Raw genomic sequence first — 72,089 nt, 5'->3', positions numbered from 1 at the left:
TTTAATTGGTTGTATGTTTTATTGTTTCTCTGTGGTTATACAAGATCTTCACTGATCCTGGATATAATCCCTTAACAATGAAGACTGATGATTTTTTTCTCCTTTTCTTTTGCTGATTCATCATTTCCTTGATGATACACATTGATGCACAATAAGCTGACATTTCTGTTAGGAATAAAATGTATCTTGATGACATTGAGTGGCAGATGACAAAATTCAGCATCAACCTGGAGAGCATTGTGACTTGCTCAGAAAATAGAGTCCAAAGTTTGTGTTTTGACTGGTATATTGGGGGAATCAACAGGCACAAGAAAAGGAAAGGTGACAGTTTTTATTATTATTACAATAAATTTTTATTGAAATATATTTGATTAATAATGTTTTGCCAATCTCTGCTGTACAGCAAAGTGACTCAGTTATACATGTATACATATTATTTATTTGTATTATTTTCCATCGTAGTTTATCACAAGACATTGCTATATTGAAGAGTTCCCTGTGCTATATCTTAGGAACTTATTGTTTATCCATTCTAAAGGTAATAGTGACAGCTTTTAAATGTGGTCAAAATGAACAAATTCTGAGTATAAATGTTTCTGCTTTGTTCCTAGATACAGAGCAGTGTGTCCAGTGCCTAGCACATGAGTATCCAAACATCTAGAGAAATCACTGTCTCCCCAAATTGTAATCTTCCTGGCCTTTGAAGATATATTGGGGATGTCACTGGCCTGCATGGCTTTGTGCTTCTGTGTCATCACATCTGTGGTTTTTTGGGTCTTTGTGAAGTACCAAGATACCGCCATCAGTTCAGTTCAGTTGCTCAGTCGTCAGACTCTTCGCGAGCCTGTGGACCACAGCACGCCAGGCCTCCCTGTCCATCACCAACTCCCAGAATTTACTCAAACTCATCTCCACTGAGTCGGTGATGCCATCCAACTATCTCATCCTCTGTCATCCCCTTCTCCTCCTCCCACCTTCAATCTTTCCCAGCATCAGGGTCTTTTCAAATGAGTCAGCTCTTTGCATCAGGTGGCCTAAGTATTGGAGTTTCAGCTTCAGCTTCAGTTTCAGTTTCAGCTTCAGCTTCCAATGAACACCCAGGACTGATCTCCTTTAGAATGGACTGGTTGGATGTCCTTGCAGTCCAAGGGATTCGCAAGAGTCTTCTCCAACACCACAGTTCAAAAGCACCAATTCTTCAGTGCTCAGCTTTCTTTATAGTCCAACTCTCACATCCATACATGACCACTGGAAAAACCATAGCCTTGACTAGACAGACCTTTGTTGGCAAAATAGTGTCTCTGCTTTTTAATATGCTGTCTAGGTTGGTCATAACTTTCCTTCCAAGGAGTAAGCGTCTTTTAATTTCATGGCTGCAGTCACCATCTGCAGTGATTTTGGAGCCCAGAAAAGCAAAGTCAGCCACTGTTTCCACCGTTTCCCCATCTATTTCCCATGAAGTGATGGGACTGGATGCCATGATCTTAGTTTTCTGAATGTTGAGCTTTAAGCCAACTTTTTCACTCTTTTCTTTCACTTTCATCAAGAGTCTCTTTAGTTCTTCACTTTCTGCCATAAGGGTGGTGTCATCTGCATATCTGAGATTATTGATATTTCTCCCGGCAATCTTGATTCCAGCTTGTGCTTCTTCCAGCCCAGCATTTCTCATGATGTACTCTGCATATAAGTTAAATAAGCAGGGTGACAATATACAGCCTCGACATACTCTTTTTCCTATTTGGAAACAGTCTGTTGTTCATGTCCAGTTCTAACTGTTGCTTCCTGACCTGCATACAGATCTCTCAAGAGGCAGGTCAGGTGGTCTGGTATTCCCATCTCTTTCAGAATTTTCCACAGTTTATTGTGATCCACACAGTCAAAGGCTTTGGCATAGTCAATAAAGCAGAAATAGGTGTTTTTCTGGAATTCTCTTGCTTTTTTGATGATCCAGCGGTTGTTGGCAATTTGATCTCTGGTTCCTCTGCCTTTTCTAAAACCAGCTTGAACATCTGGAATTTCATGGTTCACATATTGCAGAAGCCTGGCTTGGAGAGTTTTGAGCATTACTTTACTAGTGTGTGAGATGAGTGCAATTGTGTGGTAGTTCTTTGGCATTGCCTTTCTTTGGAATCGGAATGAAAACTGATCTTTTCCAGTCAAGGCCAATAACTGGCCTCTCAGCTACGTCCTGCTCATCTCCCTTCTCCTGTGCTTCCTCTGCTCCTTACTCTTCATTGGCTGTCCCAACATAGTCATCTGCATCATCCAACAAATTACATTTGCATCTGTGTTCACTGTGGCTCTTGCCATAGTTTTAGCCAAAACCCTGATTGTGATTCTGGCATTCAAGGCCATGAAACCAGGAAGAACCATGAGATGATTGCTGGTAATAGGAGCTTCTAATTATGTCATTCCCATCTGCTCTCTGATCCAATTGATTATCTGTGGAATCTGGCTGGGAACCACGCCCCCTTTCCTTGAGAAGTAGTCATTCTGAGACCATGGAGCTCATCATCATATGCAACAAATGTTTGGTCACTGCCTTCTACCATGTCTTGGGACACTTGGGCTTTTTAGCCCTGGGCACCTTCTTCTTGGCTATCCTGGCCAGGAACCTGCCTGACATCTTCAATGAAGCCAAGTTCCTGACTTTCAGCATGCTAGTGTTATGCAATGTCCAGGTCACCTTCCTCCCAGTCTACCACAGCACCAAGGGCAAGGTCATGGTGGCCGTGAAGATCTTCTCCATCTTGGCCTCCAGTGCTGGGCTTCTAGGCTGTATCTTTGCCCCAAAGTGCCACACATTATCCTTATAAGACATGAGAAGAACTCTTTGAAAAGTTTCAGGAATAAAATAGATTCTAAGAGAAATAGGCATTGAGGTTTTATCTCTGTGACAGTTTTGGCTTTTGAACAACAATGAATCAGAAACATTATAGCATAGGTTTATTCTTTCAGATATTAGAAACCATAAAAACTGCCTTACCTCTCTTTAGCAAGGAATTTCTTTGTACAATTCCCCGTAACCATCCAGACTCACACTAAGTGTTCTATATCAGTTTATCAACTATTCTCATGCTTTTTGTACATAATCTAGCCTTTTCCTTCATGATTAAGTATATCCTTATTGCTTCAGCCTTTTCTGTATCCCAGGGAGCTTTCTATAACTAAGAACGTTTCAGATAATTCTTTCCTGTATATTCTCTAGGTTCATCAGCTAACTGTGAGGGTAAAAACTTATACTTGGATTAAAAAAATCCATATTATGCTTGACATTCCCATGTTTATTCAAAATCGTTTAGAGTTTAATTTTTTTTATTTTGCTCTCATCTTTTTTTCTGAATGCAGTAGTTAGCCAAATTTTGAAAATTGTAATGTATCTCCTTAAATCATTTTAAGTCATCTTCTTTCAACTTACTTGAACATCATTAAATACCAACCTCTTATATATACAAAAATTATTTCTGGGATATCATTTTCTTTTTGTCCTCATTGAGTTTTTTTGTCCCCTAACAACAAACGATTGGCAGGATTGGTATATATTTTTTCATATCTTTCTTGATGGCTCTTTTTTTCCCCTAGAAAATTTATTAGTTTTCTTGAAAAGCTTCCATTTCTTTTGAATGTAAGAATCAATACTTTTCCTTTTAAATTAGAATATTGCATTCACTTTATTTCTTTGATTCAAATATTTTGGATGCAAATGAGAGTTTTGCTATACAATTAATAAATAAGGTAGTATTTAATCAGGGGTTTTATATCCTCTCTTTGCTTAATCATGATTTTATCATGCTTTTCACTGAATTTGTTTTATATTGCATTGATTTTTTATATTTATTATTACATTTTTGGTGATATCTGAGTTATATTCCTATATTTTTAATATGTTCAAGTAGGAACTTGGAGTATAGATTTCAGACATTTTTTTCTTTTCTAATGTAAGCATTTAGTACTATGAATTCCCCTTTCAGCTTAAAAGCTTAAAATTCACTTTAAAATGAATTCCACATTTTATTATGCTGCATTTCCGTGTCCTTTACTTTTAATATATTTTTCAAATGTTTTTGAGACTTTCTGCTTGAACTTTAGGTTTTAGAAAAAATGGGCTGTTTATTTTCTAGTGACTTTCAAACTTTTTGCTTACCTTTAGGTTATTGATTTAAGATTATTTCCTCTATGATCTGAAAATACTATGTATAATTTCAATGTTTAAGGATCTATGAAGTTTGTTTTGTGATCCAGAATATGTTCTATTTTTAGGGATGTTACTTTGGTACATGGTAATAATGTATGTTCTGCTGTTTATGAATGGATTGTCCAATAATTGATTATTTGATATTCTATAAATTGATGGATTATTGATGCTTGAAGGCACCGTTTAATTTTTCTTATATTATCTGACTTTTTGACAAGCTGTATTGTCAATTGGTGAGGAGAATATTGAAATACCTAAATATTACTTTTTATTCCTCTCTTGTTCTTTTTCATTATATCAGAATTTGTTTCAGATTTTGATTTGATCATATACATTTTCAACCTACAATGGAATGTATTTTCTAGTGAACACACAGAGAAACCATGTGGGCTGCAAACCACAAAAGTCAACTTCTCCTTTCTGAGATTAATGAAAAATGGCAGTAACACAGGGATGGACCTTTTCTGCACCTACAGGCAGCTCCTCAGCAACAAGATCTGCTGGCCAAGCAGGTGTTCCATGAGCTGAGCAGACAGAGCCACAGCATCACCCAGCTGGACTCCTATTCTCTGGTCAGGGACAGTCTCTAGCTCAAAACGAGCTCTTCTCAGCTATCTTGATAGATTCAGAATTGTCTCCAATGACCTCTAGAGCAAACCTTGGGACAAACTTCAGTGTGAATCTCGACTCCACACTGATGTCACCCAGCCACTCTTCAAGGCTGATGTCATGAGAAACACTGCAGGCTAGGTTCTGGAAAGGAGGCCTTTCCAGTATGGCCAGTAGCTGAAGATAAACCCTAGTTTTTGCCTTCCCAGGTTCAAATTCATATGGTACGGCTATCCAAGAGACTGATAGGCTACAGAGAAGTTCATAAGGCTGTACTTTCACTTCAAAGAGAAAGACAATGCCAGGCCCCAGTGCTTATCCAAGGCCAGGAATAGGAGGTTGTTCTGAAGGACTTCTGGAGAAACGTGCGCTTCCTGAGAGCAGAGGCTGTGTGTAGCAATGTTGACTAAGTCTTGTGAGTGCAACTAAGGCAGAGGAAGGACAACTTACTGCAACTCTGGGCTTTTAATTGCTCAAGTGCCCTGATAGAACATATTTCTTGTAATGATCTCTCTCACTAGTCACATATTCATCTGTGTAATAAATGCACTCTGATTCATTCAAAACAGAATAAGAAAAAATACTCATAACAATTAAATTCATGTTCTCGAAGCTGGTTGCCTTTTCTTGCTGGTATTTATAACTGTCTCCATTACCCATTTCTATTCACTTCACCCTCAGTAAGCACCTCAGCAGTTCCTGGATCCTCACCTGGTTGGATGACTCTCTTCTTTATTTCTGAAGGATCTAATCATTAGTAATCCTGCCTGGCTTGTTTTTCTGTAGTTTTCTGTTGATTTGAATCATGAGATACACTAATACTAAGAATGCCCTAAGAAATCTGATTTCCAAACTTAGGCTTCCTCACCTTCATTGCAGAGTGCAGATCAATTTCCCCTTGGTAATCAGGGTCAGTCATCTCAGCCAGTACAGAATTTTTATTTTGTGAATCTTGGCAAAGAACACAATTTGCTGTTTTTCTATATTTTCTCTCTCCTTTATTTCATTCATATTCTTCAAATATGTATTATTTCATTCCATGCCAAAGATCTGAATTTTGTTTCCCATATTTTCCCAGTACTTTAAGGTGTAACATTAAGCTTTTGATATAATAAGTTTGAAAGAAATAAAACTGTGTTTGAGATTAAGAATGAGGCTTCTTGTCATATATGCCATGATCAAGAATTGATAATTAACATTTCCCTTCTTGCTAAAGAATCAGTTGAAATGACGTTAACATGTCATATGTTGATTCCAATTCTGTGAAGTCCATGAGAGCAGTTGTGGCACAGAAACCATGAGCTCCTTGGAGGGACATCAACCATGGACACAGAATGGCAGAGCTCTCAGTATCAGGATGCACTTGTCTCTCCCACACCTCAATTTTGCCCCCAAGCCTGAAGTTTGAGAGTCACAGACTATGATGAAATAAAAAAGGCAATGGGAAAAAACACATTTTTTTCTCATTGTTTTTCATCAGGATAGAGGGAAACAGGTGCAGGACCCCAGGGCAGGAGCCTCCCCAGACATCCTCCATGGGACTGATATGAAGCGGTAGAAAGAAGGGGAAGCCAGTCTGCTCCTGTCACAGTGACACTGAGGGTGAGGTCTCAGCACTGTGACTCCCTTATACACACCTACTTTCTGATTCTAACTGTGTCCTTGTCTGGGACACCAGCATGCAACATGCCCTGTAGGGTTCACACAGGCTGAGAGACAGAGGAGTAGTGGGCATATGCTGTGCTGTATGTGAGGGGAAATTTTCCTATTTGAGCAGAGCCTTACAGACTCAAACCTGATCCAGCTTCTCCTCAGCTCAGCTTAGACACAGATTTTTGTCTCCCTCTGGCAGACCCTGCCATGTCATTCTCTCTGGTTAGTGTTTTCCTAATGCTGCAGCCTTTACACATCGCATGTGGGATAGTTAAGGATGGCTGTTTACATCGCCACAAGCTAAGTGCCTATAGAGATGGGGATCTAAATGTTAGTGGGTTTGTCCCATTTTTTCCTTTGGGCTGGAAAGCAGAAATATTCCTGCTGTCTTTTGTGCACAGGCCAGAAGAAATTACATCCATTTGGTAAGTTATTGTTTGTATGTACATCTGTGTGTGTTTCATCCCCTTGAAATGATCTCAGTAGTGCACAGAAATGGCAGAAATTTGGCCCATGGAATTTAGAATGGTCTATTGCTTCTGTCACACACACACAGGCAGTTGTATGGAGAAGGAAATGGCAACCCACTCCAGTACTCTTGCCTGGAGAATCCCACGGACAGAGATGCCTGGCGGCCTACAATCCATGGGGTCACAAAGAGTCGGACACAACTGAGCTACTAACACACACACACACACACACACTGCTTCTGTGTCCCTCAACTATCTGAAATGTTTTATCTCGTTGCTCCTTTCAAGACAGAGGAGCGAATGATGTATCATACCCTGTTCACCTCACCAGCAGTGTATTCAAGCTCTGTTCCTGGAGGTCTTAGAATTACTGAGACTGATGAACCCCAGTCCCTCCTACTGCCAGGACCCCTAGACTGAGGCATACAAGGCCTTTGAAACACTGATGCCCTGGCCTGAGGTCATCAGTAAGCCTGGCCCTGGCTTAAGAGAAAGTGGCTCAGTCGTTATGCTCACTGCTGACACAGACATTGTTGAAATAGAGACGCTAAGTGCTTGGATTCTCCAGCATAAAAGATAAGTCTCCTAAAGGTCATTAATTTAATCTCCTCAGTAATGCGGCATTCACTTCTTTCCCAGAAGCCAAAAGAAGAAAACAATATTTCTGAGGAAGTGTAACCCCTTCATTTTGATCTATAATTTTAAATTCTCCAGGAAAAATTAGGAACTGCCTCAAAATCTGGATTTATGTAATCCTGTGGCATGCATGTCTCTGGTTGAGTTTAGTACAAATGCTTAAAAACTGGTTTTTCTCGAGTAACCTGTGTTCTGTTCCTGCTGTGTTGGTTGAAAGAATAAGCAGTGCTTCTGCACCATTTATCAACATGTTGGTGTCCTCAGAAGAGTGTGGAGATATTTAGAATCACATACTTTGTTTTGTTACTAGTTCTTTTTGGAGTTTTTTTAACCCTAGCCATTTGAATAGGGGTCCTTGCACTGGAGGGCTCTGACCTTTCCTCTCATCTGTGTGATGACCTCTTGTGCCCGATCTTTGTCCCTTCCAGCTGTCTCATTTCATGTCTCCTTTCTTCTTGGTTTGCTTCTGTGTATTTTACCAAAACATGAAATGTTTTATGTAAGTTGTTAGATGAGTGTACATTCTCCAGTTTGGTGAAAGCTACTGATTATTGGCCTTCCAACAGGGTTAGGATGACAGGAAGTGAGTATCAGGCCAGAAAGAACCTCTGTGATTCTCGATACTGTGAGGGGAAAGAGAAAACCTATTTTGTCCATGAGCTCTGTGTGGTGGAGGGTTTGAGAGTTTTAGTAATGTCAAGTGGCTGGAGGTGGAACTTTGAGAATTACTTCTGCGCAGTACACAGGGATCTTTCTGTGTATCTCCATTCTGGCACAAGGGCTGCGGGTATCATGTGACTCTCAACTCTGGCATGTTTTTCTACGCTATGTGGTTAACTGCCTGACTATATACTATCAACTTGATCCTGTAAACTGCTTCTTTCACAAAACAGTTTACCATGAACATTATTTATCATGAGTAAATGGACTTTTACATTATTGTTTAATGTGTACAAATGTGATTTCATATAGATATGGAATATTTATTAATTCACTGCCATTAATTTTTTCAGTAATGAATTAGGGATTGTTAAGTCCTTATAATAAACTGGGAACATTTTTGTTGTTTTAATAGTTAAAAATTTTTAGACCAAGACACATTCACTTTTCATACAGCGTTTGATATGTGTTGTGGAGAAATCTGCTGGGAACTAGCACTTCACAATACAGCCAGCAGAGGGCAGGGTCATCCTTTTTCTACCTCCTTGTCAAACTGAATATTCCAATTTTGCTTCACTTCAGAGGCACATAATACTAGGCCATGATATCACAGTGCACGTTTTTGCTGATTAGAATCTCAGTATCATTGCCTATGGTTTTCGGCCATTGCATCTATTTTTCAACACTGTGTTTGTTCATAGTCTTTTGTCTTTTATGTTATCTCTACTGAAGTGCTGGCTCTTGTTTATTTATTCACATATTCCTATGTAATAATTATCTGAGCCTATTATTACAGATTTCACAATTATTTATCACAATGGTTTATTTAGAGCTATTTAAACATCAAAAACCTTAAATATTCAGAAAATGCAATTATTGTAATATCAGAAAGTACAAGTTACTCAGTCATGTCTAAGTTTGAGTGACTCAATTTCTGATGTTACCATAATTGCATTTTCTAAATATTTATGATTTTTAATGTTTAAATAGCTCTAAATAAATCGTTTTGATAAATAATTGTGAAATCTATAACAATGGGTTCAGTCGGACACGACTGAGCGACTGATCTGATCTGATCTGATCTGAAGCAAAGGACTAGTGCCTCAGTAGAAGAAAAGTCACATATAAAGTTAAAAATGATAGAAGAAAAAGATAGAAAGAATTTGTTGAATAAAAACAAGACTATCTGAATGGATGCATATATCTCAAAGACAATATAATTAGGCAAAATTGGCTTCGTAAGAGTTGACTAATCAGAATGGAAAATAAGAGTGATATTTGTTTTTCTCTTTCTGACTTCAGTCTGTATTACACACTGTAGATTTGCCCACTTCATTTTAACTGACTCAAATTTGTTCCTTTTTATCACTAATATTCCATTGTATGTATGTACTGGAACTTCTTTATTCATTCAAATATTGACAGACATCTAGGTTGCCTCCATGTCCTGGTTGTTGTATATAGTGCTGCAATAAGCTTTGGGATACATATGTCTTTTTGAATTAATGAATGTTTTCTCAGGGTATACACTTGCATGTATATACATACATACATACATATATATATATGTACATACATATATATTTATATATATATATAAAGAGAGAGAGAGAATCTAGAAAAATGGTACCAATGAACTAATTTGCAGGGCAGGAATAGAGACCCAGACGTAGAGAACAAACTTGTGGACACAGCAGGGGAAGGAGAAGGTGAGATGAATTGAAAGAGTAGCGTTAAATTATATTCATTACCATGTGTAAAATAGATAGCTGTTGGGAAGTTGCTATAAAACACAAAGAGCTCAGCTTAGTGCTCCGGGACAACTTAGAGGAGTAAGATGGGGGCAGGGGTCGTGAGAGGGGGACACTGTTTGGAAGGGATATATGTATAATTATAGCTGATTCATGTTCTTGTATGGCAGAAAGCAACAAAATATTTTAAGCAATTATCCTCCAATTAAAAATAAAAATTAAAAAAGAAAAAAAACAACAACAAAACAGAAAATAATAGTAAAAGTCCTTTCTAATGCATCAGCTGAATATGATGTCAGAAAGAAATCCCCCAAAATGTGGGAACTTTGAAATCTGGTGTTATTTAATGTATTTGAAGTATGGGAAAGGTGCTTGCATCTTGACTTTCAGCCCTAAGAAAAACAAGATGACATTTGAGAATCAACTATCTTTCCAAAATGGTTTATGAGCTGTTTTTTTTACTCCTTACTTACATATGTAGAGGAGAATATCTTGCTATCTTGATGCACTTGATCTTTAAAGAGGAAAAAAAAATCTATTCCAATGACAGCTGTATATTCCAAATACATAACACCTCACACCACTTCCAGTGCACTATAAACCTCTCTAGGTGGACTGGCCACAATTTGCTTCCTCACAATAAGAGCTTGCCAGTGTCTTCCAGATCCCTGGGAACCTTATTCATACCATCTCCATATGAGAAGACAGGAGAACCTCTGTGGGAAACCTTGGCTTAAAGCCCTTCCCTTTCCTTGGCTTGGCTTATGATATACCCCTGAATTACTTGACCATTCTGCCTAATGATGTCCCCACTGTTTAGGTTCTTCATGAAGAGCTACCAACATGTTCTGGTCTTTGTCTTTGACATTGAGGAGATCAACAAAAGCCCTCATCTCCTTCCCAAACTGACCTTGGGTTATGATCTCTACAATGCCTTTGAAAGTGACCACAGGACTCTGGATAGTTACAGGAACTGCATGAGCATTTTCAGTGAGATTGGACCACTTCTGGAGCTGTACAAAATTCCACAGGTGAGTGGACTGAGTTCTGGGGAGAGACACTGCTCTTCCCCAATGCCTTTCCCTCTCATCACAACAACGGTAAAGATGGAAGCAGAGTGTATGCTTCCCACAGAGTTATAAACACCTTCCAGAGTTCCAGAGACTTCATCAGATTGTGAGGGCTTGCCCTGGGTTTGGAAGGAAGAGGGAAAATGCAGTCAATACTCTGAAGCCCAGATCTGTGCTCGAGGCCAAGGTATCCACCCCACAGCTACTGGGAATATTGAGTTGTCATGGATCAAAAACTTTTACATCATAGCAAATGCCCACAGTATTAGGGGCTACCTCACCCAAAGACAGGTTCTCTCAGAGCACAAGCAGAAGCCAGTGTCTAGTGGATATGACAGTTGAGAGCTTGGTTCCCTTGTCTCAATCTGAGAGAAAACTGAAGGGCCATCCCAGCTTCAGAGATTACTGACGATTGACTGAGACTCAGTTACAACTGTTTTGTGCTTCAGCATTTCCTTCTGCCCATTTCTCTAGTCCTATGGGTTTATCTCTGGAGGACACCCCCGTAAACTTTCCACATGTAACAGTCTATTTCAGAATTTCATTCCAGGGAAAGGCCTGATCAGCAATAGTCAGGTGACATTACTTTTGAGCATAGCTGCATTAGCTTTCTGAGAGGATAGGTTATTGCAATTTCCAGGATAATCTAGGTAAGGCTCAGGCAATAAATTTAATATATCATTGTGTTTAATAAGAAAAATTTTATTAATTCTCAGAGTTTATATGGAACATTGTTTGCTGGTGGAAATGAATCTCTTCTTCAGTAGCCATGTTGTTGTTGTCATTGTTGTTAAGCTGCTAAATCGTGTTCAACTCTTTTCAACCCCAAGGCTGGTAGCATGCCAGGCTCCCCTATCTTTCACTATCTCGTTGGTTTTGCTCAATTTCATTTCCATTGAGTCCATGAGGCTATCTGACCATTTCATACTCTGCTGCACCCTTCTCTTTTGCCTTCACTCTTTCCCGCCATCACGGTCTTTTCCAGTGAGTTGTCTCTTCACCTCAGGTGCCCCAAATATTGGCGTTTCAACTTCAGCAACAGTACTTTTATTGAATATTCAGGGTTAATTTCCTTTAGGATTGACAGGTTTGATCTCCTTGTAGTCCAAAGTACTCAAGGATCTCCTCTAGCACCACAATTTTAAAAAATTAATTATTTTAATTGGAGGGTAATTACTTTACAGCTTTGTGATGGTTTTTGCCATACATTGACATGAATCAGCCGTGGGTGCACATGTGTTCCCCCATCCTGAACCCTCCTCCCCACCTCCCTCGCCACCCCATCCCTCCTTGTTGTCCCAGAGCAGCAGCTTTGAGTGCCCTGCTTCATGCATCGAACTTACATTGGTCATATATTTTACATATGGTAATATACTTGTTTCAGTGCTATTCTCTCAAATCATCCCACCCTCCCCTTCTCCCGCATAGTTCAAAATTCTGTTCTTTACATCTGCGTCTCTTTTGCTGCCTTGTATATAGGATTGTCATTACCATCTTCCTAAATCCATATATATGGGTTAATATACTATATTGGTGTTTCTCTTTCTGACTTACTTCGCTCTGTATAATAGGCTCCAGTTTTATCCACCTCATTAGTACTGACAAAAGCTTTCCTTTTTATAGCTGAGTAATATTCCATTGTGTATATGTACCACAATTTCCTTATCCATTTGCCTGCTGATGGACATTTAGGTTGCTTCCATGTCCTAGCTCTTGTAAACAGTGCTTCAGTGAACATTGGGGTACACGTGCCTCTTTCAGTTCTGGTTTCCTTGGTGTATTTGCCCAGCAGTGGGATTGCTGTGTTGTATGGCAATTCTATTTCCAGTTTTTTATGGAATCTCCACACTGTTCTCCATAGTGGCTGTAACAGTTTGCATTCACACCAACAGTGTAAGAGGGTTTCCTTTTCTCTACACCTTCTCCAGCATTTATTATTCATAGATATTTTGATGGTGGCCATTCTGACCAGCATGAGATGATATCTCATTGTGGTTTTGATTTCCATTTCTTTAATAATGAGTGATGTTGAGCATCTTTTCATGTGTTTTTTAGCCATCTGTATCTCTTCTTTGGAGAAATTTCTGTTTAGTTCTATTGCCCACTTTTTGATTAGGTTGTTTGTTTTTCTGGTATTGAGCTACATGAACTGCTTGTATATTTTGGAGATTAATTCTATGTCAGTTGCTTCATTTACTGTTAGTTTCTCCCATTCTGAGGGCTGCCTTTTCACTGCACTTATAGTTTCCTTTGTTGTGCAAAAGGTTTTAAGTTTAATTAGGTCCTATTTGTTTATTTTTGCTTTTATTTCCATTACTCTGGGAGGTGGGTCGTACAGGATCTTGCTGTGATTTATGTCAGAGAGTGTTCTGCCTATGTTTTCCTCTTGGAGTTTTATAGTTTCTGGTCTTACATTTAGATGTTTAATCCATTTTGGGTTTATTTTTGTGTATGATGTTAGAAAGTGTTCTAGTTTAATTTTGTTACATGTGGTTGACCAGTTTTCCCAGCACCACTTGTTAAAGAGATTGTCTTTTCTCCATTGTATATTTTGCCTCTTTTGTCAAAGATAAGGTGTCCATAGATGCATGGATTTATCTCTGGGCTTTCTATTTTGTTCCATTGACCTATATTTCTGTCTTTGTCCAGTATCATACTGTCTTGATGACTGTAGCTTTGTAGTATAGTATGAAGTCAGGAAGGTTGATTTCTCCAGTTCCATTCTTCTTTTGCAAGGTTGTTTTGGCTATTCGAGGTTTTCATGTTTCCATACAAATTGTGAAATTATTTATTCTAGTTCTGTGAAAAATATCATTGGTAGCTTGATAGGGATTGTGTTGAATCTATAGATTGCTTTGAGTAGTATACTCATTTTCACTATATTGATTCTTCCAGTCCACGAACATGGTATATTTCTCTATCTATTTCTGTCATCTTTGACTTCTTTCATCAGGATTTTATAGTTTTCTACACAGGTCTTTTGTTTCTTTAGGTAAATTTATTCCTAAGTATTTTTTTGTTTTCATTGCAATGGTGAATGGGATTGTTTCCTTAATTTCTCTTTCTAACTTTTTCCTTGTTAGTGTATAGGAACACAAGGGATTTCTGTGTATTAATTTAATATCCTGAAGCTTTTCTATATTCATTGATTAGCTCTAGTAATTTTATGGTGGTATCTTTAGGGTTTTCTATGTAGAGGATCATGTCATCTGCAAACAGTGAGTGTTTTACTTCTTCTCTTCCAATCAGGATTCCTTTTATTTCTTTTTCTTCTCTGACTGCTGTGCCTAGGACTTCCAAAACTATGTTGAATAGTAATGGTGAGAGTGGGCACCTTTGTCTTGTTCCTGATTTTAGAGGTAATGCTTTCAATTTTTCTCCACTGAGGATAATGTTTGCTGTGAGTTTGTCATATGTGGCCTTTATTATGTTGAGGTATGTTCCTTCTATGCCTGCTTTCTGGAGAGTTTTTTTTTTTAATTATCATAAATGGGTGTTGAATTTTGTTAAAGGCTTTTTCTGCATCTATTGAAATAATCATATGGTTTTTATCTTTCAATTTGTTAATATGGTGTATCACATTGATTGATTTGCAAATATTGAGGAACCCTTGTACCCTTGGAATAAAGCCCATTTGGTCATGATGTATTATCTTTTAAATATGTTTTTGAATTCTGCTTGGTAGAATTTTGTCGAGGACGTTTGCATCCATGTTCATCAGTGGTATTGGCCTGTAGTTTTCATTTTTTGTGGTGTCTTTGTCTGGTTTTGGTATTAGGGTGATGGTGGCCTCATACAATAAGTTGGGGAGTTTACATTCCCCTGCAATTTTGTGGAAGGATTTCGGTAGGATAGATATTAGTTCATCTCTAAATTTTTGGTATAATTTACATGTGAAGCCATCTTGTCCTGGGCCTTTGTTGGAAGATTTTAGATTACAGTTTCAATTTCAGTGCTTGTGATTGGTCTGTTCAGATTTTCTATTTCTTCCTGCTTCAGTTTTGGAAGGTTATACTTTTCTAAGAATTTGTCCATTTCTTCCAAGTTATCTATCCATTTTATTGGCATATAGTTGCTCATAGTAGTCTCTTTATGATCTTTTGTAGTTTTGTGTTGTCTGTTGTGTAATTTCTCCATTTTCATTTCTAATTTTATTGATTTGATTCTTCTCTCTTTTTTTCTTTATGAGTTTGGCTAATGATTTGTCTATTTTGTTTATCTTCTCAAAAAACCAACTTTTATTATTTTATTTTATGCCATCCAACCATCGCGTCCTCTGTCATCCACTTCTCCTACCCTCAATCTTTCCCAGCATCAGGGTATTTTCCAATGAGTCAGCTTTGAATAAGATTCTTTTTTTTTAAATATAAATTTATTTATTTTAATTGGAGGGTAATTACTTTACAATATTGTATTGGTTTTGCCATACATCAACATGAATCCACCATGGGTGTACATGTGTTCCACATTCTGAACCCCCCTCCCACTTCCCTCCCCATACCATCCCTCTGGGTCATCCCAGTGCACAAGCCCCGAGCACCCTGTATCATGCATCGACCCTGGTCTGGTGATTCGTTTCACATATGATATTTTACATGTTACAATGCCATTCTCCCAAATCATCCCACCCTCGCCCTCTCCCATAGAGTCCAAAAGACTGTTCTATACATCTGTGTCTCTTTTGCTGTCTTACATACAGGGTTATCGTTACCATCTTTCTAAATTCCACATATATGCATTAGTATACTGTATCGGTGTTTTTCTTTCTGGCTTACTTCACTCTGTATAATAGGCTCCAGTTTTATCCATCTCATTAGAACTGATTCAAATGTATTCTTTTTAATGGCTGAGTAATACTCCATTGTGTATATGTACCACAGCTTTCTTTATCCATTCGTCTGCTGATGGACATCTAGGTTGCTTCCATGTCCTGGCTATTATAAACAGGGCTGTGATGAACACTGGCGTACACATGTCTCTTTCAATTCTGGTTTCCTCAGTGTGTATGCCCAGCAGTGGGATTGCTGAGTCACGTGGCCGTTCTATTTCCAGTTTTTTAAGGAATCTCCACACTGTTCTCCATAGTGGCTGTACTAGTTTGCATTCCCACCAACAGTGTAAGAGGGTTCCCGTTTCTCCACATCCTCTCCAGCATTTATTGCTTGTAGACTTTTGGATAGCAGCCATTCTGACTGGTGTGAAATGGTACCTCATTGTGGTTTTGATTTGCATTTCTCTGATAATGAGTGATGTTGAGAATCTTTTCATGTGTTTGTTAGCCATCTTTATGTCTTCTTTGCAGAAATATCTGTTTAGTTCTTTGGCCCATTTTTTGATTGGGTCGTTTATTTTTCTGGAATTGAGCTGCAGGAGTTGCTTGTATATTTTTGAGATTAGTTGTTTGTCAGTTGCTTCATTTGCTATTATTTTCGCCCATTCTGAAGGCTGTCTTTTCACCCTGCTTATAGTTTCCTTTGTTGTGCAGACACTTTTAATTTTAATTAGGTCCCATTTGTTTATTTTTGCTTTTATTTGCAATATTCTGGGAGGTGTGTCATAGAGGATCCTGCTGTGATTTGTGTTAGAGAGTGTTTTGCCTATGTTCTCCTCTAGGAGTTTTATAGTTTCTGGTCTTATGTTTGGATCTTTAATCCATTTTGAGTTTATTTTTGTGTATGGTGTTAGAAAGTGTTCTAGTTTCATTCTTTTACAAGTGGTTGACCAGTTTTCCCAGCACCACTTGTTAAAGAGATTGTCTTTAATCCATTGTATATTCTTGCCTCCTTTGTCAAAGATAAGGTGTCCATAGGTGTGTGGATTTATCTCTGGGCTTTCTATTTTGTTCCAAGAACAAACTTTTAGTTTTGTTGATCTTTGCTATAGTCTCCTTTGTTTCTTTTTCATTTATTTCTGCTATGAGTTTTATTATTTCTTTCCTTCTATTAACTTTGGCGTTTTTCTGTTCTTCTTTTTCTAGTTGCTTTAGGTGTAAAATTAGGCTGTTTATTTGATGTTTCTCTTGTTTTTTGAGGTAGGCTTGTATTGCTATGAGCCTCCTTCTGGGCACTGCTTTTACGGAATCCCATAGATTTTGGGTTGTTGTGTTTTCATTTTCATTTGTTTCTGTGCATATTTTGATCTCCTTTATGATTTCTTCTGTGATATGTTGGTTATTCAGAAGTTTGTTGTTTAGCCTCCATCAGTCAGTCAGTCAATCAGTTCAGTCGCTCAGTCGTGTCCGACTCTTTGTGACCCCATGAATCGCAGCACGCCAGGCCTCCCTGTCCATCACCAACTCCCGGAGTTCACTCAAACTCACGTCCATCGAGTCGGTGATGCCATCCAGCCATCTCATCCTCTGTCGTCCCCTTCTCCTCCTGCCCCCAATCCCTCCCAGCATCAGAGTCTTTTCCAATGAGTCAACTCTTCGCATGAGGTGGCCAAAGTACTGGAGTTTCAGCTTTAGCATCATTCCTTCCAAAGAACACCCAGGACTGATCTCCTTTAGAATGGACTGGTTGGATCTTGTTGCAGTCCAAGGGACTCTCAAGAGTCTTCTCCAACACCACAGTTCAAAAGCATCAATTATTCGGTGCTCAGCTTTCTTCACAGTCCAACTCTCACATCCATACATGACCACTGGAAAAACCATAGCCTTGACTAGATGGACCTTTGTTGGCAAAGTAATGTCTCTGCTTTTGAATATGCTATCTAGGTTGGTCATAACTTTCCTTCCAAGGAGTAAGCGTCTTTTAATTTCATGGCTGCAGTCACCATCTGCAGTGATTTTGGAGCCCCCAGAAATAAAGTCAGCCACTGTTTCCACTGTTTCCCTATCTATTTCCCATGAAGTGATGGGAACGGATGCCATGATCTTAGTTTTCTGAATGTTGAGCTTTAAGCCAACTTTTTCACTCTCTTCTTTCACTTTCATCAAGAAGCTCTTTAGTTCTTCACTTTCTGCCATAAGGGTGGTGTCATCTGCATATCTGGGGTTATTGATATTTCTCCTGGCAATCTTGATTCCAGCTTGTGCTTCTTCCAGCCCAGCGTTTCTCATGATGTACTCTGCATATAAGTTAAATAAGCAGGGTGACAAAATACAGCCTTGACATACTCCTTTTCCTATTTGGAACCAGTCTGTTGTTCCATGTCCAGTGCTAACTGTTGCTTCCTGACCTGCGTATAGGTTTCTCAAGAGGCAGGTCAGGGGTTAGCCTCCATATGTTTCTGTTTTTTATAGTTTTTTTCTCTGTAGTTGATATCTGGCACTGTGATCAGAAAAGATGCTTGAAATGATTTCAATTTTTAAAAATTTACCAAGCCTAGATTTGTGACCCAGGATGTGATCTATCCTGGATAATGTTTCATGTGCACTTGAGAAAAAAGTGAAATACATTGTTTTTTTGGTGAAATGCCCTGTAGATATAAATTAGGTCTAACTGGTCCATTGTATCCTTTAAAACTTGTGTTTCCCTGCTAATTTTCTGTTTGGTTGACCTATTCATAGGTGTGAGTGGGGTATTAAAGTCCTCCACTATTATTGTGTTACTCTTAATGTCCTCTTTCCTACTTGTTAGCATTTGCCTTATGTATGGATGTGCTCCTAATGTTAGGTGCATGTATATTTATAATTATTTATCTTCTTCTTGGATTGATCCCTTGATCATTATGTAGTGTCCTATGTCTCTTATCATGGTCTTTATTTCAAAGTCTATTTTATCTGATATGAGTATTGCTAGTCCTGCTTTCTTTTGGTCTCCATTTTCATGAGATATCTTTTTCCAGCCCCTGACTTTCAGTCTGTATGTGTCCCTATATTTGAGGTGGGTCTCTTGTAGACAGCATATATAGGGGTCTTATTTTTGTATCCATTTGGTCAGTCTTTGTCTTTTGGTTGGAGCATTTAACCCATTTACATTTAAGATAATATTGATAAGTATGATCCTGTTACTATTTACTTTGTTGTTTTGGGTTCATTTTTATAAACCTTTTCTGTGTTTCCTATCTAGAAAAGATCCTTCAGCATTTGTTGAAGAGCTGATTTGGTGGTTCTGAATTCTCTCAGCTTTTGCTTGTCTGTAAAGGTTTTGATTTCTCCTTCATATATGAATGATATTCTTGCTGGATAGAGTAATACTGGTTGTAGGTTTTCCTCTTTCATCAGTTTAAGTATATTCTGCCATTCCCTTCTGGCCTGAAGAGTTTCTATTGAAAGATCAATTGTCATCCTTATGAGGAATCCCCTTGTGTATTATTTGTTGCTTTTCCCTTGCTGCTTTTGATATTTATTCTTTGTGTTTAATTTTTGTGTTTAATTCTTTGTGTTTAATTTTTGTTAGTTGATTAACATCTGTCTTGTGTTTTGCCTTGGGTTTATCCTGTTTGGGACTCTGGGTTTCTTGGACTTGGGTGGCTATTTCCTTTCCTATTTTAGGGAAGTTTTCAACTATTATCTCCTCAAGTATCTTCTCATGCCCTTTCTTTCTTTCTTTTGGGACACCTTGGAGAAGACTCTTGAGCATCCCTTGGACTGCAAAGAGATGAAACCAGTTAGTCCTAAAGGAAATCAACCTTGAATATTTATTGAAAGGACTGATGTTGAAGCTCCAATACTTTGGCCACATGATGTGAAGAGCTGACTCATTAGAAAAGACCCTGATGCTGGAAAAGATTGAAAGCAGGAGGAGAAGGGGATGACAGAGGATGAGATGTTTGGATGGCCTCTCTGACTCAATGGACATGAGTTTGAGCAAGCTCCAAGAGGTGGTGAAGGATAGGGGAGATTGGGGTGCTGTAGTCCATAGGGTCACAAAGAGTTGGACACGACTGAGTGACTGAACAACAACAACATGGTACACACAAAATCGCATACATTCTGAGAGCCAGGACAGAGGCGGGAATATGAAAGAAGCACACATGTAATTTCCTTATAAATTACAATGAAAAGCCTATGTTAACTAGACTAGAATCAATACTGTTGTGCTGGACAAGACTCTGGAGAATTTCTTGGATAGTAAGGAGATCAAATCAGTCAATCATAAAAGAAATTAACCCTGAATATTTACTGGAAGGACCAGTGCTGAAGCTGAAGCTCTGGTACTTTGGCCACTTGATTTGAATAGCTGACTCATTTGAAAAGACCCTGATGCTGGGAAAGATTGAAGGCAAGAGGAGAAGGGGGTGACAGAGGATGAGATGGCTGGATGGCATCACTAACTCAACTGGACATGAGTTTGAACAAACTCTGGTAGATAGTAAAGGACCAGGAAGCCTGGCGTACTGCAGTTCATGGGGTCTCAAGGAGTCAGACATGACTTAGCAACTGAACGGCAACAACAATAATATTATCAACTATATTTCAATTTAAAACATTTATTAAAAATAGTTACAAATTCAATAATGCTGCAGGGTACAAAAGCAACATGGAAAAATAAGCTGTGTTTTTGTGCACACATAGATAAACTAACAAAACAATCTTGTTTATAATTACATCAATGAGAATAAATATCCAGTAATAAATTTAACCAAGGAATTTAAAGATATGTACTGAAAACTATATGAAATTAATGAAAGAAATGAGAGGCCCAAATAAGTGGAAAGATATTCCATGCACACAGGTAGGATGAATTGATGTTCAAATATAGAAACTACCCAAAACAGCCTATAGATTTCCTGAAATCTTCTTCAGTACTCAATTTAAAGAAATAAACAATTCTATAGTTTGTATGAAACTACAAAAGACCCCAAATAGCTAAAGCACTCCTGAGAAAGAAAAAAGCTGGTGGCATTATGCTCCCTGATTTCAAACTATATGGCAAGGTATACCAATCAACAAATGATATGCTATTGGCATAAAAACAGACACACAAATAAACTGAACAAAATAGAGGTCCAAGAAATAAACCCACACATATGTGGTCAATGAATATACTAAAATGGAGCCAAGAATATTCAATGAGAAAAATTTGTTTTTTCAAAAAAAGGTTGGGAACACTATGTAGCTACATGCAAAAGAATGAATCTGGAGCGATATCCTATCTCATACACAAACGTTATCTTAAAATAGATTAAAGATGGAACATAAGATTTGAAACCAAAAGAATCCTAGAAGGAAACAAAGGCAGTAAGACACTAAAAGCAAAGACAATAGAAACAAAAATAAACAAGTGGGGCTACTTAGAAAATAAAAAAAATAAACTCTGCACAGCAAGGAAAACCATCAACAAAATGTAAAAGCAATCTTCCAAATGGGATAAAATATTTGAAAATCACATATTTGATACAGAATTAGTGTCTCAAATGTTTTGTTAAAAACTCATATGAGTCAATAGTGAAAACACAAACAATAGTACTTAAAAAATAATCAGAGGATCTGAATAGACATTTTCCAAGGAATCCATACAGATAGCCAACATGCTCACCTTCAATAATCATTCAAGAATTTCAAATCAAAGCCATAATGATGTCACATAACACCTGTTAGAATGGCTGACATCAAAAACAAAAAACAACAACTGCAGGTGAGGATAGGGAGCAAGGGGAACACTTGTGGCCTTCGGTGGAATGTAAACTGGCACATCCGCTATGGAAAACAGTAAAACATTTCCTCAAAAACTTAAAAGTAAAACTACCATATGTATGATCCAGTACTTCCACTTCAGGGTATTTATCTGAAAGAAATAAAAAGTACTATCTCAAAAATATATCTGCATCATTATTTACAACAGTCAAGACTTTGAAACAACATATTTGTCTGTTGATGATTAGGAAATACATATATATATATATATATATTATTCAGTCAAAAAATAAAGAAAATTCTAACATTTTATACAACATGAGTGGACTATGAAGACACTGTGGTAAGTAAAATAAATCATACAGACAAAGACAAGTACTATATGATCTCACTTTTATATGAGATCTAAAAGTTAAAAAAAGAAAACAAATGCTGAGAAGAGATTGGTGGTTACCAGAGGCAGGAGTTGGCAGTGGGTGAAATGGGTGAAGGTGATCAAGAGATACAAACTCCCAGTTATCAAATAAGTAAGTCATGGGGATGTAATGTACAGTGATGACAATAGTTAATAATACTATAAGATATACTTAAAAACTGTTAAGAGAGTAAGTCTTAAAAGTTCTCATCATAAGAACAAATTTCTACTTGTAACTTCATTGATGGCTTCCCAGGTAGCACAGGTGGTAAAGAGCCTGCCTGCCAATGCAGGAGATGTGGATTCGATCCCTGGTCCAGGAAGATCCCCTGGAGGAGGGCATGGCAACTCACTCCAATACTCTTGCCTGGAGAATCCAATGGACAGAGGAGCTTGGCGAGCTATAGTCAATAGCGTTGCAAAGAGTCGGATAAGACTGAAACAACTTAGCATCTACAAGCAGCATGCATGATATTCCCTTATCAGTTACAATGAAAAGTCTATGTTAACTAGACATACCGTGGAGAACATTTTATAATATGTATGTATATGAAAATACTATCTTGTATATGTTGAACTAATATAATGTTATATGTTAATTATACCTCAATTTAAACTTTTAAAAAACAAAATTATTGGCATGTTTCTGGGCCCTAGAAGAGATAGGACACAATGACCACGGAACACTCAGTGACATTGCACCTGAAATGGTCCATTAAAATCTGGGTCCTTCAGACCAACCAAGTGAAACAGGACCAGCAGCAGTCCCTATAAGATGGAAATGGTTATCTGGGACCAGGCCAAAGCCGGACCAGAGAGATCATACTGCGTGTACATGTAGACCAGGGAAAGCAGGAGAGTAAAGGTGTTTTCTTTCTGCACTCCATGAATCCCACTGGTTTAATACATAATTACAACCAGGGTGAGGAGAGCTCAGTTGTGTCCGACTCTTTGCAACCCTGTGGACTGTAGTTCACCAGGCTCCTCTGTCCATGGGGATTTTCCAGGCAAGAATACTGGAGTGGGTTGCCATGTTCTCCTCCAGGGGATCTTCCCAACCCAGGGATCGAACACAGGTCTCCCGCATTGCAGGCAGATTCTTTACCATCTGAGCAAAATTAGACTGTAATCACAATTTTTCAACTTGTTTCTTCCTTTAACAAAGAGATGGGAATACCAGACCACCTGACCTGCCTCTTGAGAAACCTGTATGCAGGTCAGGAAGCAACAGAATTGGACATGGAACAACTGATTGGAAATAGGAAAAGGAGTACATTAAGGCTGTATACTGTCACCCTGCTTATTTAACTTATATGCAGAGTAAGTACATCATGAGAAACGCTGGGCTGGAAGAAGCACAAGCTGGAATCAAGATTGCTGGGAGAAATATCAATAACCTCAGATATGTAGATGACACCACCCTTATGGCAGAAAGTGAAGAGGAACTAAAAAGCCTCTTGATGAAAGTGAAAGAGGAGAGTGAAAAAGTTGGCTTAAAGCTCAACATTCAGAAAACTAAGATCATGGCATCCAGTCCCATCACTTCATGGGAAATAGATGGGGAAACAGTGGCTGACTTTATTTTTCTGGGCTCCAAAATCACTGCAGATGGTGATTGCAGCCATGAAATTAAAAGATGCTTGCTCCTTGGAAGGAAAGTTATGATCAACCTAGATAGCCTATTAGAAAGCAGAGACATTACTCTGTCAACAAAGGTCCGTCTAGTCAAGGCTATGGTTTTTCCAGTGGTCATGTATGGATGTGAGATTTGGACTATAAAGAAAGCTGAGTGCTGAAGAATTGATGCTTTTCAACTGTGTTGTTGGAGAAGACTCTTGAGAGTCTCTTGGTCTGCAAGGAGATCCAACCAGTCCATCCTAAAGATCAGTCCTGGGTGTTCATTGGAAGGACTGATGTTGAAGCTGAAACTCCAATACTTTGGCCACCTGATGGGAAGAGCTGACTCATTTGAAAAGACCTTGGTGCTGGGAAAGATTGAGAGCAGGAGGAGAAGGGGATAACAGAGGATGAGATGGCTGGATGGCATCACCAACTCAATGGACATGGGTTTGGGTGAACTCCGGGAGCTGGTGATGGACAGGGAGGCCTGGTGTGCTATGTTTCATGGGGTCGCAAAGAGTCAGACATGATTGAGTGACTGAACTGAATGTTTATTTTCTCCTGTTATTTAAAATTCCTGATTTATCCCTTTAATGGTTGTCTAGTGATTTACCATATGGTATATTGAAACACACATAGACATTTCCTTTTTGTTGAACATACATGTATATATTCACAACACACTTCCCCATCCTTCCCTATCTCTTGTAGTTTGTTCAAACTTACATCCATTGAGTCAGTGATACCATTCAACCATCTTATCCGTTGTCACGCTCTTCTCTCTTGTCCTCAATCTTTCCCAGCATAAGGGTATTTTCCAATGAGTCAGCTCTTTTCATCAGGTGGCCAAAGTATTGGAGCTTCAGCTTCAGCATCAGTTTTTCCAATGAATATTCAGGGTTAATTTTCTTTACGATTGACTGATTTCATTTCTTTGCAGTCCAAGGGACTCTCAAGAGGCTTCTCCAACACCACAGTTCAAATGGATCAATTACTCAGCTCTCAGCCTTCTTTATGGTACAGCTCTCACATCTGTACATGACTACTGGAAAAACCGTAGCTTTGACTAGACAGATAGACCTTTGTCGGCAAAGTGATGTATTTGCTTTTAAATACGCTGTCTAGGTTTGTCGTAGCTTTTCTTCCAAGGAGCAAGTTTCTTTTAATTTCATGGCTGCAGTCACCTTCCACAATGATTTTGGAGCCCAAGAAAATAAAGTCTGCCACTGTTTCCATTTTTCCCCATCTATATGCCATGAAATGATGGGATCAGATGCCACGATCTTAGTTTTTCAAATGTTGAAGTTTTAAGCCAGATTTTTCACTCTCCTCTTTCACCTTCATCAAGAGGCTCTTTAGTTCCTCTTCACTTTCTGCCATTAGGGTGGTGTCATCTGTATATATGAAGTTGTTGATATTTCTCCTTGAAATCTTCTTTCCAGCTTGTGTTTCATCCAGCCTGGTATTTGCATGATATACTCTGCATATAAGTTAAATAAGCAGGGTGACAGTAATCAGCCTTGACCTACTCCTCTCTCAATTTGAACCAGCTCATTGTTCAATGTCTGGTTCTAACTATTGCTTCTTGTCCTGCCTACAGGTTTCTCAGGAGGCAAGTAATGTGGTCTGGTATTCTCATTTCTTTAACAATTTCCCACAGTTTGTTGTGATCCACATAGTCAAAGGCTTTAGTGTAGTCAATGAAGCAAAAGTAGATGTTTTTCTGGAATACCCTTGCTTTTTCTATGATCCAGCGGATTTTGGCAATTTGATATCTAGTTCCTCGGCCTTTTCTAAATCCATCTGGAAGTTCTCAGTTCAGGTATTTTTGAAAACTAACTTTAAAGATTTTGAGCATTACCTTGCTAGCATGTGAAATGAGTGCAGTTGTGCAGCAGTTTGAACATTCTTTGTCATTGCTTTTCTCTGGGAGGGGAATGAAAACTGACCTTTTCCAGTCCTGTGGCAGCTGCTGAGTTTTCCAAATTTGCTGGCATAATGAGTGCAGCACTTTAACAGCATCATCTTTTAGGATTTGAAATAGCTCAGCTGAAATTTCTTCATATCCAATAGCTTTGTTCATAGTAATACTTCCCTATGGCCCATTTGCCTTCACACTCCAGGATGTCTGGCTCTAGGTGAATGATCACACCATCATGGTCATTAAGAGCTTTTTTGTACTGTTCTATGTATTCTGGTCACATCTTCTTAATATCTCCTGCTTCTGTTAAGTCCATATTGTTTCTGTCCACTATTGTGCCCATCATTGTATGAAATGTTCCATTGGTATCTCTGATTTTCTTGAAGATATCTCTAGCCTTTCCCATTCTATTATTTTCCTCTATTTCTTTGTCTTGTTCACTTAAGAAGACTTTCCTATCTTTCCTTGTTATTCTTTGGAACTCTGCATTCAGATGGGTATATCTTTCCCTTTCTCCTTTGCCTTTAGCTTCTTTTCTTTTTTCAGCTGTTTGTAAGTCCTCCTCAGACAACCATTTTGCCTTTTGCATTTCTTTTTCTTAGGGGTGGTCTTGATCACTGCCTCCTCTACAATGTCACAAACCTCCACCCATAGTTCTTCAGGCACCCTGTCTATCAGATCTAATCCCTTGAATGTATTTGTCACTTCCACAGCATAATCATAGGGAATATGATTTAGGTCATATCTGAATGGCCTAGTGGTTTTCCTTACTTCAATTTAAGTTTAAATTTTGCAATACAGAATTCATGATAAGAGCCCCAGTCAGCTCCAGGTCTTGTTTTTCCTGACTGTATAGAGCCTCTCCATCTTCAGTCACAAAGAATACAATCAATCTGATTTTGGTATTGACCATCTGGTGATGTCCATGCGTATAGTTGTCTTTTGTGTTGTTGGAAGAGGATGTTTGCTATGACCAGTGTGTTCTCTTGGAAAATCTTTGTTACTCTTTGCCCTGCTTCATTTTGTACCTAAGGCCAAACTTGCCTGTTACTCCAAGTATCTCTTGACTTTTTGCTTTTGCATTCTAGTCCCCTATGAAGAAAAGGACATTTTTTTGGGTGTTAGTTCTAGAAGGTATTTTCTTGAAATATAGATACATATCTCAAGAAAATTTACTAAAGTTATTAAATTTAGGCTACTCTTGTAGCTTAAAATGAACAAGGAATTCTCACTGTCTGCTGCTGCTGCTACTGCTGCTAAGTCACTTCAGTCGTGTCTGACTCTGTGTGACTCCATAGACGGCAGCCCACCAGGCTCCCCTTCCCTGGGATTCTCCAGGCAAGAACACTGGAGTGGTTGCCATTTCCTTCTCCAATGTGTGAAAGTGAAAAGTGAAAGTGAAGTCACTCAGTCGTGTCCGACTGCTCACTGTCTAAGGGGAAGCAAATCAACTCTGGAGAGTTCCTGAGGTTTCATTCAAGAGAAGGGAAAAATGTTAGGGAGAGAACAGCAGAAGGGCAGCATCTCATAATTCCCCCAATTGTTCAGTATACTACATATAGGTGTTATTCTTCTCTTTTAAATTACAGCATGGAATTTGTATTCATTTAGTTATGGTGATTTTAGTAACTAATTATGAGTCAACTATGCAATAAGGGTCTTCCCTGGTGGCTCAGATGGTAAGGCATCTGTCTGCAATGCGGGAGACCCAGGTTTGATCCTTCCTTCACCAGGAAGATCCCTTGGAGAAGGAAATGGCAACCCACTCCAGTACTGTTGCCTGGAAAATTCCATGGACTGAGGAGCCTGGTAGGCTACAGTCCATGGGGTCACAAAGAGTCGGACACGACTGAGTGACCTCACTTTCACTTTCACAGTAGGGTATGAGCTTATAACACCTAATACATATTTAAATGACTTTATCTCATTATCTCATAGTTTAAAATGCACCTTTCCTAGCATCTTGTATTATAAAAGATACCAATTTATTTTAATATTAAACTTTGGAATTCACCTAAACCTGGTTCATTTAAAATAATTTTTATTTATTGTATTTTAACTTTTCTTGCTAATTTTAATAGTAAGCCAACTCATGGAATTTTAGTTCATCTTGAGGTCCATAGTGAATTTATATTTTATTAGAAAAAATTTCTAATAACTTCATAGATTTCAAATAATATTTAATTTAACATGTAAACTAATTTTCTTAAATTTCTCCTTACATGATAATGCCCCAGTGAAAAATTAAGGACCTCCATTAGAAACCTGGAAATCACACATGGAAAGTTTTATTTACATAGGGTCGCAATCACCCTGGTTTCCTGAACCACGCAACACCTTGGGATTTAAACTCTGAACTGTAGTTTAGTCCATGGTCACAAGCATGTTCTTTCCACAACTGAGAAGTATTCCTTATCGACTAAGATACCCCACGTCTCCCCACCAACTTCATGAGAGCTGCCACCACCTCCTTATTCCTCAGGCTGTAGATAAGGGGGTTCAGCATGGGAGTGAGGATGTTGCTGAAAAGAGAGAGAGCCTGGTCCTGCTCTGGACTATGTGAGGAAGTGAAAGTCATGTAGATGAATATGTTTGGGCCGAAGAAGAGACTTACCACAGTTAGGTGGGAAGAGCAGGTGGCCAGGGCTTTTTTCCTGCCCTTGACAGAGTTCACACGCAGGACAGTGAGGAAGATGAGTGTATAGGAAGCTATGATGAGACTGAAAGGCACAACAAGCAGTACAATGCTTGTGACCACCACCACTAACTGATACACAGAAGTGTCTTCACAGGAAAGCTTAATGAGGACTGGGACCTCACAGAAGAAATGGTGGATCTCCTTTGACCCACAGATGGGAAAATGCATAGGGTAGACTGTATGGATAAATGAACTTATGGAGCCTCCAATCCAACATCCAGCAACCATGTGCAGACAGAACCTGGGGCTCATGATGGTGGGATAACGCAGTGGGATGCAGACAGCTACGTAGCGGTCATAAGCCATGAGAGTCAAGATGAGGCATTCTGACATTCCCAACATCAGGAAGAAGAAACTCTGTGTTCCACAGCCAATCCATGATATGGTCCTTTTCCCTGTGAAAAAGTTAGAGGCTGTCTTCGGAACAATGGTGGAAGTTAATGTCAAGTCAATGAGGGAGAGTTGACTGAGGAGAATGTACATGGGTGTATGGAGCCGAGAGTCCCCCCAAATCAAGACAATGAGAAGTAAGTTTCCCAGGAAAGCAAGGATGTAGATGAAAATGACCACGAAGTTGAGAACAATGGAATGCTGAAACTCAGGAAAGAGTCCCACAAGGATGAAATCAGTTACTGATGACGCATTCCCACCCACCATGCCTCTAAAAGAAATATAACAGGGCTGGGGAACAAATCAAATGGATTAGAACAATGAACACTCAGTACATGTCTTATATCAATATGTGGATCCAAAATTTTATATCTTTCTTCCCAATATTGGACTCTCACAATATGTGCCATCAACTCATCAGAAATATTTAACTACATATTATTGAGCAATTGCCTAAAAGCATGTTAAATAAAGAATATTAAATGATTAACTTTAGTTCCTCTTTGCCTCACTTGGATTCATCTTGTTTTCCTCTTTCTTTTTTCTCTCTTTTTGTTTTCACTTGGAGAATCTTATTGTAACAATGCATCTACTTTCTGCAAATTTGAACCTCAAAATGTATATATTATTTCTGATAGTCATGGATCCTGATTATTAACTCTTGTAGATTTGGGCAAAAGAAATATCAACTTAATTCACTCAATTAGTTTTGAAAATCATAAATCAATTGCTTTTCAAATTTTTAATGAAATATCCCATTGATTTACTCCTTATGGCTAAGTGCCATCATAAACAGGCTTCCCAAGTGGCACAGGTGGTAAAGAATCTGCCTGCCAATGCAGGAGATGCAAAAGACATGGGTTCAATACTTGGATTGGGATGATTCCCGGGAATAGGAAATGGCAACCCATTCCAGTAATCTTGCTTGGGAAATCCCATGTACAGAGGAGCCAGCAGGGTCTATGGGGTCACAAAGAGTTGGACTTGACTGAGCAACAAGTAGGTATATATACCATCATAGATGGAGTAATAGCAATCCCTAAACTTACATAATTATCTGCCAGGAGGCCATCAATATTCTCTTTTTTTTTTACCAAATAAAGCTTATATTTTCAGTCTAGAATTTTAGATTTTCCTTTGCTTGGTCCAAGATACTTTTTAAACCTTAGATTCCATTAATTTTAAAGCAGATAACCCAAATTCCAGTCAAATGTACATTCTCATGGTTTCTCCACACAGCTGAAACTTTGCTTTTATTTCTGCTCAGAATTATCAGTATACTTAAAGCTGAAGAAGAAGAAATTTTCCTATCCACATTTCTACAGTCCCTTATCATATCACACATATAATTATTTATCACCAGAGCTAAGAGACAGTGTAGATTGGTGTCTAAGGGCATATATCAGGGGCTGCATGTGTGCTCAGTTACTCAGTTGTGTCTGACTCTTTGTGACCTCAATGGACTGTAGCCCTCCAGGTTCCTCTGTCCATTGGATTTTTCAGGAACGAAGACTGGAGTGGCTTGCCACGTCCTCCTCCAAGGGATCTTCCCTCCAAGGGACTGAATCCATGTCTCCTGCATCTCTGCCCTGGCAGACAGATACTTTACCACTGGGACACCTCAGGGTATCAGGGGCTAGGATACCCAAATTCAAGCCTAGCTGCATTATTTACTATCTATGTCTCACTTTCCTCATCTTTAAAATAAGGAATTTAATCAAATGACTCCAAGAGGGTAGTCAGGGTTAGATGAGTTATTATTATTATATATGTTTATTATAGTTTTCCACGTATACATATTTCTCCTCACATAAAAGTTAAGGTTTTAAGTGCTAGGATTATGTTTTACCAATCTATATCTCAATAAAATCAGCACAATAGCTATAGAAGAGTATATAGTCAATGAATATTTAACCAGAAGGTTGAACAAACCCCATGGAATTCAGCAGTCCACATTTCCATGTAGAATATATGACAAATCTCTCACTGGATTGGCATTGATGATGAGAGACAAAGCTCTTTCCCTCCATGTCATCTTATGGAAAAGTGGATTTCCTGCTCCTGAATAAGACAGTTGCTGTATATGGGGAAATTTCATATTCTTTGTTGTTTTCTCTCAGAAGTGCAGTAATATAGCATAAACATCAAAATAGCTGGAAATCCTGTTCTCTATGAATGCAGCAGGAATTTCATAATTTAAACAATGCCCTCCTTTGGTTTAATGGTGATGGTTCATTTCTGAATGTGTTTATCCTGATGATTTTTTAACAAAATGTCAGTTAATAAATACTATTATTGTTCCTTTAGTGACAACTCTGCTAAAATATAAATTATGAAGGTAATCTTGTTACAAATGATCAGGAAGCACAAATTTTGCTAAAGTCATATTCATATGATTTCAGAAGAGTTACAGAATAGTTCTTGAAATACTTTTACCAGCCACTTATTTTTCATTCTACATTTACTTAATAATCACTATATTTTACACATTCTGTACTAGGTGTTGAAGAAGGGGCAGCAATGCATTCAGATACAGTCAATACCTTCAATGAACTGTGAGCTTAGATATGAAATCATTTCTATCTACCAATCACAGAAGAGTGAAACAAGTGCTATAACTAAGTCTCCTACAGGGTGACATGCCAACGCAGAAGACAGAGCTAATGTCTGAGTACGATGTAGGTGGATAATTAGGTAAGGTTTAATTTGAGTTCTATCTACCTTGTGCTGTGCTTAGTCGCTCAGTCATGTCTGACTCTTCGTGATCCTATGGACTGTAGTCCATCAGGCTCCTCTGTCCGTGGGGATTCTCCAGGCAAGAATCTGGAGTGGGTTGCCATGCCCTCCTTCAGGGGATCTTCCCAATCCAGGGATCAAACCCAGGTCTCCCACATTGCAGGTGGATTCTTCACCATCTGAGCCACCAGGGAAGCCCCATATCTACCTTAGTACACAGCAACTCATGTACATTTAAAGATTGAGGCAACACAGAGTTTGTTGTGGTTAAAAACACATTGATGGCGAAAATCACATTTCCTAAGTGAGTGGGAAACAAATTAGAATTCTTACACACTTTTTTATTCAACTGTTTTGAACTATATAACTCTGAAAGCCTGAGGTTTTCTCATTCCTGAGTAACCTCATGGAATTCTTAACCATACAGTCATATCATGCCACGTAACTTGTCCTGCCATTTACTTCAATGAGTCGAGACGTCCAACTCTTTTGGTATTTTATGTTGAACTCATATGTCTACTAAAAATACTTGATTTCTCTTGCTAGAATAATAATCAAAGGACTTCCAACTTAAAGTGAGTATGAGGTATGGCAAACATTCTAACATTCAAATATTCTAAATCTCAGAAATCATCAGTATCACTGTAACCACCTTATTTGACATTTGCTTTAGGTCTGTGCTCCTGACTTTAATTACCCAAGGTATGATATTCTTTAAGATTATGAGTGGTTAACTTTATAACAATGAGCATACAACTGGCAAAGAGGTTAATGAAGATGACCAAGTCAGTGTTTAAAAATTTTGGAGCCAAAACTTTAAGAAAAAGCATATATATGTGTTTAATTTTTTACTTGATACTTTTACTTAGCTTTTTATAAATTTGTATTAAATAATAACCAACTACCTGAAAACAAATTGTTGGTTGGTGTTTAGGAAGTAGAAACCTTGGATCATAGCATAACCAAATAACACACAGTATTTTTTAAATAGAACAATAAACTATCCCTTAGTAAATATTTCTGTATTATTTATTAAATTTTTCTCACAAAAGTGAATCAATTTTATTACCTTAATTCAATGGAATGATTACTTACAGAGATCAACTCTGAATATATTTCCATGAGTTCTCTAATATGGAAGATATATCTACTTATAAAGAGGACAGTGTGATATTAACCTGTAGAATTTTATTGACCTTTTAAGACTTTTTACAATGATATGACTACTATATCATTTTAGGAACAGAGTTTGCCCTTATTGTTAGCATACTTTGAGGCCATACCTATTATGGGTTCATATAAGGCAGATGGAAATGAAATCACAACTCAGTCATCAAACAGCTTTTCTAAAGCAGCAGGATTGATTCAAGAAATTATCAAGAGATTAAATTGTTTCCTGAGTTTAGGTGTATCTTTGGATATCAGTTTTGAGTCTAAATGAATAGCAATTCTCATTCTCAAATGTTTTACTTGACATCATAAATGGTACCTGCTTAGTATTATGCTGTGTTTGATTATATGAGTATTTATGACTCATTATTTAATTGATGTAATTCCTACAGATAGTCAAACAGAAATATAATTCTATGTAGCTTTCCCCTAGACCTCAATCCTGGGAAGCCTACAGTCAGATTTTTATTTTCCTTTGACAAATACAATCACCAAAGTCTGACATTTGAGGACTTAATGATAATCATATAGATTTTCTACAGAATTTCCATTACTAGGCAAGGTTCAAAACTCCTTATTTTTCCTGGTTTCATATCTACCTTAAATTCTATTTATCTCCAATCTCCTCTGCCTCTTGGAATTGCTGATAACTTCCGGATTATTTCTGTGATCAGGTACACTTCTCATTATGCGGCATTAGCCCTTTATTTTGCATAGAAAAGTGAATGCAACTGACTTGATGTTGATGGCAAGTCATACATTTGAAAATGAGACCAGTGGCTATGATTCTATGATACTATGTATATTAAATACTGGTTGGTATATCAGCAAAGATCTAGATAGAAGGCTTACTAATTTCCCATCAAGGGTCTGGAGACCTTGGTAGTGAATAACCTAGGGGAACACAGTCCCCAGACTTTAATTAATTTTGATTCCAGATTGTAATAGGAAAACTTAGAAATTAATTGGCAAACATTAAAATGTACAAAAATATTTCTCACTATGGAAAAATATTCAGATGTTTTAAAATATTTTCACATGTTAAACCACAAGGCAAATGATGAATTTCCATCAGGGACATGTAGTCTGCCCTATGATAAATTTCAAAAATAGGATATTCAATATTCAGTATTTCTACATTTACCTCACCCCCCAAAAAACTTCCCCCAACTTTTATATGATTCTTTTAGCCAGTATGACTTATAAAGAAGTTAATTATATAGCAGTTTGATAATATAGCTTCATTTTAACATACTAACATATGGTAAATAAAATCAACTGAGATCAGAAGGACCTAAATTAATGGTCATCCCTCCAATTTTTTAACTGTAAATTTTGTTCAAGTAACTTAAATTTCTGAGTTTTAGTAATGTTGTCTGTGAACATGGGCATAGTAAAGCTGCCTCAGTAGGCTGTGTTTTATATAACCTATTTGAATGAACAAAATTAATGTAGTCCTTGTAAAGTTTCTCAGAAAGTCAATGTGAAGTCTGTCTTGGTTAATTATTACCTGGTTTTGAGGGTATCTTTTGCATATCTAGAAGGAAACATAGTATCTAAAGACTTAATGTTTCCTGTCTCTAAAAGCAATCTGACTGACTATGACTGAATATTTGCCCACAAAGACTCAAAAATAATTTGCAAAATAATTATCATGAAAACCAGATTGTTTTAAAATATGCACTTCAGTTCTTTAAAAACAACTAGAATTGTCAAAGGAAATAAAAAATCAGGCAAATATATTCAGAAAAAGTTGGAAAAGTAAGGTACCTTAGTTAAAAAAAGGGTTGGAAATAATTGCATAATTTTATGTTTCATCAATGAAAAAGCAATTATAAATTAATATGTAGTATTTTGGCAATATCAACTCTTTGCATCAGTTCAGTTCAGTCGCTCAGTCGTGTCCGACTCTTTGCGACCCCATGAATCGCAGCACGCCAGGCCTCCCTGTCCATCACAAACTCCTGGAGTTCACTCAGACTCACGTCCATCAAGTCAGTGATGCCATCCAGCCATCTCATCCTCTGTCGTCCCCTTTTCCTCCTGACCCCAATCCCTCCCAGCGTCAGAGTCTTTTCCAATGAGTCCGCTCTTTGCATGAGGTGGCCAAAGTACTGGAGTTTCAGCATCATTCCCTCCAAAGAAATTCCAGGGCTGATTGCCTTCAGAATGGACTGGTTGGATCTCCTTCATATAAATGTATAAATTAATAAATGTTTAATTTGTACAAGTGGTATGAACAAACATACCATACACTACTCTGGATTTTTTATCAAAATTTCTGCCTTGTTATATTGAATTTCTCCTTTGCATGTGTGCTTACACTTTCATGTTATAATACAGCTGTTTGAGGACAAAGATAACACTAATTCCTCTTTATATCATCTGTATTTAGAGCCAGCGAACTACCACCAAAACTGCCCTGCTGCATATATTTGTATGGCCCAGGGGCTCAGAAAATTGTGTGAAATTCACATTTCAGTGTCCATCAGGAAGGTTTACTAGAATATGTTCATTCTTATTAATTTCCATATTAGCTACAGTTGCTTCTATACTTTCAGAGTTGATTAGTTGTGGCAGAGACACTATAGATCACAAAGCCTAAAATATTAAATATCTGAATACTAAAAGAAAAAGTTTGTTATCTTTATAATGAAAACATGTTAGTGAATATGAAATATGACATTATATTTAATTTTATTCTCCATTTTAAGAATGAAAAGATAATCAGGCTGGTGATATTCCCTAGAATGGTTTCATTCCAAAGATGGGTATATCTTTCCTCTTCTCCTTTGCATTAGCTTCTTGTCTTTTCCCAGCTGTTTGGAAGCCCTCCTCAGACCACCACTTTGCCTTTTGTGTTTCCTTTCCTTGGGGGTGGTCTTGATCACTGCCTCCTCTACAATGTCACAAACCTCCACCCATAGTTCTTCAGGCACCCTGTCTATCAGATCTAATCCCTTGAATGTATTTGTCACTTCCACAGCATAATCATAAGGGATTTGATTTAGGTCATATCTGAATGGCCTAGTGGTTTTCCCTATTTTCTTTAATTTAAGTCTGAATTTTGCAATATGGTGTTCATGATGAGAGCCCCAGTCAGCTCCAGGTCTTGTTTTTCCTGACTGTATAGAGCCTCTCCATCTTCAGTCACAAAGAATACAATCAATCAGATTTTGGTATTGACCATCTGGTGATGTCCATGCGTAGAGTTGTCTTTTGTGTTGTTGGAAGAGGATGTTTGCTATGACCAGTGTGTTCTCTTGGAAAATCTTCGTTAGTCTTTGCCCTGCTTCATTTTGTACACTAAAGCCAAACTTGCCTGTTACTCCAAGTATCTCTTGACTTTTTACTTTTGCATTCCAGTCCCCTATGAAGAAAAGGACATCTTTTTTGGGTGTTAGTTCTAGAAGCTGTTTTCTTGAGATATAGAAACATATCTCAAGGAAATTTACTAAAGTGAGTAGCTTCAAATGAACAAGGAATTCTCACTGTCTAAGGGGAAGCAAATCAACTCTGCAGAGTTCCTGAGGTTTCATTCAAGGGAAGGGAAAAGTGTTGGGGAGAAAACAGCAGAAGGGCAACATCTCATAATATCCCCAATTGTTCAGTATAGTACTTATAGGTATTATTCCTCCCTTTAAATTACAGTATGGAATTTGTATCCATTTATTTAATGTGATTTTAATAACTAATTATGAGTCAACTATGCAATAAGATATTTATACAGTAGGGTATGAGCTCATAACACCTCATACATATTAAAATGACTTTATCTCATCATCTCGTAGTTTAAAATGCCACTTTCCTTAGCATCTTGTATTATGAAAGATATCAGTTTATTTTAATATTAAACTTTGGAATGCACCTAAACCTGGTTCATTTAAAATAATTTTTATTTATTGTATTTCAACTTATCTGTTAATTTTAATAGTAAGCCAGCTCATGGAATTTTAGTTCATCTTGAGGTCCATAGTGAATTTATATTTTATTAGAAAAAATTTCTAATAACTTCAAAGATTTCAAATATTATTTAACTTAACAGGTAAACTAATTTTCTTAAATTTCTCCTTACATGATAATGCCCCAGTGAAAAATTAAGGACCTCCATTAGAAACCTGGAAGTCACACGTGAAAAGTTTTATTTACGTAGGGTCGCAATCACCCTGGTTTCCTGAACCATGCAACACCTTGGGATTTAAACTCTGAATTGTAGTTTAGTCCATGGTCACAAGCATGTTCTTTTCACAGTTGAGAAGTATTCCTTATCTACTAAGATACCCCACATCTCCCCACCAACTTCATGAGAGCTGCCACCACCTCCTTATTCCTCAGGCTGTAGATAAGGGGGTTCAGCATGGGAGTGAGGATGTTGCTGAAAAGAGAGAGAGCCTGGTCCTGCTCTGGACTATGTGAGGAAGTGAAAGTCATGTAGATGAATATGTTTGGGCCGAAGAAGAGACTTACCACAGTTAGGTGGGAAGAGCAGGTGGCCAGGGCTTTTTTCCTGCCCTTGACAGAGTTCATACGCAGGACAGTGAGGAAGATGAGTGTATAGGAAGCTATGATGAGACTGAAAGGCACAACAAGCAGTACAATGCTTGTGACCACCACCACTAACTGATACACTGAAGTGTCTTCACAGGAAAGCTTAATGAGGACTGGGACCTCACAGAAGAAATGGTGGATCTCCCTTGACCCACAGATGGGAAAATGCATAGGGTAGACTGGATAAATGAACCTATGGAGCCTCCAATCCAACATCCAGCAACCATGTGCAGACAGAACCTGGGGCTCATGATGGTGAGATAACGCAGCGGGATGCAGACAGCTACGTAGCGGTCATAAGCCATGAGAGTCAAGATGAGGCATTCTGACATTCCCAACATCAAGTAGAAGAAACTCTGTGTTCCACAGCCAATCCATGATATGGTCCTTTTCCCTGTGAAAAAGTTAGAGGCTGTCTTCGGAACAATGGTGGAAGTTAATGTCAAGTCAATGAGGGAGAGTTGACTGAGGAGAATGTACATGGGTGTATGGAGCCGAGAGTCCCCCCAAATCAAGACAATGAGAAGTAAGTTTCCCAGGAAAGCAAGGATGTAGATGAAAATGACCACGAAGTTGAGAACAATGGAATGCTGAAACTCAGGAAAGAGTCCCACAAGGATGAAATCAGTTACTGATGACGCATTCCCACCCACCATGCCTCTAAAAGAAATATAACAGGGCTGGGGAACAAATCAAATGCATTAGAACAATGAACACTCAGTACATGTCTTATATCAATATGTGGATCTAAAATTTTATATCTTTCCTCCCATTTGGACTTTCACAATATGTGCTATTAACTCATCAGAAGTATTTAACTACATTTTGTTGAGCAATTGCCTAAAAGTGTGTTAAATAAAGAATATTATAAAAAATGATCAAATTTAGTTCCTCTTCACCTCGCTTAAATTCATCTTGTTTTCCTCTTTCTATTCTTTATTTTTTCCTCTCTCTTTGCTTTTTCTTGGAGAAACTTATCATAGCAATGGATCTACTTTCTACAAATTTGAACCTCAAAATGTATATATTATTTCTGATAGTCATGGACCCTGATTATTAACTCTTATAGATTTGGGCAAAAGAAATATCAACTTAATTCACTCAATTTAGTTTTGAAAATCACAAATCAATTGCTTTTCAAATTTTAATGCAATATCCCATTGATTTACTTTTTATGGTAAGTGCCATCATAAACAGGCTTCCCAAGTGGCACAGGTGGTAAAGAATCTGCCTGCCAACGCAGGAGATGCAAGAGACACGGGTCCAATCCCTGGATTGGAATGATTCCCGGGAATAGGAAATAGCAACCCATTCCAGTAATCTTGCTTGAGAAATCCCATGGACAGAGGAGCCAGCAGGGTCTATGGGGTCAGAAAGAGTTGGACTTGACTGAGCAACTGAGTAGGTATGTATACCATCATAGATGGAGTAATAGCAATTCCTAAACTTACATAATTATCTGCCACGAGGCCATCAATATTCCTTATTTCTGACCAAATAAAGCTTATATTTTCAGTCTAGAATTTTAGATTTTCCATGACTTGGGTCCAAGAAAGCTTATAAATCTTAGATTCCATTAATTTAAAACAGATAACCCACATTCCACTCAAACATATGTTCTCATGGTTTCTCCACAGGACTTATGTATTCACACAGCTGAATTCCTTTGCTTTTATTTCTGCTCAGAATTATCAGTATACTGAAAGCTGAAGAAGAAGAAATTTTCCTATCCACATTCCTACGGTCCCTAATAACATCAGACATATAATTATTTATCATCATAACTAAGAGACAGTGTAGCTTGGAGTCTAAGAGCATATGTCAGAGGCTGCATACGTGTTCAGTCACTCAGTCTTCTGACTCTTTGTGACTGCAAAGGACTGTAGCCCTCCAGGCTCCTCTGTCCATGGGATTTTTCAGGAACAAATACTGGATGGCTTGCCATGTCCTCCTCCAAGTGATCTTCCTGACCCAGGGATCGAACCCACGTTTCCTGCGTCTCCTGCCCTGGCAGATGGATACTTACCACTGAGACACCTCAGGGTATCAAGGGCTAGGATACCCAAATTCAAGCCTAGCTGCATCATTTACTATCTGTGCCTCACTTTCCTGATCTTTAAAATAAGGAAGTTAATCAAATAACATCAAGAGTGTAGTCATGAAGCTTAGATGAGTTATTATTGTACATGTTTATTATAGTTTTCCATGTATACATATTTCTCCAACATAAATGTTAAGGTTTTAAGTGCTAGGATTATGTTTTACTTATCTACTCTGTCTCAATAAAATCAGCACAGTAGCTATAGAAGAATATATAGTCAATGAATATTTAACCAGAAAGTTGAACAAACTCCATGGAGTTAGTAGTAACATTTTCATGTAGAATATATGACAAATCCCTCACTGGATTGGCATTGACGATGAGAACTAAAGCTCGTTCCTTCCATGTCATCTTACGGAAAAGTGGATTTCCTGCTCCTGAATAAGACAGTTGCTGTATATGGGGAAATTTCATATTCTTTGCTGTTTTCTCTCAGAAGTGCAGTAATATAGCATAGACATCAAAATAGCTGGAAATCCTGTTCTCTATGAATGCAGCAGGAATTTCATAATTTAAACAATGCCCTCCTTTGGTTTAATGGTGATGGTTCATTTCTGAATGTGTTTATCCTGATGATTTTTGTAACAAAATGTCAGTTAATAAATACTGTTATTGTTCCTTTAGTGACAACTCTGCTACAATATAAATTATGAAGGTAATCTTGTTGAAAATGATCAGGAAGCACACATTTTGCTAAAGTCATATTCATATGATTTCAGAAGAGTTACAGAATAGTTCTTGAAATACTTTTACCAGCCACTTATTTTTCATTCTACATTTACTTAGTAATCACTATATTTTACACATTCTGTACTAGGTGTTGAAGAAGGGGCAGCAATGCATTCAGATACAGTCAATACCTTCAATACCTTCAATGAACTGTGAGCTTAGATATGAAATCATTTCTATCTACTAATCACAGAAGAGTGAAACAAGTGCTATAACTAAGTCTCCTACGGGGTGACATGCCAACGCAGAAGACAGAGCTAATGTCTGAGTACGATGTAGGTGGATAATTAGGTAAGGTTTAATTTGAGTTCTATCTACCTTGTGCTGTGCTTAGTCGCTCAGTCATGTCTGATTCTTCGTGATCCTATGGACTGTAGTCCATCAGGCTCCTCTGTCCGTGGGGATTCTCCAGGCAAGAATCTGGAGTGGGTTGCCATGCCCTCCTTCAGGGGATCTTCCCAATCCAGGGATCGAACCCAGGTCTCCCGCATTGCAGGTGGATTCTTCACCATTTGAGCCACCAGGGAAGTCCCATATCTACCTTAGTACACAGCAACTCATGTACATTTAAAGATTGAGGCAACACAGAGTTTGTTGTGGTTAAAAACACATTGATGGCGAAAATCACATTTCCTAAGTGAGTGGGAAACAAATTAGAATTCTTACACACTTTTTTATTCAACTGTTTTGAACTATATAACTCTGAAAGCCTGAGGTTTTCTCATTCCTGAGTAACCTCATGGAATTCTTAACTGGACAGTCATATCATGCCACGTAACTTGTCCTGCCATTTACTTCAATGAGTCGAGACATCCAACTCTTTTGGTATTTTATGTTGAACTCATATGTCTACTAAAAATACTTGATTTCTCTCGCTAGAATAATAGTCAAAGGACTTTCAACTTAAAGTGAGTATGAGGTATGGCAAACATTCTAACATTCAAACATTCTAAATCTCAGAAATCATGAGTATCACTGCAACCACCCTATTTGACAATTTGCTTTAGGTCTGTGCTCCTGACTTTAATTACCCAAGGTATGATATTCTTTAAGATTATGAGTGGTTAACTTTATAACAATGAGAATACAACTGGCAAAGAGGTTAATGAAGATGACCAAGTCAGTGTTTAAAAATTTTGGAGCCAAAACTTTAAGAAAAAACATCCACATGTGTTTAATTTTTTACCTGATACTTTTATTTTGCTTTTTATAAATTTGTATTAAATAATAACCAACTACCTGAAAACAAATTGTTGGTTGGTGTTTAGGAAGTAGAAACCTTGGATCATAATATAACCAAATAACACACAGTATTTTTTAAATAGAACAATAAACTATCCCTTAGTAAATATTTCTGTATTATTTATTAAATTTTTCTCACAAAAGTGGATCAATTTTATTAGTTTAATTCAATGGAATAAGTACTTACTGAGAGTCAACTCTGGATATATTTCCATTATTTCTCTAATATGGAAGATGAATCTACTTATAAAGAGGACAGTGTGATATTAACCTGTAGAATTTTATCGACCTTTTAAGACTTTGTACAATGATATGACTACTATATCATTTTAGGAACAGAGTTTGCCCTTATTATTAGCATACTTTGAGGCCATACCTATTATGGGTTCATACAAGGCAGATGGAAATGAAATCACAACTCAGTCATCAAACAGCTTTTCTAAAGCAACAGGATTAATTCAAGAAATTATCAAGAGATTAAATCGTTTCCTGAGTTTAGGTGCATCTTTGGATATCAGTTTTGAGTCTAAATGAATAGCAATTCTCATTCTCAAATGTTTTACTTGACATCATAAATGGTACCTGCTTAGTATTATGCTGTTTGATTATATGAGTATTTATGACTCATTATTTAATTGATGTAATTCCTACAGATAGTCAAACAGAAATGTAATTCTATGTAGCTTTCCCCTAGACCTCAATCCTGGGAAGCCTACAGTCAGATTTTTATTTTCCTTTGACAAATACAATCACCAAAGTCTGACATTTGAGGACTTAATGATAATCATATAGATTCTCTACAGAATTTCCATTACTAGGCAAGGTTCAAAACTCCTTATTTTTCCTGGTTTCATATCTACCTTAAATTCTATTTATCTCCAATCTCCTCTGCCTCTTGGAATTGCTGATAACTTCCGGATTATTTCTGTGATCAGGTACACCTTCTCATTATGCGGCATTAGCCCTTTATTTTGCATAGAAAAGTGAATGCAACTGACTTGATGTTGATGGCAAGTCATGCATTTTGAAAATGAGACCAGTGGCTATGATTCTATGATACTATGTATATTAAATACTGGTTGGTATATCAGCAAAGATCTAGATAGAAGGCTTACTAATTTCCCATCAAGGGTCTGGAGACCTTGGTAGTGAATAACCTAGGGGAACACAGTCCCCAGACTTTAATTAATTTTGATTCCAGATTGTAATAGGAAAACTTAGAAATTAATTGGCAAACATTAAAATGTACAAAAATATTTCTCACCATGGAAAAATATTCAGATGTTTTAAAATATTTTCACATGATAAACCACAAGGCAAATGATGAATTTCCATCAGGGACATGTAGTCTGTCCTATGATAAATTTCAAAAATAGAAGGATACTCAATATTCAGTATTTCTACATTTACCTCACCCCCCTCAAGAAACTTCCCCCAACTTTTATATGATTCTTTTAGCCAGTATGACTTATAAAGAAGTTAATTGTATAGCAGTTTGATAATATAGCTTCATTTTAACATACTAACATATAGTAAATAAAATCAACTGAGATCAGAAGGACCTAAATTAATGGTCATCCCTCCAATTTTTTAACTGTAAATTTTGTTCAAGTAACTTAAATTTCTGAGTTTTAGTAATGTTGTCTGTGAACATGGGCATAGTAAAGCTGCCTCAGTAGGCTGTGTTTTATATAACCCATTTGAATGAACAAAATTAATGTAGTCCTTGTAAAGTTTCTCAGAAAGTCAATGTGAAGTCTGTCTTGGTTAATTATTACCTGGTTTTGAGGGTATCTTTTGCATATCTAGAGGGAAACATAGTATCTAAAGACTTAATGTTTCCTGTCTCTAAAAGCAATCTGACTGACTATGACTGAATATTTGCCCACAAAGACTCAAAAATAATTTGCAAAATAATTATCATGAAAACCAGATTGTTTTAAAATATGCACTTCAGTTCTTTAAAAACAACTAGAAATGTCAAGGAAGTAAAAAATCAGGCAAACATATTCAGAAAAAGTTGGAAAAGTAAGGTACCTTAGTTAAAAAAAGGGTTGGAAATAATTGCATAATTTTATGTTTCATCAATGAAAAAGCAATTATAAATTAATATGTAGTATTTTGGCAATATCAACTCTTTGCATACAAATGTATAAATTAATAAATGTTTAATTTGTACAAGTGGTATGAACAAACATACCATACACTACTCTGGGTTTTTTATCAAAATTTCTGCCTTGGTATATTGAATTTCTCCTTTGCATGTGTGCTTACACTTTCATGTTATAATACAGCTGTTTGAGGACAAAGGTAACACTAATTCCTCTTTATATCATCTGTATTTAGGTCAGTGAACTACCACCAAAACTTCCCTGCTGCATATATTTGTATGGCCCAGGGGCTCAGAAAATTGTGTGAAATTCACATTTCAGTGTCCATCAGGAAGGTTTACTAGAATATGTTCATTCTTATTAATTTCCATATTAGCTACAGTTGCTTCTATACTTTCAGAGTTGATTAGTTGTGGCAGAGACACTATAGATCACAAAGCCTAAAATATTAAATATCTGAATACTAAAAGAAAAAGTTTGTTATCTTTATAATGAAAACATGTTAGTGAATATGAAATATGACATTATATTTAATTTTATTCTCCATTTTAAGAATGAAAAGATAATCAGGCTGGTGATATTCCCTAGAATGGTTTCATTCCAAAGATGGGTATATCTTTCCTCTTCTCCTTTGCATTAGCTTCTTGTCTTTTCCCAGCTGTTTGGAAGCCCTCCTCAGACCACCACTTTGCCTTTTGTGTTTCCTTTCCTTGGGCGTGGTCTTGATCATTGCCTCCTCTACAATGTCACAAACCTCCACCCATAGTTCTTCAGGCACCCTGTCTATCAGATCTAATCCCTTGAATGTATTTGTCACTTCCACAGCATAATCATAAGGGATTTGATTTAGGTCATATCTGAATGGCCTAGTGGTTTTCCCTATTTTCTTTAATTTAAGTCTGAATTTTGCAATATGGTGTTCATGATGAGAGCCCCAGTCAGCTCCAGGTCTTGTTTTTCCTGACTGTATAGAGCCTCTCCATCTTCAGTCACAAAGAATACAATCAATCAGATTTTGGTATTGACCATCTGGTGATGTCCATGCGTAGAGTTGTCTTTTGTGTTGTTGGAAGAGGATGTTTGCTATGACCAGTGTGTTCTCTTGGAAAATCTTCGTTAGTCTTTGCCCTGCTTCATTTTGTACACTAAAGCCAAACTTGCCTGTTACTCCAAGTATCTCTTGACTTTTTACTTTTGCATTCCAGTCCCCTATGAAGAAAAGGACATCTTTTTTGGGTGTTAGTTCTAGAAGCTGTTTTCTTGAGATATAGAAACATATCTCAAGGAAATTTACTAAAGTGAGTAGCTTCAAATGAACAAGGAATTCTCACTGTCTAAGGGGAAGCAAATCAACTCTGCAGAGTTCCTGAGGTTTCATTCAAGGGAAGGGAAAAGTGTTGGGGAGAAAACAGCAGAAGGGCAACATCTCATAATATCCCCAATTGTTCAGTATAGTACTTATAGGTATTATTCCTCCCTTTAAATTACAGTATGGAATTTGTATCCATTTATTTAATGTGATTTTAATAACTAATTATGAGTCAACTATGCAATAAGATATTTATACAGTAGGGTATGACCTTATAACACCTAACATATGTAAATGACTTTATCTCATCATCTTGTAGTTTAAAATGCCACTTTCCTTAGCATCTTGTATTATGAAAGATACCAGTTTATTTTAATATTAAACTTTGGAATGCACCTAAACCTGGTTCATTTAAAATAATTTTTATTGATTGTATTTCAACTTATCTGCTAATTTTAATAGTAAGCCAGCTCATGGAATTTTAGTTCATCTTGAGGTCCATAGTGAATTTATATTTTATTAGAAAAATTTTCTAATAACTTCAAAGATTTCAAATATTATTTAACTTAACAGGTAAACTAATTTTCTTAAATTTCTCCTTACATGATAATGCCCCAGTGAAAAATTAAGGACCTCCATTAGAAACCTGGAAATCACACGTGAAAAGTTTTATTTACATAGGGTCGCAATCACCCTGGTTTCCTGAACCACGCAACACCTTGGGATTTAAATTCTGAACTGTAGTTTAGTCCATGGTCACAAGCATGTTGTTTTCACAGCTGAGAAGTATTCCTTATCTACTAAGATACCCCACATCTCCCCACCAACTTCATGAGAGCTGCCACCACCTCCTTGTTCCTCAGGCTGTAGATAAGGGGGTTCAGCATGGGAGTGAGGATGTTGCTGAAAAGAGAGAGAGCCTGGTCCTGCTCTGGACTATGTGAGGAAGTGAAAGTCATGTAGATGAATATGTTTGGGCCGAAGAAGAGACTTACCACAGTTAGGTGGGAAGAGCAGGTGGCCAGGGCTTTTTTCCTGCCCTTGACAGAGTTCATACGCAGGACAGTGAGGAAGATGAGTGTATAGGAAGCTATGATGAGACTGAAAGGCACAACAAGCAGTACAATGCTTGTGACCACCACCACTAACTGATACACTGAAGTGTCTTCACAGGAAAGCTTAATGAGGACTGGGACCTCACAGAAGAAATGGTGGATCTCCCTTGACCCACAGATGGGAAAATGCATAGGGTAGACTGTATGGATAAATGAACCTATGGAGCCTCCAATCCAACATCCAGCAACCATGTGCAGACAGAACCTGGGGCTCATGATGGTGAGATAACGCAGCGGGATGCAGACAGCCACGTAGCGGTCATAAGCCATGAGAGTCAAGATGAGGCATTCTGACATTCCCAACATCAAGTAGAAGAAACTCTGTGTTCCACAGCCAATCCATGATATGGTCCTTTTCCCTGTGAAAAAGTTAGAGGCTGTCTTCGGAACAATGGTGGAAGTTAATGTCAAGTCAATGAGGGAGAGTTGACTGAGGAGAATGTACATGGGTGTATGGAGCCGAGAGTCCCCCCAAATCAAGACAATGAGAAGTAAGTTTCCCAGGAAAGCAAGGATGTAGATGAAAATGACCACGAAGTTGAGAACAATGGAATGCTGAAACTCAGGAAAGAGTCCCACAAGGATGAAATCAGTTACTGATGATGCATTCCCACCCACCATGCCTCTAAAAGAAATATAACAGGGCTGGGGAACAAATCAAATGCATTAGAACAATGAACACTCAGTACATGTCTTATATCAATATGTGGATCTAAAATTTTATATCTTTCCTCCCATTTGGACTTTCACAATATGTGCTATTAACTCATCAGAAGTATTTAACTACATTTTGTTGAGCAATTGCCTAAAAGTGTGTTAAATAAAGATTATAAAAAATGATCAAATTTAGTTCCTCTTCACCTCGCTTAAATTCATCTTGTTTTCCTCTTTCTATTCTTTATTTTTTCCTCTCTCTTTGCTTTTTCTTGGAGAAACTTATCATAGCAATGGATCTACTTTCTACAAATTTGAACCTCAAAATGTATATATTATTTCTGATAGTCATGGACCCTGATTATTAACTCTTATAGATTTGGGCAAAAGAAATATCAACTTAATTCACTCAATTTAGTTTTGAAAATCACAAATCAATTGCTTTTCAAATTTTAATGAAGTATCCCGTTGATTTACTTTCTATGGTAAGTGCCATCATAAACAGGCTTCCCAAGTGGCACAGGTGGTAAAGAATCTGCCTGCGAATGCAGGAGATGCAAGAGACACAGGTTCAATCCCTGGATTGGGACGATTCCCGGGAATAGGAAATGGCAACCCATTCCAGTAATCTTGCTTGGGAAATCCCATGGACAGAGGAGCCTGGCAGGCTATAGTCCATGGGTACACAAAGAGTCAGACTTGACTGAGCAACTTAGCAGGTATGCATAACATCATAGATGGAGTAATAGAAATTCCTAGACTTACATTATTACCTGCTAGGAAGCCATCAATATTCCCTATTTCTGACCAAATAAAGCTTATATTTTCAGTCTAGAATTTTAGATTTTCCATGACTTGGGTCCAAGAAAGCTTATAAATCTTAGATTCCATTAATTTAAAACAAATAACCCACATTCCAGTCAAACATACGTTCTCATGGTTTCTCCACAGGACTTATGTATTCACACAGCTGAACTCCTTCGCTTTTATTTCTGCTCAGAATTATCAGTATACTGAAAGCTGATGAAGAAGAAATTTTCCTATCCACATTCCTACGGTCCCTAATAACATCAGACATATAATTATTTATCATCATAACTAAGAGACAGTGTAGCTTGGAGTCTAAGAGCATATGTCAGAGGCTGCATACGTGCTCAGTCACTCAGTCTTCTGACTCTTTGTGACCGCAAAGGACTGTAGCCCTCCAGGCTCCTCTGTCCATGGGATTTTTCAGGAACAAATACTGGATGGCTTACCATGTCTTCCTCCAAGTGATCTTCCTGACCCAGGGATCGAACCCACGTTTCCTGCGTCTCCTGCCCTGGCAGATGGATACTTACCACTGAGACACCTCAGGGTATCAAGGGCTAGGATACCCAAATTCAAGCCTAGCTGCATCATTTACTATCTGTGCCTCACTTTCCTGATCTTTAAAATAAGGAAGTTAATCAAATAACATCAAGAGTGTAGTCATGAAGCTTAGATGAGTTATTATTGTATATGTTTATTATAGTTTTCCATGTATACATATTTCTCCAACATAAATGTTGAGGTTTTAAGTGCTAGGATTATGTTTTACTTATCTACTCTATCTCAATAAAATCAGCACAGTAGCTATAGAAGAATATATAGTCAATGAATATTTAACCAGAAAGTTGAACAAACCCCATGGAGTTAGTAGTAAACATTTTCATGTAGAATATATGACAAATCCCTCACTGGATTGGCATTGATGATGAGAACTAAAGCTCGTTCCTTCCATGTCATCTTACGGAAAAGTGGATTTCCTGCTCCTGAATAAGACAGTTGCTGTATATGGGGAAATTTCATATTCTTTGCTGTTTTCTCTCAGAAGTGCAGTAATATAGCATAGACATCAAAATAGCTGGAAATCCTGTTCTCTATGAATGCAGCAGGAATTTCATAATTTAAACAATGCCCTCCTTTGGTTTAATGGTGATGGTTCATTTCTGAATGTGTTTATCCTGATGATTTTTGTAACAAAATGTCAGTTAATAAATACTGTTATTGTTCCTTTAGTGACAACTCTGCTACAATATAAATTATGAAGGTAATCTTGTTGAAAATGATCAGGAAGCACACATTTTGCTAAAGTCATATTCATATGATTTCAGAAGAGTTACAGAATAGTTCTTGAAATACTTTTACCAGCCACTTATTTTTCATTCTACATTTACTTAGTAATCACTATATTTTACACATTCTGTACTAGGTGTTGAAGAAGGGGCAGCAATGCATTCAGATACAGTCAATACCTTCAATGAACTGTGAGCTTAGATATGAAATCATTTCTATCTACTAATCACAGAAGAGTGAAACAAGTGCTATAACTAAGTCTCCTACAGGGTGACATGCCAACGCAGAAGACAGAGCTAATGTCTGAGTACGATGTAAGTGGATAATTAGGTAAGGTTTAATTTGAGTTCTATCTACCTTGTGCTGTGCTTAGTCGCTCAGTCATGTCTGATTCTTCGTGATCCTATGGACTGTAGTCCATCAGGCTCCTCTGTCCGTGGGGATTCTCCAGGCAAGAATCTGGAGTGGGTTGCCATGCCTTCCTTCAGGGGATCTTCCCAATCCAGGGATCGAACCCAGGTCTCCCGCATTGCAGGTGGATTCTTCACCATCTGAGCCACCAGGGAAGTCCCATATCTACCTTAGTACACAGCAACTCATGTACATTTAAAGATTGAGGCAACACAGAGTTTGTTGTGGTTAAAAACACATTGATGGCGAAAATCACATTTCCTAAGTGAGTGGGAAACAAATTAGAATTCTTACACACTTTTTTATTCAACTGTTTTGAACTATATAACTCTGAAAGCCTGAGGTTTTCTCATTCCTGAGTAACCTCATGGAATTCTTAACTGGACAGTCATATCATGCCACGTAACTTGTCCTGCCATTTACTTCAATGAGTCGAGACATCCAACTCTTTTGGTATTTTATGTTGAACTCATATGTCTACTAAAAATACTTGATTTCTCTCGCTAGAATAATAATCAAAGGACTTTCAACTTAAAGTGAGTATGAGGTATGGCAAACATTCTAACATTCAAACATTCTAAATCTCAGAAATCATGAGTATCACTGCAACCACCCTATTTGACAATTTGCTTTAGGTCTGTGCTCCTGACTTTAATTACCCAAGGTATGATATTCTTTAAGATTATGAGTGGTTAACTTTATAACAATGAGAATACAACTGGCAAAGAGGTTAATGAAGATGACTAAGTCAGTGTTTAAAAATTTTGGAGCCAAAACTTTAAGAAAAAACCTCCAAATGTGTTTAATTTTTTACCTGATACTTTTATTTTGCTTTTTATAAATTCTTATTAAATAATAACCAGCTACCTGAAAACAAATTGTTGGTTGGTGTTCAGGAAGTAGAAACCTTGGATCATAGCATAACCCAATTATACACAGTATTTTTAAAATAGAACAATAAACTATCCCTTAGTAAATATTTCTGTATTATTTATTAAACTTTTCTCACAAAAGTGGATCAATTTTATTAGTTTAATTCAATGGAATAAGTACTTACTGAGAGTCAACTCTGAATATATTTCCATTATTTCTCTAATATGGAAGATGAATCTGCTTATAAAGAGGACAGTGTGATATTAACCTGTAGAATTTTACTGACCTTTTAAGACTTTTTACAATGATATGACTACTATATCATTTTAGGAACAGAGTTTGCCCTTATTGTTAGCATACTTTGAGGCCATACCTATTATGGGTTCATACAAGGCAGATGGAAATGAAATCACAACTCAGTCATCAAACAGCTTTTCTAAAGCAGCAGGATTGATTCAAGAAATTATCAAGAGATTAAATCGTTTCCTGAGTTTAGGTGAATCTTTGGATATCAGTTTTGAGTATAAATGAATAGTAATTCTCATTCTCAAATGTTTTACTTGACATCATAAATAGTACCTGCTTAGTATTATACTGTGTTTGATTATATGAGTATTTATGACTCATTATTTAAGTGATGTAATTCCTACAGATAGTCAAACAGAAATGTAATTCTATGTAGTTTTCCCCTAGACCTCAATCCTGGGAAGCCTACAGTCAGATTTTTATTTTCCTTTGACAAATACAATCACCAAAGTCTGACATTTGAGGACTTAATCATATAGATTCTCTACAGAATTTCCATTACCAGGCAAGGTTCAAAACCCTTTATTTTCCTGGTTTCATTTCTACCTTAAATTCTATTTGTCTCCAGTCTCCTCTGCCTCTTGGAATTGCTGAAAACTTCCAAATTTTCTGTGATCAGGCACACCTTCTCACTATGCAGCATTAGCCCTTTATTTTGCATAGAAAAGTGAATGCAACTGACATGATGTTGATGGCAAGTCATGCATTTTGAAAGTGAGATCAGTGGCTATGATTCTGTGTATATTATATACTGGTTGGTATATCAGTGAAGATCTAACTTGATAGTAAGATTGTTTAATAATTTTCCTTCAAGGATCTGGAGACCTTGTTAGTGAGTGACTTATGGGAACACAGTCCCCAGACTTTAATTAATTTTGATTCCAGATTGTAATAGGAAAACTTAGAAATTAATTGGCAACAGTTAAAATGTACAAAAATATCCCTCACCATGGAAAAATATTCAGATGTTTTAAAATATTTTCACATGATAAACCACAAGGCAAATGATAAATTTCCATCAGGGACATGCAATCTGCCCTATGATAAACTTCAAAAATAGAAGGATACTCAATATTCACTATCTCTACATTTACCTCGCCCCCCCAAGAAACTTTACCCAATTTTTATATGATTCTTTATAGCCAATATGACTTCTAATGAAGTTCATTTTATAGCAGTTTGATAATATAGCTTCATTTTAACATACTGACATATGGTAAATAAAATTAACTGAGATCAGATGGACCTAAATTAATGGTCATCTCTCCAATTTTTTAACTGTAAATTTTATTCAAGTAAATTAAATTTCTGAGTTTTAGTAATGTTGTCTGTGGATGTGGGCATAGTAAAGCTGTCTCACTAGGCTGTGTTTTATATAACCCATTTGAATTAACAAAATTAATGGAGTCCTTGTAATGTTTTTCAGAAAGTCAATGTGAAGTCTCTCTTGGTTTATTATTATTACCTGGTTTTGAGAGTACCTTTTGCATATCTAGAGCAAAACACAGTATCTAAAGATTTAATGTTTCCTGTCTCTAAAAGCAGTCTAACTGACTATGACTGAATATTTGCCCACAAAGACTCAAAAATAATTTGCAAAATAATTATCATGAAAACCAGATTGTTTTGAAATATACATTTCAATTCCTTAAAAACAACAGACAATTGTCAAAGGAAATAAAAAATCAGGCAAATACATTCAGAAAAAGTTGGAAAAGTAATGTACCTTAGTTAAAAATGTAAGCTTAGTTCTGAACACTTTAACCCCTTCATCACACATGCAAATCTCAAAAGGGTTGGAAATAATTTAATAATTTTATGTTTTATCAATAAAAATGCAATTTTATTTATTTTATTTTTTTAAAATGCAATTTTAAATTAATATGTAGTATTTTGGCAATATCAACTCTTTGCATACAAATGTATAAATTTATGTGCTTAATTTGTACAAGTGGTATGAACAAACATACCATACAGTACTCTGGATTTTTGATCAAAAGTTCTGCCTTGTTATTTGAATTACTCTAGAATATGTGTTTACAGTTTCATGTTATAATGCAGCTGTTTGAGGACAAAGATAACACTAATTTACCTTTATATCATCTTTATTTAGAGTCAGCAACCTACCACCAAATGTGTCCTGCTGCATATATTTGTATGGCCCATGGGCTCAGAAAATTGTGTGAAATTCAAATTTCAGTGTCCATCAGGAAGGTTTATTCATTCTTATTAATTTCCATATTAGCTACAGCTGCTTCTATATTTTCAGAGTTGATTAGTTGTGGCAGAGACCCTATAGACCACAAAGACTAAAATATTAAATATCTGAATCTTCAAAGAAAAAGTTTGCCAACTTCTGGTCTTTGTTATCTTTATAAGTTTATTGAAAACATATTCAGTAATTGTTGCTGTTGCTACTGCTAAGTCACTTCAGTTGTGTCCGACTCTGTGTGACCCCATAGATGGCAGCCCACCAGGCTCCCCCGTCCCTGGGATTCTCCAGGCAAGAACACTGGAGTGGGTTGCCATTTCCTTCTCCAATGCATGAAAGTGAAAAGTGAAAGCGAAGTTGCTCAGTCTTGTCCGACCCTCAGCGACCCCACGGACTGCAGCCTACCAGGCTCCTCTGTCCATGGGATTTTCCAGGCAGGAGTACTGGAGTGGGGTGCATTGCCTTCTCCATCACTAATTGTTAGTGAATATGAAATATGAAATTATATTTAATTTTATTCTCCATTTTAAGGATGAAGGGATTAGCAGGTTGGTGATATTCCCTAGAATGGTTTCATTCCAAATGTGATATCTTTGATGAATAAAATAATCACAATCTCTAGTACTGGTATTTGGTTGTTAATCTTGCAAAAATGTCGTTTTAATTTCCCACCAATAAAGAGAATGGGGCTTCCCTTGTGGCTCAGACAGTAAAGAATCTGCCTGCAATTCAGGAGACCCAGGTTTGATCCCTGGGTAAGGAAGATCCCTTGGAGAAGGGAATGGATACCCACTCCAGTATTCTTGCCTGGAGGATTCCATGGACAAAGGATCCTGGTGGGCTACATTCCTTGGGGTCACAGAGAGTCAGATATGACTGAGCAACTAACACCTTCACTTCACTTTTCAATAAAGAGAATAAAAAGCATTCAGTTATTATGTGGGAAGTACAAGTAGTAAATATTCACAGTCTTGCAGTGTTAAAACTCTCCATATCAAATATTGCTAGAAGTGTGAGGTAAGCGTACAAATGAATAACAAATGGATAACAGCCAGACTCTGTATCAAAACAGAACTTCTACCCACAACTTTCAGCAATCAGCCCAGGAAGCCAGCCTATACTCTCTAGTAACCAATTCAAGAGATCAGATGATAACCCAATAGCAACTGACCTGTACCAGTTAAGACTTGATTAATTATTATCAGACTTAGTTTTTATGCTCATTTCCAACTTCTGACCAATTGAAAGAAGCCAAATATCCTCTCCTAATCAATAACACAGGACACTCTGTTTTTAGTTAGCCTGCTGACAGCTTCCACAAGTCAAAAATCTCCAATAGGGCATACATGACACCTTCCTTTTTCCCACAATGAAGTTTTCCCACTCCTCTACTTGACTTTGATTCTTTACCAAACTGAAGTGATGGTAGCTGATTCCCTTACTGTAAAGCATTAGTCACTCACTTGTGTCCAGCTCTTTGTGACCCCATAGACTGCAGTTCACGAGGCTCCTCTGTCTTTGGAATTCTTCAGGCAAGAATACTAGAAACAACAACAACAACAAAATTATAGGAGAATAAAATAAAAAGTAAAAACAAACAAACAAACAAACAAGAATACTAGAATGGGTAGCCATTCCCTTCTCCAGGGGATCTTCCTAACCCAGGGATTGTACCTGGACCTCCTGCATTGCATGCAGATTCTTTACCTTCTGAGCCACCAGAGAAACCCTCCTTACTGTAAAAGCTCTAATTAAATATCCTTGATATTCTCTCATTTGTAATATCTTCAGTTATTTCCACAGTAGTGTTTAAAATGGTGTGTGGACTCTTAAACAGGAGCTATAGAAGAGTTACAATTCAGAATCCTAGGATTTTAAAGTTGTCCATGTCTTCTACAGCAGAGCATGGCTTATCATTGGACACACAACCTGATGTCAGAAACTGAACGCCTGTATATGACAAGTGACTGTGCAGCAGGAGTAGCCTACCATGAGCCACTATTTTAAATGGATCAAATTCTGAGTTTAACCAGGCGCAGCAATCCAACATATAATGAAAATGATGTATTGAGAAATTGAATTAAGCAGATTCAGAGATCATAAGTAATGATCCACGAATGGTACCATGAATGGTAGCCCAATCAGTCTTCAAAGACATCTACTTTTGTTAAACCAATGCCTCTTCCTAAGATCAAAGAATGGAAAAAGCAAAAATGTGAACCTAATTCACTGATGCATTAGTTTAGTACATTGGTTTAAGCCAAAATAAGGGATTTCTTTTACCTTATGACCCCATTCTTAGGAGACCCTAAAGGACAGTTGTGTGTGAAAATCTTCCCTCAGGGCAGAGGTTTAATTATTTACTCTGTATGTAGAGAGATATAGACTGAGATAAGGACATACATAACTTAAGCCATGGTTAATGGCTTGGCTAGTTGTATGTGGCCTGGGGAAGCATAGTTTGAAAAATCAGAAACAAAGAAGTCTATGGAAGGAGCATGAAGTATGAATGAATCTGTAAGATAGGAATAAACTGAGCAGAACTTTCTACTTCATATCAGTGCCTTCTTAGAGCACACATCATTGAATGGCCACTAAAGAAAGAGGTGGACAGAATGACTTATCCAGTAAAGGTCATATAGTTTTTATCAGTGGCCAACCTGGTGCTTATATATAATAGGACCATGAATGGAATGACAATGAATGCAATGAAGCAGGCTGTGCATGGGTCCAATACCATGGGTACCCTTGAACCAAAATCAATCAATTGGGGATTATCTAGAAACCAATGCTGAATGAACACTATGATTGCCACATTGGACCATAGTACCCCAGACAAGACAAGGAAGCTTCTTCATGGAATTGGCATCTGTGGTGGTGAATTTGATTTTTATTTTCTGCACTACCTCTTCCAGTACTTCTTCAAGAGTTTGCACAGTTCCTTATTGAGAAATACTGAATCTTACATCAATATTGCCTCAGGCAAAGATGCCTATTTTACAGGGATGGGCCTGTGGCAATACATGTATGACCTCATGATTCTCTCATCCTACCATGTGAGAATTAATGTGGAAACTGTTAACCTGATAGAACAACAGAATACCTTTTAGAGTTTCATTGAAGATTCTAGCTAAAGGTCAGTGAGATGGGGTGTTGTCCCTCAGGATGTGGCATATGTACTGAATCAAGGGTTATTGCATGGTGTTGTTGCACAATACCGGGCATGTATCAGTGCAAGGGTAAAGCAATGATTGCTTCTTCCTCCCTTTACTCTGTCACTTGTGACATTTATGCTTCCCATTCCCTTAAGCTTGGGTTCTGTCAAAATATAGGTCCTGAACACGGGATGCAACTGTGGAAGTACCTCCTGAGAATAGACATTGACCAAAGGAGACTGAGACTGGTGAGGGATTTTTCTTTCTTCTGACCTTCAGTTGGGTAATTCTGGAAGGCATTATGTATGCTTCTTAGGAGGGCCAACAAAATAGAACTCCAGCTACACACAGTAACATCCTTGAATACCCTATAAATGAAAATCTTATAATACATACTTCCCTGGCAGTTCAGGGGTTAAGACTCTGCACTCCAAACACAGGGGGCAGAGGTTCCATTCCTGGTAGAGGAACTAAGATCCTGCATGCTGCATAGTGCGGCCAGAAAATGAACCAACCAACCAAACAAAAAAACCCAATAAAAACTTGATATTTTTCCACCTTCTCTATGTCACTCTCCCTACTGTATCACTCTTGCTTCCTGAAATCATCTCCCAAGTCCCTGTATCAGGTTCTGTTTTCAGGAGAACTCAAGACAAGAAATTCTTCAAACTTATTTCCCACCACTCTTTGCTTTCCTGCTAGTTACGATCACGAAGGCTTGGAGACATCAATACCCTAAGTACTTCACAAATTCTAGAATCCCCTGCTTTCTGTTCTTTATCCTGAAATACATTTTCTCTTTTCCTCAACTTGGTTACTCCCTATTTTCATGTTTTAACTTCAGCAAACTTCATCATAAATCAACAATACTTCAATTTAAAAAGTAAACTTCCTCAGAGGAATCTTCCTTGACACTCCCTAAATGTACTAAACTTGGAAGTCTGCTCATCCCAACATTATTTTTTACTCAGGTATAGTTGGTTCACAAGATTTGATTAGTTTCAGGTGTACAGAAAAATGATTCAGATATGTAATTTTTTTTCAGAGTTTTTTCCTTACAAGTTATGACAGGATATTAAATGTAGTTCCCTGTGCTATACAGCAAATCCTTGCTGTTTATCTATTTTATGTATAGTAGTATACATCTGTTAATCCCTTACTTCTGATTTATCCCTGTGCCCGTTTCCCTTTGATGACTCTAGGTTTGTTTTGTATGTCTATGAGTCTGTTTTTGTTTTGTAAGTAAGTTCACTTGTACTATTTTTAGACTACACATATAAATAATATCATATAATGTTTTTCTTTCTCTGTCTGATTTACTTAGTATGATAATGTCTAAGCCCACTCACATTGCTGCAAATGGCAATGTTTCATTCCTTTTGTAGAAGTAATATTCCATTTTCCATTGTGTATGTGTATATTCTTTATCCATTCATTTGTTGATGTACACTTAGGTTGCTTCCATGTCTTGGCCAATTATAAATAGTGCTGATATGATCATTGGGATGCATATGTCTTTTCAAATTACATTTCTCATTTTTTGGATATAGGTGCAGGAATGAGAATCTTGGATCATACAGTAACTCCATTTTTAAAAAGAAACTGCATACTGTTTTATATAGTGGATGCATCAGTTTTCATTTCAACCAACACTGTAAGAGGGTTCCCTTTTCTTCACGTACTCTTCAGCATGTATTGTTTGTAGTCTTTTTGATGTGCCCATCCCAACATTAAAAATAGACAGATTTTAATTCATATGCATTTTATGGGACTTTGGTCACAAACATTAGCATAGTTTATGGCACATAATATTTTCACAATATGTTATATTCAATTTGATAAATATGATTGGTAAATCCTTGAGAGTAACGAGAGCTCAGGAAAGAAATGCATCTTAGTTCTCATTTTCATTACTTAAGCAGGGTACTTAACATGGTCCAGATGTGTTAAAGAGTCACTGTTCTGGAGAACCATATGGTAGATGTTATTTGGGATTTAATTAGAATAATTTTTCAGTTTTCTCAGGTGATAAATACATCATGAATACTACAAAGTACTATAAGGATACTAGGCTTTCCAGGTGGTGCTAGTGGTAAAGAGCCCTCCTACCAACCCAAGAGATATAAGAGATGCTGGCTTGATCCCTGGGTGAGAAAGATCCCCTGGAAAAGGATGTGGCAACCCACTCTGATATTCCTGCCTGGAGAATCCCATGGACAGAGGAGCCTGGAATGCTACAGTCCATGGGATCACAAAGAATTGGACACGACTGAGATGACTTAGCACACATGCACAGGTATGCTATACACACACAACAACTTTTCAAGTTATTTTATGATATGATAGAAAAATTGAGTTGTATAAAACAGTGAGAAAACAGTTTTAAATATAGTTTTTCATAGGAAATGAACTGTCTGAGGCCCAATCTGGTTGCTTGCTGTAATTAAAAAACATTTTTAGCATATTATGCAATTAACCTCTCATTTTACCTTGTTTCTGTGAGCATGTCCTTTAGTAGCTTCTTTCTTTTGATACTGAAGAGCATGTGTATTATTCAACTGCTTTGCTGAAGCCAGTAACTATGTTATTGACTCTATTATGACCTATCAAATCCCTTACGATTACACAGTGGAAGTGACAAATAGATTCAAGGAATTAGATCTGATAAAGTGCCTGTAGAACTATGGATGGAGGTTCATAACAGGCACAGGAGGCAGTGATCCCCAAGAAAAAGAAATGCAAAAAGGCAAAATGATTATCTGAGGAGGCCTTACAAATAGCTGAGAAAAGAAGGGAAGTGAAAGGCAAAGGAGAAAAGGAAAGATATACCCATTTGAATGCAGACTTCCAAAGAATAGCAAGGAGAGATAAGAAAGCCTTCCTCAGTGATCAGTGCAAAGAAATAGAGAAAAACAATAGACTGGGAAAGACTAGAGATCTCTTGAAGAAAATTAGAGATACCAAAGGAACATTTCATGCAAAGATGGGCACAATAAAGAACAGAAATGGTATGAAACTAACAGAAGCAGAAGACATTAAGAAGAGGTGGCAAGAATACATAGAAGTATACAAAAAAAGATCTTAATGATCCAGATAACCACAATGGTGTGATTACTCAACTAGAGCCAGACATCTTGGAGTGCCAAGTCAAGTGGGCCTTAGAAGCATCACCATGAACAAAGCTAGTGGAGGTGATGGAATTCCAGCTGAGATATTTCAGATACTAAAAGATGATGTTGTGAAAGGACTGCACTCAATATGCCAGCAAATTTGGAAAGCTCAGCAGTGGCCACAGGACTGGAAAATATCAGTTTTAATTCCAATGCCAAAGAAGGGTAATGTCAAAGGATGTTTAAAGTATCACACAGTTGCACTCATTTCACATGCTAGCAAAGTAATACTCAAAATTCTCTAAGCTAGGCTTCAACAGTACATGAACCGAGAACTTCCAGATATTCAAGCTGGATTTGAAAAAGGCAGAGGAGCCAGAGATCAAAATGCCAACATGTTTTGGATCATAGAAAAAGCAAGAGAATTTCAGAAGAACATCTATTTCTGCTTCATTGACGACACTAAAGCCTTTGTGTGGATCACAACAAACTGTGGAAAATTCCTAATCAGATGGGAATACCAGACCACCTTACCTGCCTAGTGAAACCTGTATGCAGGTCAAGAAGAAACAGTTAAGACCAAACATGGAACAGTGGACTGGTTCAAAATTGGGAAAGGATTACGTCAAGGATGTATACTGATACTCTGTTTATTTAACTTATATGCAGAGTACATCATGTGAAATGCTAGACTGGATGAAGCAGAATCTGGAATCAAGATTGCTGGGAGAAATATCAATAACCTCATATATGCAATTGACACCACCCTTACGGCAGAAAGTGAAGGGGAGCTAAAGACCCTCTTGATGAAGGTGAAAGAGGAGAGTGAAAAAGCTGGCTTACAATTGAAGATTCAAAAAATGAAGATCATGGCATCTGGTCCCATCACTTCATGGAAAATACATGGAGAAACAATGGAAACAGTGACAGACTTTATTTTCTTGGGCTCCAAATTCACTGTGGATTGTGACTGCAGCCATGAAATTAAAAGATGCATGCTCCTTGGAAGAAAAACTATGACAAACCTAGGCAACATATTGAAAAGCAAAAACATTACTTTGCTGACCAAAGGTCCATTTAGTTAGAGCTATGGTTTTCCCAGTAGTCATGTATGGATGTGAGAGTTTGCCCATAAAGAAGGCTGAGCGCTGAAGGATTGCTTTTGAACTGTGGTGTTGGAGAAGACTCTTGAGAGTCCCTGGGACTGCAAGGAGACCAAACCAGTTAATTCTAAAGGAATTCAATCCTGAATATTTGTTGGAAGGACTGATGCTGAAGCTGAACCTCCAATACTTTGGCCACCTGATGGGAAGAGCCGACTCATTAGAAAAGACCCTGATGCTGGGAAAGATTGAAAGCAGGAGGAGAAGGGAATGACAGAGGACAAGATGGTTGGATGGCATCACCAACTCAATGGACATGAGTTTAATCAAGCTCTAGGAGATGGTAAAGGACAGGGAAGCCTAGGGTGCTGCAGTCATTGGGGTCACAAAGAGTCTGACATGACTGAGTGATTGAACAGCAACAACCAGGACACAATACACAATTATTTGGCTAAGTTTTCACCATACCCATTTTCTTTTCCTCTGGTGACACAGCTAGAAGATATTTTCCAGCCACCATTCAGTAAGATGTGGCATAGGACTTGCTGTTGTTTTCACTAAGCTGTGTCTGACACTTTTGCAACCCCATGGATGGTAGCTCACCAAGCTCCTCAGGAATTCCCAGGCAAGAATATTGGAGTGGTTTGCCATTTCTTTCTCCAGGATATGTTCTCTACCCAGGGATCAAACCTACATTTCCTACATTGGCAGGCATATTCTATACCACTGAGCTGCCAGGAAAGCCCACGGTGTAAGACTCTGACAAATTCAATATGGGTAGATGTCGTTTGCCACTTCCCTGACTAGACTGTAAGACCATCTCAGACATTTCTGCACTTCTTTTTGCCGGATATACACCAAAGCTCATTCAATCTTAGAAATCACATGCTAATGATGTCAGAACCTATGTCAGTCTGGATCACTGATTGTAAGGAACAGAACCACAGATTCTACCTCTCTAAAGATTAGACCTTTTATGAACAAAACATAAACTTTTATTGTGTTAGTGAGCTAAGATTTGGGAGGGATATCTGTTATATCAGCTACTATTACTTTTACTAATGTTCTGTCTCTCTGAGATCGTGAAGGGATCATGGGAATCGTTTCCCTGCGTATCAAGACACAGTTCCTTTGTCTGGCTATAATATTGCTGACCTCCATGAGGTTCTGATAGGGTAATGAGATACAATCTACTAACAAAACACTGTACTGTCTTCATCTCTCCTTTATCGCTCCCCTACTTTCACCATCCAACTTTTTCTCATAGGAAGTGGGGAGGGATTGGACATCCATCTGTCCTTGAAATTTCTTTCTCAAAGATATGTTGGTTTTGTTTATCTGAGAGAAATGAATAATGGGAGATGAGGTTAGAGAACTAAGAAACTGTAAAGTAACAAATCTCTGAAAACTCCTACTGTAACTATGAGGTCAGAATGCGATTTCATTAAATTAAAAGATATGAAATATAGTCAATAGATATTTGTTCCTTAATAGTTGTCAAAGAAATAAATTTGGTTTTCACTCAATCAAAAGAAATATTATTAACCTGGAGAAAACAGTTCTTCTTGGAGAAAATTAATGACCCTATCTCTTTCTTTGTTCTACTCTCAGACCAGGCTGATACTTGGTCAAATGTTAGAATAAGTAGTCCCAGCTTTCTCTATCTCTGTGATGATAAAAAAAAATGATGGGAATCCTCATCCACTTCTGTGGATGAATTAGGAAACTGCATATATATGCTTCCATCTATGTGCTATTAAAGCCTTTTTCTCCAAATATTTCTATGAAAGCAACTCATAACTGAACTTAATTATTTTGTTTCAAACATAATAAAGTAACTGGATAGTCAATATTTCTAAAATAATATATGTTCCTAAATAGGAATTCTGTGTAGAGGAAGAAAAAGCAAGCCAGGACTTCCATATTGAAACTAGATTTACGGTAATGATATTTCTTAAATTACTTTGATACCAGCTTCTTCCTCAGGACCTTTCTCAGGGCCCCCACCACCTCCTTGTTCCTCAGGCTATATATAATGGGGTTCAGCATGGGAGTAAGAATAGTGTAGAACACAGAAAGACCTTGATCCAATGCTGGGGTGTGGGAGGAGCCAGGTGTCATGTACACCACTATGCCTGGCCCCAGGTAGAGACTCACCACAGTCAGGTGAGAAGAGCACGTGGCCAGAGCTTTGTTCCTCCCCTCAGGAGATTTCATTTTGAGAACAGTGAGGAAGATTTGAATGTAGGAGGCAATTATGAGGTTGAAAGGGATGAGGATAAATATGATACTTACCACAAATACCACCATCTCATAATCTGAAGTATCCTCACAGGATAGCTTTAAGACGGCTGGCATCTCACAGAAGAAGTGATTTATTTCCTTTAGACCACATATGGGAAAATGCATGGTGTAGATGGTTTGAATGAGTGAATTTAGAGCACCCCCAGTCCATGATGCTACTGCTATGAGCAAACAGACCTTAGAATTCATGATGACTGTGTATTGCAGGGGATTACAAATAGCCACAAATCGGTCATACGACATGAAGGTCAGAAGGAGACACTCAGCACCACCTAGACTCAGGCAGAAAAACATTTGGATTCCACAGCCAATGAAAGAGATGCTGTGCTTCCCCAAAGAGTGGTTGATGACCATCTTAGGAACTGAGCTGGAGATGTAGAACAAGTCAATGAGAGAGAGCTGGCTGAGTAAGAAGTACATGGGAGTGTGGAGGTGAACATCCAGCCAGATCAGGAAGGTGAGTATGGAGTTCCCTGTGAGGGCAATGAGGTAGACCAGAAGAATGAGGTAGACCAGGAGGCTGGCATATTGGAACTCAGGAAAGAGGCCCAAGAGGATGAAATCTGTAGTAGATACGTTGTTTCTTTTTGCCATATCTTAACTTCCTCTATGATGGCTGATGCACTGTGGGAGAAAAAATATAGGACATCTTGTAAATCTTATGCCTAGTTAAGAACCTTTATTTTAGACTAGTTATTCCCCTATCCATTCTTTCTATGTCTTAGTTGAACAAAATGATATTTAAAATGTCTTGAGGAAGTTACAGTCTTCCCACGTGGTGCCTGCCAATGTAGGAGATGTAAGAGATGTGAGTTCGATCCCTGGGTTGGGAAGATCCCCTGGAGGAGGAAATGGAAACCACTCCAGTATTCTTGCCTGGAGAATCCCATGGACAGAGGAGCATGGTGGGCTAGAGTCCATAGGGTTGCAAAGAGTTGGACATGACTGAAGCGATTTAGCATGCACATGAGGAACTTATGGGTGTGAACATATGGAGAGTTGGGGAGAGTGAAGCACTCAGACAAGGCATGGAACCTCCATGTCTTACATATTTCTTTCATCTGAATGTTCATCCATATCTTTTATCACATCCTTTTATGATAAATCAGAAATCCATTAACAAAAAAAGGTGAGGTTCACCAGTCTTTAACTTATTGTTTGATAAACACTAAATGCTGATCATTTTACTCCACTATTTAAAAATTATTTCATATCTACAGTTATCATATCCATCCAAGAATTAAAAACTCATTATTTGGAATTTCCTGGGACAATGAGACTCCATATTTTGGTCTCCTTTTAGTTTTTGACTTATCAACGGGACCATTTCCTCAAGCGTCTTAAGTAGCTCCTCCTCTCCTCTGTCTATTTCATCTCCCTTGTCAATCTTTCATAGCCCCATGCAAGACCAAATACATATTTCACATGGCAAAATTAAAATGTGGTACCCTTTTTTCAAAATTATGAAAAATTTCAAGATGGCAACATCAGATCATTAAATCACACATGGGCCACTCCTAAGCACAGGACACTGTATGACCTCAGAGTGAAGCTTTTCCTGATTCTATGAGTTCAAGCTCTCAGAACAATATATTTACCTGTCTATCCTCTTTGGAGCTCACTTCTGTATTTCCAACAATTTCTTAAACACTTTCATCACATGTCCTGCCAACACTTCCAATTTATCATGCCAAAACTGAGCTCAACTCCCACCTTTTATGCCTTGATTATTTCAGTCATCACCTCTCCTCTAACACAAACATTCAGGCTTATAACATTGAGACCACGTTTAATTATTTTTCCTTATATATTTAATTAGTTAATTGATCTAACCATATTTAACTATCATATCTCTCAGACATTCCCCTCTTTTCCAAATTTATTATTTCACTCAATTCTAAATCTTTAGCCTTCTTCTCGTGATTGTCCAGACTCCTTCTTCTTCAAACATAATCACCTTAAAGCATAGCTGTGATTGAGTCACTCTCCGTGGCAACATTTGAAATGTTCTCCATGAATTAGTGAATTAAGCTCAATGCTGCTTATATTTGCATTTAAATACTCCACAAGTTTGTCACTAATTTAGCTGGCCAATTTTTTGTATTGCAACAAAAATTTTCCCTTATAATGACTTACACTATAATCTTATGAAATATCGTATCTTTCTATCTTCATGCATTTACTTATGTACTGATAGTTTTCCTTTTATCTAGACCAGGCTCCCTCCAGTAAAGGCTGTATCAAATCCTTCCCATCATTTAACATTCTGATCGATGTCAGTGCCTTTTTGAATTCTTCTCAAAACTCTGTCCATTCCATTCTGATCAAAAACTGATTTTACCTTCTTTTTAAAATATTTGATTCCCTTTGAATTTCAACACTCGTTATCCGGTCCCATCACTTCATGGGAAATAGATGGGGAAATAGTGGAAACAGTGTCAGACTTTATTTTTTGGGGCTCCAAAATCACTGCAGATGGTGACTGCAGCCATGAAATTAAAAGACGCTTACTCCTTGGAAGGAAAGTTATGACCAACCTAGATAGCATTTTCAAAAGCAGAGACATTACTTTGCCAACACAGGTCCGTCTAGTCAAGGCTGTGGTTTTCCCTGTGGTTATGTATGGATGTGAGAGTTGGACTGTGAAGAAGGCTGAGCACCGAGGAATTGATGCTTTTGAACTGTGGTGTTGGAGAAGACTCTTGAGAGTCCCTTGGACTGCAAGGAGATCCAACCAGTCCATTCTGAAGGAGATCAGCCCTGGGATTTCTTTGGAAGGAATGATGTTGAAGCTGAAACCCCAGTACTTTGGCCACCTCATGCGAAGAGTTGACTCATTGGAAAAGACTCTGATGCTGGGAGGGATTGTGGGCAGGAGGAGAAGGGGACGACAGAGGATGAGATGGCTGGATGGCATCACTGACTCGATGGACGTGAGTCTGAGTGAACTCTGGGAGTTGGTGATGGACAGGGAGGCCTGTTGTGCTGCGATTCATGGGGTCGCAAAGAGTCGGACACGACTGAGTGACTGAACTGAACTGAACTGAATAGAGTAGTAACTTTAATACCTGTAGTTGATAATCCCTACATATTGTTCCCTCAGTACAATTTTACAACATGGATCATAAAATAGGTAAGTGTATAAGAAAGTATTGGAATGCAGATATTTCAAGATTATTATATCTTTGCTATTATTCACTTTTGTGAACATATGAAAATGAAATATTTCTTTACTTTGACAAGCTCAGTGCTCAAGCAGTATGTCTGGCTGCTGTCACAAATCATTGAAACCTAGAGTTAAAATAGCTCATGAAAAAGGGAGTTGAATAAAGATTGGGAGGAGAAAGAGAAAGAAGTGGAATGGAGATAAAAGAAGTAAAATAAGAGGATGGGGAGGAATAAGACGTTAGAGAATGTAAAGGAAAAAGAAGAGGAAATGTGTTAACTGAAATGATGCCCATGAACTTCTCTAGCAATCCAATAGTTAAGTATCCCCATTTCCACTGCTGGGGACATGGGTTTGATTCCTGCTCAGGGAACTAAGATCCCACATGCCACGAGATGTGGCTAAAATATAAAATAAAATGGTGCCCAAGTTTTATTCTTTTATGATATTATCAGCACATACCATAGATATTATTACAAAAATTCTGCTTGTGGGTCACTTTTGAGGCCTCTAAGCCCTGGGTCCTTCTAATCACTTGTGAGTAATCATTCATGTGAATTAATGTACTTGTTAATTAACTTTTTATTTTAACAAACTTTCCTTATGGCTCTTTGTCATAATCAAAATACAGTTTGTGAGAAATGTGCTTCTTCTATTATGTATGACAGTAAATTAGTTTTAGAAAAACCAAGAAATTTTCTCAATCACAAAAAAATTGGTATAGAATCAGAGCTCTAACTGATGGAATTTGACTACTCTTCATGACCTAATTAGGGCTTCCCAGGTGGCACTAGTGTTAAAAGAATCTGCCTGCCAATGCAGGAGACACAAGAGATGCAGATTCAATCCCTGGGTTGGAAAGATTCCTTGGAGGAGGAAAATGGCAACCTACTCTAGTATTCTTGCCTGAAAAATTCCATAGACCAGAGAAGCCTGGTGGGCTTCTCTGTCCATGAGGTTGCAAAAAGTTGGACATGACTGAGAGACTGAACACAACATGACTTAATTATACCATGTTTACAAAGAAATCTGAATTTTCTATGAAGAGAGGTAGAGACAGCTAGATAAACACATGCACTCAAATCTCCAAATTGGGTGAGAGTTATTATGCATCGGACTTCACTAGTGGCTCAGACAGTAAAGCGTCTGTCTATAATGCGGGAGACCTGGGTATTATGCATCAGCTTAATTCCAACTGGCAACCTGGTTTCAAGCTTAGCACTAGAACATGACTAAATACTGGAATGCAGTCAGATCCTATCTCCAAAAGTAGGAGATATAATGTGCAGTCTATGGACCTTTTTAGAACTAGAATGTGTTACTGAAACCAGTGGACATTTATCACCAACAAATATAAAAGCAAAGAAGTCTCCTGCTCTTGGACCACTGCTTATTAATTGAGATTAATTCCTGTTGGTCGTTTTATACCATAGGATAAGGAATAAAGGTGGGTGGGACACCATAGAAATAGTAAGTGAATAAGGCAGTTGATAAGAGGGAGAAATAAAGGAGAAAAGGAGAGAAATAACTGGGCTCTTAGCTATAGCTCTCTCTGCTTTTACTGCCACACCCACCACATTGCTGCTTCCCCTGTCACTCTAAATCTGTTAGCAACAGCTTCAGGCATTAAACCAAAAACTTCTACCTCTAATATCAGTGGCTTATGTGTCTGCTCTGTAGAATCCTATGATAGTTATCACCTGGTTGTTTTTGGAGGAAAACATGTTTAGAACTCTCCCCTGAACCTCATCAGGAACTAAGTTTCTCTCCACTAGAGAAAAAGCAGAGTAGGGGGTGGGGCTGATGAAGAGAGCTGCTGCTTCTCACTATTCCATCATATAGAAAGAGACCCTGGAGCCTGTGTTCCAGGAGACCCAATGGGAGCAGAGAAGGGGACGGAGCATAGGACATTTCCAGGGCTTGTCAACCTTTCATCAAATAAGGTGATCTCTGCAACAACAGACAAGAAAACAAATGGCGAGAACTTGCTTACCGGGCATTAAGTGCGTGCGTGCGTGCGTGAATACTCAGTTGCTTCAGTTCAGTCCAGTTCAGTTCAGTCGTTCAGTCGTGTCCGAGTCTGCGACCCCATGAATCGCAGCACGCCAGGCCTCCCTGTCCATTACCATCTCCCGGAGTTCACTCAAATTCACGTCCATCGAGTCGGTGATGCCATCCAGCCATCTCATCCTCTGTCATCCCCTTTTCCTCCTGCTCCTGCCTCCGAGCATCAGAGTCTTTTCCAATGAGTCAACTCTTCGCATGAGGTGGCCAAAGTACTGGAGTTTGAGCTTTAGCATCATTCCTTCCAAAGAACACCCAGGACTGATCTCCTTAGTACTAATTAAAGATGCCACAAATATTCATTTAAAAAAGAGGTTCATATTATTAGTACTATCTCCTTTTTTGCTGAAGTGAAACAGGGGCACAGAAAGGTTCTATAATTTCCCATCCAGCTATCAAGGAGCAGAGTCAGGTTTCAAACCAGGACCCCGAGCAGCTCTACAGCCAGGGTCTTCTTCCTCTCAAATGCCATAGAGCTCAAGGATGTTTTCCTTCTCCTAAAAGTTTTCCACAAGGGTCCACAATAAGTAGGGGCACCTGAGTGCTGAAAAAAAGAGAGGGTGGGGAATTTAGGTGCTGGAAAAGTGGAATGTGCTACATTTCTAACCAATCTACCTAGATTGGTTAGAAACAGCACAGATATCAACAGTGATGTTGGGAGAGCAGAAGGAGGATGGTGTGAATGGACACAGCACTGAAGCAAGACAGAAAAAAAATTAGAGAGGCTGTAAAAATATTGATAAGGGGCCTTGACAGAAGGCTGAAGGAAGGAGTGATTGTGCCTGACAATGTAAGAAATCATTAGTTACATGATATTTATAGAGAAGTTAACATCTTTCAAGCAGTCCTTCATAATTTCTTATTATTCTCAATTTTTTTTCAGTTTTAGTTTCTATCTATATATCTATCTCCACCATGAGTTTTTTGACTGCTGTGATCCTGCCTCATTTATCTTGATAACCTCCACATTTAGTATTATTTGTAGAACATAGAAGGTGCTAATAAATGAAGAATGAATAAATCATAACTCTATGAAGAAAATAGTATCATCTCTATTTTTCAGACAAGAAAACTGATGTTGAAAGATTCAGAAGTTGGCCCAAGTTTTCACAGGTATATGCCATATCCTGAGTCCTTAGTCTGTCATGTCACAATTCCATACTTCATCTCTATTCCCGTAGCATTGAACACCTAATGAGAACACCAGGAGTTTGGCCAAAGGTTTATTTGTGCTGGCGTAGTTACTCACATGAACCATTTGTTGTTGTGCTGTAAAATATAGCACGGAAAGAGACAAGCTAAATGGTCTCCATATCCTTTTAGAGCTTTAATTATGAAAATTCTCGGCTGCTTAGTCACTCAGTCATGTCTGACTCTTTGTGAACCCATGGACTGTAGCCCACCAGGCTTCTCTGTTCATGGGATTATCCAGGAAAGAATACTGGAGTGGGTAGTCATTCCCTTCTCCAGGGGATTTTCCTGACCCAGGGATCAAACCCTGTCCCCTGCATTGCAGGCAGATTCTTTACCATCTGAGCCACTGAGGAAGCCCTGGAAAGTGCCCTAGTAGTGGCAAAAAGTGGCAAGGATTTGTTTTTTCTTGGAGGAAGGGCTGAAAATAAAGTACAGGTAAACTTATATTGTCGTAGTCATTCATATATTTCTACATCTATTCCCAAGCCCTGACTCAATCGTGTCTATTAATTGTAATTTTATGCTTCAGAAAATGCTTGTATAATGACTAGAAAATGCCAAGAAAATGCCAAACCTCAGAATATTGTTTTAGCAAGTTGATAACTTCTTAGACTTATTCAAGTCCATCCATCCGATCTTTTTCTTGTAAATGTTGGTTTTCAGACTTTTGTTCAGTGGGTGGTGACTGTTCTCACAAGGAGACACCTTGTGTTTTTAAGAAATGAAATGTGATATTGACAGAAATCAACACATCTTCACTTTCATCGGGTCACAGGCTTAGCCCTGAGGATAGGTTTTGACGCCAAAATAAACTAAGGATTAAATATGAGCTGGGTTTGAGGGAGTGAAACCTCCCTCAAAGTATTAAGGTGAAGTATTTCATAAAAGGAAGCAAACCTCTTTCATTCTGGTGACTTAATAGTGCTTAGGGCCTTGTTTCAGATCCCCTGTGGGATTTCTGTCCTTTCACTTTAATTATTAGGATCTTCCACTTCCCTGAGCTTCCAGAACTTCTCTAAGGTATACACACAGTTAAACAGCCACTTTTTCCCCACTGGGCCCTGGAATATGTATATAATATCACCTCCTTTGGGGCCCTGAGCCTGTTGTCATCTTGAAGTTTCCCTAGGGTTTTGTTTCTTGCTGATGAGCAGAAGGCCTATGAATTCCCTTAATGCTTCATGAAATTAGCTATGTAAACACTTGATTTTTTTCTCATGAAAGTAAAAGTATGGTGAAAATATACAAGTATATGTTAATAAGTTCTTACTAAGAAGTTGTTCACAAGAAATGATACTCTAGGAGTTTGATGATTCAAATTATATCTTCAGGAATACTGTGTCATATTTATCAAAAGACTATTAAAAGCTGCATTTGGATAGACTGTCAAGCATCATTCACAACTGATTCAAATTAAACTAATGGTGTTTTCCTTTATTTTTTAAAATTTATTTTTAGTTGGGTGGTAATTGCTTTACAATGTTGTACTGGTTTTTGCTGTACAACAACATGAATCAGTTAAAAGAATACATATGTCTCCTCCCTCTTGAAACTCCCTGCCACCCCCAATCCCATCTCACCCATCTAGGTTGTCACAGAGTACTGAGTTGAGCTCCCTGTATTACACGGCAACTTCAACTAACTTCTACTTTTTTTTTCTTTTTAATTTAATTTTATTTAACTTTACAATATTGTATTGGTTTTGCCATATATCAAAATGAATCTGCTACAGGTATATATGTGTTCCCCATCCTGAACCCTCCTCCCTCCCCATACCATCCCTCTGGGTCGTCCCAGTGCACTAGCCCCAAGCATCCAGTATCGTGCATCGAACCTGGACTGGCGACTCATTTCATATATGATATTATACATATTTCAATGCCATTCTCCAAAATCATTCCACCCTCTCCCTCTCCCACAGAGTCCAAAAGACTGTTCTATACATCAGTGTCTCTTTTGCTGTCTCGTATACAGGGTTATTGTTACCATCTTTCTAAATTCCTTATATATACATTAGTATACTGTATTGGTGTTTTTCTTTCTGGCTTACTTCACTCTGTATAATAGGCTCCAGTTTCATCCACCTCATTAGAACTGATTCAAATGTATTCTTTTTAATGGCTGAGTAATACTCCATTGTGTATATGTACCACAGCTTTCTTATCCATTCATCTGCTGATGGACATCTAGGTTGCTTCCATGACCTGGCTATTATAAACAGTGCTGCGATGAACATTGGGGTACACGTGTCTCTTTCCCTTCTGGTTTCCTCAGTGTGTATGCCCAGCAGTGGGATTGCTGGATCATAAGGCAGTTCTATTTCCAGTTTTTTAAGGAATCTCCACACTGTTCTCCATAGTGGCTGTACTAGTTTGCATTCCCACCAACAGTGTAAGAGGGTTCCCGTTTCTCCACACCCTCTCCAGCATTTATTGCTTGTAGACTTATGGATTGCAGCCATTCTGACTGGTGTGAAATGGTACCTCATAGTGGTTTTGATTTGCATTTCTCTGATAATGAGTGATGTTGAGCATCTTTTCATGTGTTTGTTAGCCATCTGTATGTCTTCTTTGGAGAAATGTCTATTTAGTTCTTTGGCCCATTTTTTGACTGGGTCATTTATTTTTCTGGAATTGAGCTGTAGGAGTTGCTTGTATATTTTTGAGATTAGTTGTTTGTCTGTTGCTTCATTTGCTATTATTTTTTCCCATTCTGAAGGCTGTTTTTTCACCTTGCTTATAGTTTCCTTTGTTGTGCAGAAGCTTTTAAGTTTACGTATAGTAATGTATATGTTTATAAGCTACTCCCTCAATTCATCCTACACTCACCTTCCCCTGCTGTGTCCACAAATCCAATCTCTATATCTGTGCCCTGAAAATAGGGTGATCATTACCATTTGTCTAGATTTCATATGTTCATTAACATATGGTATTTGTTTTTCTCTTTCTGACTTACTTCACTCTTTACAACAGGCTCTAGGTTCATCCACCTCACTACAACGGACTCAAATTCATTCTTTTCTTATGGCTGAGAATATCCCATTGTATATATGCACCACAACGTTTTTATCCATTCATCTGTTGATGTACATCTAGGTTGCTTTCAAGACCTGGCTATTGTAAACACCACTGCAATGAACACTGGGGTACAGGTGCCTTTTCAGATTATGGGTTCCTCAGCATATATGCCTAGTACTGGGACTGCTGAGTCGTATGGTAGTTTTATTCTTAGTTTTGTAAGGAATCTCCATACTGTCCTCCAGAGTGGTGTATCTGTTTACATTCCTACCAACAGTGCAAGAGGCTTGGTTCCCTTTCTCCACACTCTCTCCAGCATTTGTAGATTTTTTGATGATGGCCATTCTGACTGGTGTGAGGTGATACCTCATTGTGGTTTTCATTTGCGTTTCTCTAATAATGAATGGTATCTTTTCATGCATTTATTAGCCATCTGTATATCTTTTTTTGGGGAAATGTCTCTTTAGGTCTTTTCCCCACTTTTTCACTTGGTTGTTTGTTTTTCTGATTTTGAGTTTTATGACCTGCTTGTATACTTTGGAAATTAATCCTCTGTTAGTTTTCCCACTTGCTATTATTTTTTCCTATCCTGAGAGTTGTCATTTCACCTTGTTCATACTTTCCTTTACTGTGCAAAGTTTGTAAGTTTAATTAGGTTTCACTTGTTTATTTTTGTTTTTTATTTCCTTTATTCTAGGATATGGGTCATAGAGGGTGTTGCTGTGATTTATGTCACTGAGTGTTCTGTCTAT

The 72,089-nt window shown here is 37.8% G+C and overlaps 4 protein-coding genes across 4 annotated transcripts; all 4 read right to left on the bottom strand.

Moving 5' to 3' along the window:
- Nucleotides 1-27,672: 27,672 nt before the first annotated feature.
- On the bottom strand, nucleotides 27,673-29,352 carry LOC133252041 (olfactory receptor 2L3-like). Its single transcript, XM_061424797.1, has one exon. The coding sequence runs from the start codon at nucleotides 28,875-28,877 to the stop codon at nucleotides 27,942-27,944; it is 936 nt and encodes a 311-aa protein (XP_061280781.1). The 5' UTR covers nucleotides 28,878-29,352; the 3' UTR covers nucleotides 27,673-27,941.
- Nucleotides 29,353-36,469: 7,117 nt separating this feature from the next.
- LOC133252040 (olfactory receptor 2T27-like) lies at nucleotides 36,470-38,140 on the bottom strand. Its single transcript, XM_061424796.1, is given in 2 exon segments — nucleotides 36,470-37,258; nucleotides 37,261-38,140. Coding segments are annotated over 2 exon segments (930 nt in total). The 5' UTR covers nucleotides 37,721-38,140; the 3' UTR covers nucleotides 36,470-36,788.
- A 5,899-nt stretch (nucleotides 38,141-44,039) lies between these two features.
- Nucleotides 44,040-46,515, bottom strand: LOC133251153 (olfactory receptor 2L8-like). Its single transcript, XM_061423232.1, has one exon. It carries the CDS (start codon nucleotides 46,290-46,292, stop codon nucleotides 45,357-45,359), a length of 936 nt encoding a protein of 311 aa, XP_061279216.1. The 5' UTR covers nucleotides 46,293-46,515; the 3' UTR covers nucleotides 44,040-45,356.
- A 14,773-nt stretch (nucleotides 46,516-61,288) lies between these two features.
- Nucleotides 61,289-63,167, bottom strand: LOC133252039 (olfactory receptor 2T1-like). The gene has a single exon (XM_061424795.1). It carries the CDS (start codon nucleotides 62,488-62,490, stop codon nucleotides 61,552-61,554), a length of 939 nt encoding a protein of 312 aa, XP_061280779.1. The 5' UTR covers nucleotides 62,491-63,167; the 3' UTR covers nucleotides 61,289-61,551.
- Nucleotides 63,168-72,089: the final 8,922 nt, after the last annotated feature.

Source organism: Bos javanicus, chromosome 7 (assembly GCF_032452875.1).
Source record: "Bos javanicus breed banteng chromosome 7, ARS-OSU_banteng_1.0, whole genome shotgun sequence".
In the NCBI taxonomy this organism is placed as follows: domain Eukaryota; kingdom Metazoa; phylum Chordata; class Mammalia; order Artiodactyla; family Bovidae; genus Bos; species Bos javanicus.
Note: the sequence above shows the minus strand (reverse complement) of the source record. Positions and strands in the feature narration are given on the sequence as shown.

Bases quoted from the DNA above. Each gene is read 5' to 3' on its own strand.
- LOC133252041 (XM_061424797.1), bottom strand. From the start codon at position 28,877: ATGGTGGGTGGGAATGCGTCATCAGTAACTGATTTCATCCTTGTGGGA.
- LOC133252039 (XM_061424795.1), bottom strand. From the start codon at position 62,490: ATGGCAAAAAGAAACAACGTATCTACTACAGATTTCATCCTCTTGGGC.
- LOC133251153 (XM_061423232.1), bottom strand. From the start codon at position 46,292: ATGGTGGGTGGGAATGCATCATCAGTAACTGATTTCATCCTTGTGGGA.